At 38.1% G+C, this 68,387-nt stretch overlaps 1 long non-coding RNA gene across 1 annotated transcript; it reads right to left on the bottom strand.

Moving 5' to 3' along the window:
* Positions 1-26,556: 26,556 nt before the first annotated feature.
* Positions 26,557-46,716, bottom strand: LOC124390244. Its single transcript, XR_006926707.1, has 2 exons — positions 46,595-46,716; positions 26,557-27,153 (listed from the first exon to the last, which is right to left on the bottom strand). It is a non-coding gene; the product is annotated as an uncharacterized LOC124390244 (long non-coding RNA).
* Positions 46,717-68,387: the final 21,671 nt, after the last annotated feature.

Genomic DNA, 68,387 nt, shown 5'->3' with positions numbered 1-68,387 from the left:
AAAAAATCGAATGTATGGAAAATTAATGAAAGGTTTTTAAATAACTAGTGTTAGAGAAATCAGTAAAATGTGGTTTTCTTAGGATTAAATACATTATTATATTTCCAGTTATTTGCTAGCGGAAAAAGTGTCTATTGATTACCGATTTTAAAACGCATTTTTGGTGCTAGGACCAATTGTATTTTGATTCATCACTGAATCGCTTTAGTTATGTGTCAGATTACACTTCAAAGTACACTTTGGTGTGGTAGGTGGAGAAATAACAATATGACAACAAAATCGATAAGACTTAATAATGCTTTTCCCTGCTGTACTATTTATACAGCTGTTAAACCATTTGGCAGATTTGTGCTCTTTTCTGATCGTGTTTCATGAGGAATATGATAAAGCACTATGTGTGCTGTGCAGCATTGTGCACAGCAAAGTTCGAGAACAGCTTTGCCTTACAGCCACAAAGTACAAACACGTTAGGCTCTCTTCAGGGGCCTATTTGTTTTGGCAAGGCTAGTTGTATCTGTGATAACATCATTAGCTGGGTTCCCTCTCTAAGTTTGTTCACTTTAAAGGACTGTTTGCCAACTTCGGGATCCATGTCTAGCCACAGGGGTGGGAAATAACAAGCACCAGTGGGATTTCAGCCAGTCCATCATGGGGGCAATACAGAGCCATCCAATGCTCTGAAACTCCAGCTTGTTTTTTTTTTTGTTTTTTTGTACTGGCTGTGCTTCTCCTCAGTAAAGTCAGTCCTGCAGTCACTTCAGTGAATTCGTCCTCTTTGTTGTTGACGCCAAAATGCTAGAGAGGCCAACCTCATCATTATCTTTTCTCCCCACCGAGAGCTCTCCTCCCTGACTGAGCCCATCCCTCGCTTCGATGCTGTGCTTGTTTTATTGCTAGCTTCTTCTGTCAGTGAAAGATGTTTCATCGCTACCATCTTCTGCATCTGAAGCATGGGTATGAAAACAAAGAGCCCTCCTTTTTTCCAGGGTCCTGATGTTCTGTCAGGAAATCAATAGTTGCTTTCCCATGGCCGGATAATTAACACAGTACTTGTGCAGGGTCGTTTCACAGGTAGGAGCCTTATGTCATGAGATTATCCTTTAAAATGCATGAGAGAAGCCAGCATCAGTGTCAGAATTTAAACGCTAGGCAGGGTGCGGGTGTCATTTAAACCCAAATGTGGGAGTGTTTGTATGTGTGTGTCTGCCTAAGTAAAGATTTATTTCTTCAGCTCTTTGAAACTAATATGAAAAAACCCCACATTTGAGTGTTGCCCAAGACTCCCCAAAATCAAAATGGTCAATCTATTACTAAGCAAGAAGAGTGACACTTGCGAATTTGCAGTGTGGACATGGTGGCAGTACAAACACTGATGGATGGCAGCAAAGAAAAGGGCTTCTCACAACAAACTTTCAGAAAATGTCAGCCTTTCATGGTGTTGAGAAGGCCCGTTTCATATCTATTACAGCAGGCTTTCCATGGCCGATATTTCAGATTTGAATGCTCCCTGCACTGCAAATCCTCTGCCAATCTTTCCCATAAGCATCTCTGCCGGCTCCCCTGTGATGCATTCTTCCCCTCTGTACCTCCCGTTCTCACTCTTTTGATGTGTCAGAACAAACCACGACCTATTAGGATTAAGGCTTTGAAAAGATCTTTGATGCTGTTCAAGGTTGCTTTAAACTGGTGTGCTGACAATATGAGCAGTGTGGAGGCAGCTGCTGAATGAGGTGATTGGTCATTCTTGTTGAGTTTTGGTGCACTTCCTTCTCCTCACACACACACACACACACACACACACACACACACACACTCCCCCACTTCCACTCTTACTCTCTATAAACCCCCCAAAAACCACACATACACACATAGATGCTTTTCCCATCAAGTTACATCCTGTGGCATGCCAGACACTCGGAAACGTCTGTTTCTGTCTGCGTGTTTTGTGCTGCCTTACTAAGGACTCTTGCAGGAGATGACTTGGCTCAGTGCCCTTGTTGTATCTGAACTGTTACCCAGAATCAACTGAAGACAATGGCTGTTTTTTACTTTCCTCTTCTCCCGAGGACACCCAGGTAATGTCAAAGGCAGCAGCAGGCTGCAGAGCTAAGGAAATGTGAAGGACAGGGATAAATGCAGTGCCATGTTATTCAAAGGCAATGAGCTGTTGAAAACCTTTTTAAAAGAAGAGGGGAGCGAACCCCTCGGCCACTTTTCTTTGCTAAATTGATTTTGACATGCACCTGTGAGTGGTTTTGTGTTTCCTTGAAACACGGTGTTGCAATGTTTTGTCAGTTGCAGACAGTGGATAAGGAATTGGACCTCAAAAAGAGTGTGACTCTTCACACCAGTATTCATTGAATGCCCATGTTTAAAAAAAAGAGAGAAGGTCTCCTATCTGGCATGGAAAACTCGCAAACATGCCGGAATGAATTGATGATGATGATGTGACGGTGCCAGGTCAAAAGTGCTGCAGTCTACATAATTACAATATCATTTCATTCGGTGAACTAGCACATTCTCTAGATAAGTTCAGACCTCATTTTTCCGCTTTACTCCCTGAGTGTAAAATACTTGAGCGCATGCATGACAGAAAAAGAAGTAACCTTTCCTAACATTTTCCATTTCTATCGCATTATCTGAAAGTCATTTTCTGCCTCATTTCTGTCTTTCCTGTAATGGTTTGGGAGATTAAAATTCCAGGGAAAAAAAAGATTCTTTGAGAATATTGTAGAGGAAGTGCTGAGGATCCCATTAAGATACGGCCTCTCTCTGTGTCTCCCACAGCCCCTAGCTGAATCATTCAGAATGCATCTCAGTAAATGACACTGATCACTGGCAAGACAGAACATTATAGCGCGGGATTGCTCATTTCCACAGAGGCAGACTGTCAGAAGATTGCTGTTGCAGTGCTAGTACTGACCTTATCTTCCTAACCTTATTGACCTTATCGCACTCACTCTGCATTTATATTCTCATAACCTGCCTGAAAGCCTCTTGGGTCTGGAAGAGTGCATCCTAATCTTTTATAAAGCGTCTCGAGTTGGCTTCCTGTTTTGGAGAGTGCATGCCAAAAAGAACTTCAAAGAAAGGTGCACCAAATGTAATCTTTAATCCATATAAATCTGACATATTGAACCAATCCTCAAACTGATATAAAAAAAAAACTTCAGTTAGATGAGTTTTAGTCTCTATAGCAGGCCACTCAAGATCTTTCACTCACCCATGTAAACCATATCTTCATGGAGCTGGCTTTGTGCACAGGGGCATTGTCATGCCAGATAAGGTTTGGGTCTTATAGTTCAAGTGAAGGGCAGAAAAGGCATTTTACAGTAATATAGTCCGTATGCAGCAACTTTTTATTTAGAACAATTGATCATTATAGTGTTTTGTGTCGATCCAAATGATAACAAAGCATCTTTCAGTGATTCAGTGGATATCCTTCCTTTTTACTAATAAAGCAGATCATAACCATGTTTTTGTTTTTAATCTCTGACCGTGGGTGTCATAATACCAAATGATGCATTTAATCAGTCCCACACAACTCATAGTGTAGAAGCACAGTGTTGTGTCATCATCCAACTGATTTGTGTAGCAAACCATGAAAAAAAAATATTAGCCCTGGGTGAGAAAAAGGTCTCACAGACTAGAACATTTTAATGCTGGATGCCCCCCACCCACTTTTTTTTGTCATTGATGCTAGATTGCCTCTACAAAGTGCCTTCTTTCTGCCATTGTTTGACTAATCATATCCTCTTCACTAATTTTACTGGATGTGAAAAAACGAGTTACCAATCATTAATCTCTTATCGTTTAATCTAAAATTAAAATGGAGCCGAAAAATCTCAGGCAGAGAATGTGGAGTCAATTTGTGAGTAAGTACATTAGCTTGAAAAGACAACATTAATTTGTGCAGTTGTCTGTGAAAAATTCCATTAAAATTGGGTTAATGGAGAAGCCGCAGTTTCGAAACCTCCTCATATCAGAACGTTTCAGTACCAATAAACTAGAGATATTTGAGCCGCCATAAACAAGCTATTACTTTTGCACAAGTTTAGCAAATTAGTTTAGGAGAATATATATATATATATATATATATATATATATATATATATATATATATATATATATATATTTTTTTTTTTTTTTTTTAAATGGTCATGTTTATCTTAATTATGGCATTGGGAAACAGTAATCAGTGCGTTCACTTGTACTATAGGACACTTAAGAGGATGCTGGACTTGGACTAGCTCAATGCTCCATTTATTCGCTGAGCTCACATCAGGAGAATGACTGTTACTTGCTATCATATAAGTCTTTCATTTTATTATTGCTCCTGTGGGTTTCTAATCTACATGGTATGTTTTCATTTTGCTGCTGGTTTCTGTAATTTTTTCTGTTGTCACACTGATGATAGATCTGGATCTATCTATCTATCTATCTATCTATCTATCTATCTATCTATCTATCTATCTATCTATCTATCTATCTATCTATCTATCTATCTATCTATCTATCTATCTATCTATTCAATTCAACAATTGCTCAAGAGTGTATTGAAATATGTATATATGTCTGTTACACCATACACTAAAATTCTTCCTTTGTGGATCCTCTCAGCAATCTCTGATGTAAATATTATAAAGAACATAATTTAAACATAAGACATACGAAATGTGCACAATTTAATTAGTGCAAAATGCTAGAATTTTGTAATCATATGCAATGTAAATGTGGCTAAAATGTCTGTTTTTTTTCTATTAGAACTGCCGTGTTATATTTAATCAGTGCTGATATTATGTGTGCCTTTACAGTAAGAATAAGTAAAGAATAAAAAATACACTATTATTATTATTACTATTATTATTATTATTATTATTATTATTATTATTATAAATAATATTCATTAATTGTTAATATTGTTGTTAATTATATTAATAATAATGAGGGTAAACCATACTGCCATATGTTTGCATCCATTCATTGTATGTATATATATATATATATATATACACAAAACTGTTGCCAGAGTGTGATTTGAATGTGGAATTATTATTATTATTATTAGTAGTAGTAGTAGTAGTAGTAGTAGTATTAATGGGTTTAGAAACATTTAAATACAAACATAATACAAAGCTTCATTTTCTGTTTGTTTTGTTTGTTTGTTTGTTTCAGCTTTTCTCTTATAAATTTAATAAAATAGCTCCTATATCAGAAAATTGTTAAAACAGGTAATAGTTTAATAATTCATAATAAAACTTGACAAGTGCAAAGCATCATATTTATATATTTATGAGATATGATATTTATGTTTATTAAATGGGAAATATGGAAATGTTTTTATGCATGTTATCATTAGAAAATGAGATTAAAATCACTGCAGAACAGTCAGGTGCAATGAGTGGAGAGAGTTTCACGGACAGTGTTAGATAGAAAGAAATCTAAGGCTACAAAGAGCTAAGAAGCAGAGTGAAGTTATATTGTCATGACCAGGTGAGAGAGAGAGAGAGAGAGAGAGAGAGAGAGAGAGAGAGAGAGAGAGAGAGAGAGAGAGAGAGATGCTCCTTTGTTCACTCACCTCTCGAGCGGCTAGTGTTTGACTTCCTCCCAATAGGAGTGGGTAATTCAGAAGCACTGTGTGAGCTTGTTAGATCACCAAGGCTTGCAATGGCACCAATCTTTGCAGACCCTTGACAGCAAATATGTAGTAATGATATTGTCTCCAGCTGGGTAATAACACACAATTCAGGCAGCCACACAGTGCACAGCTTCAGAAATAGAGGGGAGAGAAGAATTGCTCTGAAGGACTGCAGGAAAATGACAGTAGAAATGTCTCCAACCACTGAAGTGGAGCAATGAAAAAAATCCTGCAGTCAATGGCTTCTTTCTTCCTCAACAAGATGTATGTTTGTAGCATGCAAACAAGCATAATCAAATACAACTAAAATGAAACTAAGTAATTGTGAAATGTATCCTTAATGTATTACCATCATGTTTAGCTTCTAATGTGACTGTAATCTCACTGTAATCTCAGTGATGACCTTAACTTACTTGTTAACATCTAACAGGCAATAAATGTCAGCTCAAGCAACATCACTGCCATAAAAGGTTGTGTGTGTGTGTGTGTGTGTGTGTGTGTGTGTGTGTATGGTGGGAGGGGGGTTAGTTGTTGACTCTCTCCCCTGCCATGGTGTGAAATTGTTGCATGTGATCCTTAATGTGTGTGAAGTAGACAAGGCCTTGACACAATGCCCATGGGCCTCAGGGGGTCTGCTCTGGCACTGTGTCTTAGCTTGTATTCTGGGATTTGGTTCAGCCTCAGAAGTCACTTTCAGCCATGAGTTTGGGATAATACGTTTATGTATCATAGATGCCTTTAAACTATGTGCTGTAACTTTGCATTTATATATATTTTTTTATTTTATTATGTACATATTTGCTTTGCCCACGGTGGGATGTGTATGAAAGGATATCTTTGTAGAGAATTTGTACTTTACCTGAGTAGAACTTAACATAACATTTTCTATGAGATCATACCTATAAAATTAGTTTTAACAGAAATCATTAATTTCGGTGCATTTTAATTTATTCATGACATGCAGTATTACACCTACACCTACAGTATTACAGAGATATCAGAATGTTTATTCGTCTCAGTTGTCTTTGTGCATTAATGTTGTTATTATTATTATTATTATTATTATTATTATAAATTGTGAACAAACTATTTATATATATTTATGTATATTTATATATAATATACCACACATATTATATTACACTATATGGGTTTTTAACATCCCATTCCACATTTAGTACCTATTTGATGTTATAATGTCCTCCACTCTGGGAAAATGTTCCACTGGATTTTGCAGTGTCCTTGTGGAGATTTGTGCTCATTTAACAACAAGGGTTTTAGTAAAGTCAGGTACTGACTTTGAGAAGGCTTGGGGTGCTGTCAGAGTTCCAGTTCATCCCAAAAGTGTTCAGTAGGGTTGAGGTCTCAAGGTCCTCTCCAACCTTTGTAAACCATATGTCTCTCTCTCTCTCTCTCTCTCTCTCTCTCTCATATATATATATATATATATATATATATATATATATATATATATATATATATATATATATATATATATATGCGTGTGTGTGTGTGTGTGTGTGTGTGGTATCAGTATATCAGTGGTCTCAACTCGTAAATTTAATGCTACTGCCAAAAATATATGCAATATCAGGATTTGTTTCATTTTAATTACCAGTGCTGCCATAAATACAAATAAACAAATTAAATGACATTGTACATGAAGTGAAGTCATTGCCAGTTCTTCTGGATCTTGTTTTTTGTATAATCTGGCACGTGATAATCTTTATCACGTGTTCAATAATATTCTAATTAAACTCATACACCGTCAGAGGTGGGAAGTAACAAGTGTAAATACTTGATTACTGTACTTAAGTAGATTTTTCTGGTATCAGTGCTTTACTTTACTATTTATATTTTGGACAACTTTTTACTTTCACTCCTAAAATATTTACCCAAATATCTGTACTTTCTACTTCTTACATTTTCAAAACACTCTCGGCTCGGTACTTTAGGTCAGTTTTGGTGAGCCCAGCAACTTATTTCATAGTCATAGCGTGGCTTTTTCAATCCACCACTGGTGTATCATTTCCTGGCTCTCACACACCACAGATGTAGAATATTTTATGAAGCTAACAATGAGCCTGGCAGAAGGCAACAAGAAGTTTGTCTAACATGGATGAGACAGAGGGAGTCAGCGATATAAACATGACTGACCACATAGACATTGTGTTCTATATGGTGGATGTTCAGCCTGGATACATTCATGAGGTAACAAAATTAGAAATTTGTTTTGTATTAATATATTAATTATGGCTGTCAGAATAACCGCGTTAAAAACGTGTAACAAATTTTGTTAACGCGCGATTAATGCAACATGCATTTCTTTTTGACCATTTTTATTAAAAATAAAAAAAATATAAAAAAGGCTAAATTAAAAGCTGGAGCGCAACATACTTTTATTCACAATGTCCTTTCTTTAATCAGATAAAAAAAAATCAGTAAACATTTGTTTTTTATTGATGAAGTCTCAAATCAAGCACCAAAATTCACCATGATGCACACATCCGGCAATTAACTCTCTGGGGTTGACAAACGCGCCGGCGCGTTTTGTGACATTTTTTCCTCATAATACCGAAACAAACTTAAATAATAAATACTGTATATAAATAGAAAGCTCAAAATGTCCTTTAATTACAACAATTCACAAAACAAATATGCTCTAATGATTTCATGCGTATAAAAGTTAGAACAGGTACAGTTTCTCTGGTATCACCTCATTAACCGTCTGTGTGGAAACCCAGCAGGGGTTCTCTTTGGTGTCTTGATTTGGGTATCAGCTTGATTTATGTACTTTAAAACTCCATAATTACTTTAATACATTTACAAGAATATTTAGTTTTCATGCTATGGTTTCACAAAAAAAAAAACATACATTTGCATAAAGCATCCATATTTGCCCATGTTGATTAGAGTATTAAAAACGTGAAAATGTACATTTAGATCAGATAAAAAAAGTGTGATTAATTGTTAGTTAACTGATGACAATCATGCGATTAATCACAATTAAATCTTTGAATCGATTGACAGCCCTAATGTTAATATGAGGCGAGGTCCAGTTACCAGCATGACACTAAAACAGGTAGTAGTTCAACTTTTACCAGAGTACTTTAAAACATAAGTGTATCTGTACTTCTACTTAAATGAAGGATGTCTTTACACTGTGTACACTGTGATAGTAACAATTGTAATGGACTGTTACACACCTGACTTTAGAGGAAGAGTTATTTATATATTTTTTATTTTATAAAAAATAATTAATTTTGAAATTGTGAATCCATTTGCAACCTAAATCTGGTTAAAATAATTTTTTTTCAAAATACCCTTTTATTTTAATACTAGAATATATTTAAGCATAGCCAGTTTTAACTCATTGAGGCATATTTTTTACCAAGAAATCATCCTTTTAATTGGGTATGGACAAGATCCATAAGCATGTTTCTTTTTTCCTGCACTTTTTCACCCATGTATAGGATTCTTTCACTGCTGTGTGAAAAACAGTGATTTATCCCCTTGCTTTTCAGTATACACAATATGTCTCTGACACTGACCTTACAGACACAGGGCTCGGATGCAGGGCCTCTTTCAACAGATTGTTCTGCAGCAATGTGTATGTCCTCAGGCAGAACTGAATTCTTTTTAATCTATGTGCTTGATCTGAGCTATCCCTCCTCCACAGTACCGTCTCTCTCTCTCTCTCTCTCTCTCTCTATCTCTCTCTCTCTTGATCTTTCATGGCCGTGAACTTTAACTGCTGACCAAGCACAGAGCAAGCAACATGAGAGAGAAAAGAAAAGGAAAAAGAGCTTTTCTTTTCTTGTCATGTTTTTTCTTCATCTCTTATTCATGTATCTCCATCTGTCTCTAAAAGAGTATTGTGTAACGTGAAAATAATTTTAAATGCTATATAAAATGTAACCTTGATACAGTGAAGAGAAAAGCAGTACATTGAAATTCATTCTTCCCCTCTACTCATGCTCATGGTCTGAAACTGTTTCATTGAAATCAGTTTAATCCACACTTAGATTTGCATACACGTAACGTAGACAAACGACCTCAAGCAATTGAATTTGGCCCATAAAAGAAAATATTACCAGTGAGTTGGAAGCAGAGGATGCATTTTTTTAATCTTCTAAAATAATAATAAAAAAAAATTAATAGTGCTTTCATGTCCAATAATTGCTGTTTGTGTGAAGCTAGCATTGAACGTCGACACCTTTTGAAGGGTTGGCATAATAAACAATTATTGTTCTTCACAGCATTGGCCACACAATCATTCCAAAAACATGACCAAAATCTGCCTCATATTATAAAATTTGTTGTTTGTTTGTTAGAAGTATAGTCAAAGGTGAAAAACAATGTTTCTCGTTCAGACACAATTAACATGTTGCTAAACAGTGTGAAGTATTGTGTCCCTGCGTTTTACTTCTCTCCTACACTCCTGTCATTGCTGTTGATTTACAAACTCAAAATGCACATGTGCAGAACTAATTTCCAGATGCCTGATCCTGTATTTAGACCCAAAAAAGTGAAACACATCAGTTAAAGCATGTTTCAGTGAATTTTTCATATTCGTTCTAAGACACTGAAGACCATTTGACACCAACATTAACTACCATTATGTTTTAAACATATGGTATTGTAAAAGCAAAATGTATTGACCAACCAGAACATCAAGACTAAGAAAGAAATGTAGTGTACACAGACCAACAGATTTCATTATTTGATTCACTAATGTTGCTACCATATGTGTGCATACTAAATAAGTAACCCTTCATCAGAGTACTTTAAAACATAAGTGTATCTGTACTTCTACTTAAATGAAGGATGTCTTTACACTGTGTACACTGTGATAGTAACAATTGTAATGGACTGTTACACACCTGACTTTAGAGGAAGAGTTATTTATATATTTTTATTTTATAAAAAATAATTAATTTTGAAATTGTGAATCCATTTGCATGCCCTAAATCTGGTTAAAATAATTTTTTTTCAAAATACCCTTTTATTTTAATACTAGAATATATTTAAGCATAGCCAGTTTTAACTCATTGAGGCATATTTTTTACCAAGAAATCATCCTTTTAATTGGGTATGGACAAGATCCATAAGCATGTTTCTTTTTTCCTGCACTTTTTCACCCATGTATAGGATTCTTTCACTGCTGTGTGAAAAACAGTGATTTATCCCCTTGCTTTTCAGTATACACAATATGTCTCTGACACTGACCTTACAGACACAGGGCTCGGATGCAGGGCCTCTTTCAACAGATTGTTCTGCAGCAATGTGTATGTCCTCAGGCAGAACTGAATTCTTTTTAATCTATGTGCTTGATCTGAGCTATCCCTCCTCCACAGTACCGTCTCTCTCTCTCTCTCTCTCTCTCTCTCTCTCTCTCTCTCTCTCTCTTGATCTTTCATGGCCGTGAACTTTAACTGCTGACCAAGCACAGAGCAAGCAACATGAGAGAGAAAAAGAAAAGGAAAAAAGAGCTTTTCTTTTCTTGTCATGTTTTTTTTTCTTCATCTCTTATTCATGTATCTCCATCTGTCTCTAAAAAGAGTATTGTGTAACGTGAAAATAATTTTAAATGCTATATAAAATGTAACCTTGATACGAGTGAAGAGAAAAAGCAGTACATTGAAATTCATTCTTCCCCCTCTACTCATGCTCATGGTCTGAAACTGTTTCATTGAAATCAGTTTAATCCACACTTAGATTTGCATACACGTAACGTAGACAAACGACCTCAAGCAATTGAATTTGGCCCATAAAAGAAAATATTACCAGTGAGTTGGAAGCAGAGGATGCATTTTTTTAATCTTCTAAAATAATAATAAAAAAAAATTAATAGTGCTTTCATGTCCAATAATTGCTGTTTGTGTGAAGCTAGCATTGAACGTCGACACCTTTTGAAGGGTTGGCATAATAAACAATTATTGTTCTTCACAGCATTGGCCACACAATCATTCCAAAAACATGACCAAAATCTGCCTCATATTATAAAATTTGTTGTTTGTTTGTTAGAAGTATAGTCAAAGGTGAAAAACAATGTTTCTCGTTCAGACACAATTAACATGTTGCTAAACAGTGTGAAGTATTGTGTCCCTGCGTTTTACTTCTCTCCTACACTCCTGTCATTGCTGTTGATTTACAAACTCAAAATGCACATGTGCAGAACTAATTTCCAGATGCCTGATCCTGTATTTAGACCCAAAAAAGTGAAACACATCAGTTAAAGCATGTTTCAGTGAATTTTTCATATTCGTTCTAAGACACTGAAGACCATTTGACACCAACATTAACTACCATTATGTTTTAAACATATGGTATTGTAAAAGCAAAATGTATTGACCAACCAGAACATCAAGACTAAGAAAGAAATGTAGTGTACACAGACCAACAGATTTCATTATTTGATTCACTAATGTTGCTACCATATGTGTGCATACTAAATAAGTAACCCTTCATCAAACTAATTTAAAGCCATACATTTATACATGCCCACTCTAATGGCTGGATTTCAATTGTTTACATTCAGAGCCGCTTAACAAACAATTAAATATAGATCACATTTAAAAATGATCAAATGTTTCTGATATTTTGAAATACTTATGGGAACTCCTTTTGAGAAAACAACGAATCATTTTGAGAAATAGTTTTAAAAGACTTGTTATTTTGAGACTTAAAGTAAAAATTGCTCCTACTTTTGAGACTCTAAGTAAGAAATCTGATTAATATACAGTATATTTACATCATTACTGAACAAACAAACAAGCCAATTTACATTTCTGGTATTTGCCTTGCTCATGCGCCCAGCAGTGGCAGCTTGGTGGTGCTGGAAGTTGAAAACTTTTTTTTTGTTTTTATTATGTTCAGCAAAAATGTTTCTGTACCTTCTCTTTATCAAATTTGTATAAAAACATTTACTTATTTTTACAATACAAGTATAATGCATCCCTTTTCTATGTTATCTTACTTCTAATGTTCAGACAATTCATACAATTCAGTATCTATTTGTTTAAGGGCCTTGCTCAGGGGTCCAGGAGTAGCAATTTTGAGTTGCTGGGATTTAAACTCATGACCTGCACCTTTAAAGTCCAATGCCTTAACTACTAAGCTATCGTCTCCTATGAGGAAATGAACTCATCCACAGTACTCAGTCAGATCCTAGAACATCTTCATATATGGTGTCTTTGGGCTTATCTTGTGTGACCAGTTTTTCTGCAGCTGTTCATTCCTGCAGGCTTTCATGGAAACATACAGCCACCCTGGCCCTTTGTGGATAAGAATAAAGATGCCTGCTTTAGGGTTTCTTGATGTGCTTTAAGGAGAACACTACATGACACACCAACATGCAATGTAATCTGCTAACTGGGTAACAGCACATGACCATCTTACATATTTGCAAAAAAACACAAGAAAATAATACACATTTGATTATTTCTAAGGGTTCGTTTAAACATATAACATAATTATTGCATTTAAATGTGCCACAATCCATAAAGGCATCGCAGTGCATGGATTTAATCTCACCTCTCCATGAGTATTTGTGAGAAGGATGGGGTATAATGCAGTCTATTGTGACTTGTATTGCTCTCGCTTTTGGTGGTCAGTGTACAGGTTTTTACAGGATTGTTTTGCTGTCTGTGCTGAGGGAGTGTTAATGTTTGCACACCGCTCTCCTACAGACAGCACCACTGCAGGTGGGCAAAAAAGCAATTTCATGGTTCATTCCGCACATAATGCGCTGCTGTAATCTTTGGATAGAGTCCGTCTTTTTGTTTAAGTTCCACTGAGTGTTGGGCAGAGCTCTGCCACATTAATCACTCAGCAGAAGTAAACAGTGGGGAAAAAAAATATGCTGGTCTATGTGAGTAATGGTGCAGTAGTTCAGTGTGTATATACCTGACAAATATATATTTGAAATTATAGACTGACTTGCAGATATGTATGCCTACAAAATATTTATGTAACTTTCAGAAAGTGCTTTTCAGCTGTTCATTGCATGCTTTTATGAGAATTTGATCAATGCTGCATGTTAAATAGAGGTATATTTTGAAAGCTTAGTGTTCAGATGGTTTTCTGTACATTGTTTCACATTATGGCATATTTATATCACATATAAATATATTTATATCACTTAAGGGTTAAGGGCCTTGCTCAAGGGCATCCAACAGTGGCAACATGGTGGTGCTGGGATTTGAACCCACAATCTTTTGATCAGAAGCCCAACATATTAACATCCTGGACAGGTGTATCATACAAGACATCACAATGCCCTAGTAAACGAAGGAGAAGCTAGCAGCCACTTGATAAGTGTTACAGGATGAACTGAAAGCAGCAGGAACAACTATAGTAATGCACAAAACAATAAGCAATTCACTAAATTATTTTGATATAAAAAGCACAGATTTGCAAAAATTCTCTGGGCAGACAATACAAAAATAGAAGTCTTTGGCAATAATTTAGCTCATCATTTTTAGTAAAGAGAGGGTTGTGTTGAGATTCTAAGACCGCTACAATGATGTACAGAGTGTTTATGTTTTAACAAGGTCACTTTACTTTCCACTGTCCCCCACTGTTTCCATTTATCTTTTATATTAAATAATATCAACCAATTCATGTTTAATAGGTTTTTGTACACACGTTGTCTTGTAATTGTCAATGTCTTTATGTGAACCTCGTCACAAGCATTACAATGCTCCGTTTACCAAGTGTAACTGTGCCAATGACAAATAAGGATTTTATTATTAATAAAATTGAATTTACCTCTGCAGGATTTTGCATGTCTTACAAGTTTAAATTGCACACTATACACTTTAAAGATGCATATACTTTTGTTTCTTGCATTTGCATTATAGTAATTTTGTAAATTATATAATTTATGCCTTGTGTTTTTTTCCCTTATGCACTTATAATTTATGTAATGGGCTTCTGGGAACAATTTAGTGGTGTAACAGACTGTTTAATATACACTACAATAAACTCTTGAACCTAAAATACTAATGATGGGAATATGAGCTGCCGAGCTACTTTTTTCTTATCTTGTGCATATCTAAGATATCATACCTATCTGCTTATTACATATAAGAACAAAGTTGATAGAGTGTAAATTTGAAGTGGATATAAAGTAGTATGCACAGGATGTATATTAAAGCCTAGAGAAGTGTATTTTGGACCGGGATCTCACAGAAAAAAAAACAACATCATGCATTTAAATAAAAATTTCCTGCCAACATGCTTTGGAAAAAAAGGCCTTGTTTATTAACTTACATTTTATTGGTGAGTTTAATGTTGATCTCTAGTTGAAACCAGTTATGAACTTTTGAGTCACGATCGTTCAGGTTAATATTGAATTAAAAAAACACACACAACAAAACCACGCATTTCGGTTTAATCCACACTTACATCAGGTTTTAATTTGAATACTATTACTGTTATGGTACTAAACAGATACAGATTCACATTAGATTATATGTTGTATATAATACGTGATATATTACCATATTGTATGACAAAAAAAATTACTCTCCACTGACACATTAGATCTCAGCCACTTCCAGTCACCTTTTTTGTTTGCTGTGCTGAGTGCTAGTCAGCGCTTGAAAAAAGCTCAAACAATTAGAGCATGAGGGTCATTTTCTGCAAGAGCTCACCTTCTTTTCCAAGCAGTCTCTCTCCCATCAGGAGTTCTAAATTAACACTTTACAGCTGTGTCTTAGTCCTGATGAGTCCTATATCCCATGGCTATGGGCTGTGTGTGTGTGTGTGTGTGTGTGTGTGTGTGTGTGCGTGTGTGCGTGGGTGTGTGTGTCTAGCTGGCTAACAGGCATAATGGCACAGCTGAGAAAAAGAGTGTGGGAAAACAAACAATCTATCATTTCCACTTCGTTTGTCCCTTAAAAAGACAGAGCCATTCACCTGCAGGGAGCGTGACAGCCAGACGGATGACCAGGTGTCCGTGGTTATAGAAGATCACCTTTAGCCTAGGCTAAACTTGACGCTGAAGTTGCTAGGCTGCAAGCAAGTTGTTGTGTGTGCATGTGCAAGAGTGACGGGTGAAATAAGGATAGCCACTGAATACTTACATGAGATACTAACACTTTAGCCGCTGCGGCGAGCACCGGGGTAATGAGCAGCAGGATGTGGTGTCACTCACACCTGTTGAGCTCGCTCTAATTACAAAGCCTGGACACATGGAAGACGCCATTTCTGTAGCGCAGCGTGAAATATGGAACAGTTCATGTGTGACTAGCAGATACGAGAGGAAAGAAGGTGTTAGAATTGGTTAGGGAGTAAAATTGTGTGGCTCTGTAATAAAAAGGTCATACTGTTATTGTTGTGACAGTGTGGGAAAGATATGTGTGTGTGTGTGTGTGTGTGTGTGTGTGTGTGTGTGTGTGTGTGTGTGTGTGTGTGTAAGAAGAGCAGTGCAACCATTTTGTTTTATACTTTACTGTGTTCAGTAAGGCAAAAAAAAAAAATCATGTGTATGTTGTCACTCGACCATATTTCAGTTTTGATCTGTCCTGCTGAAAAACAATTATTCTGAAGAGATGTCCCGTACAAAATCTGGCCACACATGCATTTCTCTCTCTCTCTCTCTCTCTCTCTCTCTCTCACACACACACACAATCTCTCTCTCTCTGACTAGAAAGTGAGGAGGTAATTTTAGGGTGTACCCTGAGCAGGTTTCTAAAACATTCATCATCTCGTACCCTCAGTCAATTTCGATTTGTGTTTATTTTTATCCTTTTTTTCCCATTCCCTTTGTTGTTGCGAGTGTTTATTTGTGTACATAAGAGGGATTTGACGTTTAGTATCTGAGCAAACAGGAGTGGAAAGTGCTTCAGAGTGGAATTAATTAGCGTGCTCTTAAACTCAGCACGCAAGGCGAGCGGCTTTGTTTGTGGTGTGAGGCTGAGCAGTGGCGTGGTGAGGGGGTGGATCACAGGCGGGTTAAAATCACTTGTCATGCTCGAGATGGTCATGATGGGATCGCAATTGGTCAGCGGAGAGAAACAATCAGCATGGCTATCTCGGCTGCACTCCATCATGCATGCTTACTTCTGCTTGAGTGTGTGTGAGAGAGGGTGAGGGAGGGAAAGAGAAAAATTAAATAAATAAATGAGGGATGTGGTATGAGTCAAAAAGAAACATTTTTTAGGGACAGGTATGGTATGTAAAAAAAAAACTATGTAAAGACACAGCCTAATGAAATGTCATCCATTGATTCTTGAGCTGATTCTGGAGGTGTGTTTTGGATGAAAATATAGAACCTTGTATGTCTGTGTTTTAATTGCACAGCCTATCAGCTACACCTCCATTTCACAGCATCTGAGGATCCCACTCAGGGATTAGCAAACTGATAGACCTCCCCATCTCAGATGGGCATAACCAACTAAAAGGCACAGCTTACAGATCTTAAGTATGACTAGATAATACACTTGTAGCTATCACTACAGTAACAGTTAAGCTTAGATCTGCCATGGTTCAATGACTAAATTTATTATGTGTAAGAGGAAAATGTTTTTTGGTGCTGCCAATTTACTGGGGTCTCACACATCTGCATTTGCATATTGCCTCTCATTATGCTGCCACTCACCTGCATTTTCTTGTTGCCACTTTCTGCCACCACTTACCTGCATTGAATTAATATAACTTTATGTGCTGCCACTCACTTTATATGGTTCTGATGTTACCACTTTATGTGCAAAGAGTGTTTTTTGTTGTCATGTTATGTGCTGCCCCTCACCTTTGTTTTTTGCTGCCATTTTATGTTCTGCCACTCATAGGCTCTTTGTTGTTGTCTCTTTGTTTCTGCTACTCTCAGCAGCAACTTTTATTTTTTATTTTTTGTTTTGATATGTGAGATGAATGTGTTTACAAGAAAGCTCAGAACCTGTTTACTTTGATATATTCATTCCTGTAATCTCAAAACAATGTGATGAATCCCTTTGCGCCTTTTAATACATTTCTTTTACCTCAAAAATTTGGTTGTATTGTACCTTTGAAAAGATTTCAACTTATAGATTTAGAGTTACTTTCTAGTTAAAATGTACAGGTGCAACAGGTGTAACCTTAATGTACCATTCTTGTGATAGGGAATAGTAATCTAGTCTACTATTTTAGTTAAAAAGGTTATGACCAGGAAAAGGCTGACTTGTGTTTTTGAGATAGTGAGATCGGCACTATGTAACAACACCACAATAATAAAATTAAAACTACCACTACTACTACCTACAATAATAATGATAATAATAATAATAATAATAATAATAATAATAATAATAATAATAATAATAATAGAAGAAATTGGTAAGTAGAGAGTAGACTTTATGACCTTTTTAACACAGACACACCCACCTACCACTGGTACCATGCTAAGCTCCCACGTTCTGAAGTGGAGACACTTGAGACACTATAAATGACAGCAACTTAGCATAAGCTGCTGCCACCACCCCCTGACCCAGTGCTTTCCTCTCTTTTACCACCTACCCCCTATACAACCCGGGGCAGGGAGCAGCCATGGGTCAGGAGCGGCCCTACATGGGAGTAAAGTGTAACAGTCTCAGGTAGCGATTAAGAATTGATGGGCCATTCCTGCCCCCATTAGTACATGGCAGAATTAAAGAGTGCAAGGTGTTCTGAGTGGGGGGCTCTTGTCCTCTCTGCAGCTGTAATTGTTCTTGTCAGTTTCCAGTTACAGGTGCCACCCAACTGAACTGCAACCATGTAATCCCCCCAAATCCAGCCTCTTCCGAGGAGTGTTAACCAGGAATGTTTCGCCAGGGTCAATGGATTAGGCGGAATTCACAGTGGTGGCTTGGCTTGAGAGGTGGAATTAGAGGAAGAAGAAACAGAGAGAGAAAGACAAGAGTGAGAGAAAGCGGTGTTATATTAAAATGAGCTTACCAGGTGGTCCCCTGAAAAGTGGACAGTGCGTTGAGTAATCTGAAAAGCCCCTGGCTGCTTTGGCTGGGGACCTGCTTTAAAAAGCAAGAGAATGAAGGAGAGAAGAGAGGCAGGGGGCTTCAGAGGTGCTACCGATGCGATCCCATTGAGGCCTCCGTAAAATGTCTGTCAGGCTTGGTTTACCACAATCACAGCAGTGATTAGGCGCCTTTTGATGATAGGTTTAGTTTTCTAGTTGTTGGCGAGAAAGAAGGGAGGAGTAACGGGTGTGAGGGTGGGTGTTGGGAAGAGCATAAGAAATGGGGAGGGGTTGAAGGGGTGGTCTGGCATAGCATATTAATGTCCCACACCGGTAGGGACCTCCTACGTAATTTCCCAGCGGGTCGTGGGGGTCAGGTTTGTATTTAGTTAGTGGTAATGATCTCGTTAGGGATCTGAATGGACCACCGTCTAAGCTCTTTCAGGCCGCCGAGCGTGCCTGCGTGCTCCCCCTCCCCCGGCCGCCTCTGTGTGGCCTTACACAGCCCCTGAACTGTGATTAATAGACTTCCAGGGCTTAATAACTTGCAAAACAGCATTAAACAAGGGACGGCCACGGACAATCGGCCAGGGGGAGCAGCGGGAAAGCTGTGGGAGGGGGGTGGGCCGTAAAACAGCGCCTGCAACAATTGCCAATGGTTAGAATTAACTAAGATGGGGAGCGCAACATACAATGCTACAGCTGGCCACTGGCGAGGAGCCATGGAAGGGGGGTGGGAGAGGTGAGGGGAATCTGCTTTTGCTGCTTCCAGGTGGCCCAGGCTCGGCCCAGACTGAGCCCTTTCAGTTTTGTAAGTGTTAAAAGACAGAGGCCGCGAGGGAGAAAGGGAGCGTTGGAGAGGAGAGAGAAGGGAGGAGGGGAGATAGTGAGAGGAAGCCATTGAGTAGCAACAAGAAAGAGAGTAAAGAGCAGGGAGAGAGTGATAAGCAGATAATGGTGAGCACATTCAATGGAACAAGTAATTCTTGACACGGCAGAGCCCAAATATGAGCACTCTTTGTTTCTGCAATTCGTTGCGCCCACAATACTAAAGTGGGAAAAATAGGCATGGTGACCCATACACCCACAAACACCCACAGAAACACACAAACAACCCTTGGCAACCCCTGTCATGCTCTAGTGGCCCACAAATCTGCCAGCCCCTCACTCTCTTTTCCCACCCTTGTGTTCACTTGTCTAAATACAAATGTGCTCAGCATGGTGGCTTGTGAAGAGTCGTGTTCAGACCGCCCTCTCTTCTTATAATGTAGCATTTCTTTTCTTTTGAAATAGGTGTGCATTTTCTGCCTATGTTATACATCACTGATTTGTAAATAACTGCAATTGAGCCCCTTGAGGGTGATAAATGTTTATGTAACTGTTTTATTTAGAAACTAATCTGTGGGTAATTGAAAACAGCAGGAAAGATTATTGCATACAGTAAATCCAGTGTCAATTACAAAACTGTAGAAAGATAGCAAAACAAATCTTAAAAACTACAGGTAAAATGTTTAAAATATATTTAATTTGATCAATGTAAGATTCCATTAATACTATTCCTCTTCTCCTACTTTTTCTACTTCTACTTTTCTTTGTCTCCCTTATAATATTATTATTATTATTATTATTATTATTATTATTATTATTATTATTAAACTATTGTACAGATTTGAGAGAACTAAATGTTTTTCATATTAGATTGATTGATATGTTTTATTGAGAAAAGCCACTGAATGCACCCCATACTGAGAACATGTGGCCTTTTTGAGCTGGAGAAAGAAATGGGAGGTGGAGCAGCATTTGTCTCACAGAGAAGCTTATAATCAGAGCATCAATTAAGCAGGACCAGTAAATGGGCATTGGCATGAAACACATAAATTGCTCAGTGTGTGTTCAATTATTGACAGTCATGAGACAATTTTGAAAGTATTTGTTTCAAACAGGTAAACCCCCTCTTGTATCTGCAATAATCAGTGGCTATTCTTGCTTAAACAAAGCCAACAGCTGGTGGATGACGTTCATTCTGAGGAACAGACCGCAACACATATCCTTCAGAAACTGAATGTGGTTCACCTATGATTTGGTATAAGGTGGTGTAGCAAATGTCCAGAAACAGCTGTAGCTCAGATTGCAATTCTCTTCAGTCTATTTCAGAGAGTATGGTTACTTTTGTGTGTCGTTTAAAGGGAAGTAGTATAATATAGCATAGTGCTGTAATTTAATGTAAATAAAGGGCAGTAAATGTCGTAGTTAGGTTCCACAGGGATCTGAATGGACCACCGTCTAAGCTCTTTCAGGCCGCCGAGCGTGCCTGCGTGCTCCCCCTCCCCCGGCCGCCTCTGTGTGGCCTTACACAGCCCCTGAACTGTGATTAATAGACTTCCAGGGCTTAATAACTTGCAAAACAGCATTAAACAAGGGACGGCCACGGACAATCGGCCAGGGGGAGCAGCGGGAAAGCTGTGGGAGGGGGGTGGGCCGTAAAACAGCGCCTGCAACAATTGCCAATGGTTAGAATTAACTAAGATGGGGAGCGCAACATACAATGCTACAGCTGGCCACTGGCGAGGAGCCATGGAAGGGGGGTGGGAGAGGTGAGGGGAATCTGCTTTTGCTGCTTCCAGGTGGCCCAGGCTCGGCCCAGACTGAGCCCTTTCAGTTTTGTAAGTGTTAAAAGACAGAGGCCGCGAGGGAGAAAGGGAGCGTTGGAGAGGGAGAGAGAAGGGAGGAGGGGGAGATAGTGAGAGGAAGCCATTGAGTAGCAACAAGAAAGAGAGTAAAGAGCAGGGAGAGAGTGATAAGCAGATAATGGTGAGCACATTCAATGGAACAAGTAATTCTTGACACGGCAGAGCCCAAATATGAGCACTCTTTGTTTCTGCAATTCGTTGCGCCCACAATACTAAAGTGGGAAAAATAGGCATGGTGACCCATACACCCACAAACACCCACAGAAACACACAAACAACCCCTTGGCAACCCCTGTCATGCTCTAGTGGCCCACAAATCTGCCAGCCCCTCACTCTCTTTTCCCACCCTTGTGTTCACTTGTCTAAATACAAATGTGCTCAGCATGGTGGCTTGTGAAGAGTCGTGTTCAGACCGCCCTCTCTTCTTATAATGTAGCATTTCTTTTCTTTTGAAATAGGTGTGCATTTTCTGCCTATGTTATACATCACTGATTTGTAAATAACTGCAATTGAGCCCCTTGAGGGTGATAAATGTTTATGTAACTGTTTTATTTAGAAACTAATCTGTGGGTAATTGAAAACAGCAGGAAAGATTATTGCATACAGTAAATCCAGTGTCAATTACAAAACTGTAGAAAGATAGCAAAACAAATCTTAAAAACTACAGGTAAAAATGTTTAAAATATATTTAATTTGATCAATGTAAGATTCCATTAATACTATTCCTCTTCTCCTACTTTTTCTACTTCTACTTTTTCTTTGTCTCCCTTATAATATTATTATTATTATTATTATTATTATTATTATTATTATTATTAAACTATTGTACAGATTTGAGAGAACTAAATGTTTTTCATATTAGATTGATTGATATGTTTTATTGAGAAAAGCCACTGAATGCACCCCATACTGAGAACATGTGGCCTTTTGAGCTGGAGAAAGAAATGGGAGGTGGAGCAGCATTTGTCTCACAGAGAAGCTTATAATCAGAGCATCAATTAAGCAGGACCAGTAAATGGGCATTGGCATGAAACACATAAATTGCTCAGTGTGTGTTCAATTATTGACAGTCATGAGACAATTTTGAAAGTATTTGTTTCAAACAGGTAAACCCCCTCTTGTATCTGCAATAATCAGTGGCTATTCTTGCTTAAACAAAGCCAACAGCTGGTGGATGACGTTCATTCTGAGGAACAGACCGCAACACATATCCTTCAGAAACTGAATGTGGTTCACCTATGATTTGGTATAAGGTGGTGTAGCAAATGTCCAGAAACAGCTGTAGCTCAGATTGCAATTCTCTTCAGTCTATTTCAGAGAGTATGGTTACTTTTGTGTGTCGTTTAAAGGGAAGTAGTATAATATAGCATAGTGCTGTAATTTAATGTAAATAAAGGGCAGTAAATGTCGTAGTTAGGTTCCACAGGGCTGCTGTCAATTTGCACTTGCCCTTAAAAAAAGCAGAGAAACGTGTGAGTTTATTGACCATCTTTATCTCCTCTAACATTACGAGCCGACTCTGCAGAGCTGCGGTGCTGTTTGACATTCTCTTCAGACTGTTTGCCGAGAAGTGAGCTGTGACTAAACTCCAGATGAGTTACCAGAGAGATTTAGGGCACTCCTAATCTGTTTTTACTGCAGATCAGGAGTTTTTCACCACTATCTTGTAGTACTGTAGTAGTGACTTCACAATTCCATTATATATTTCTCCTAGAATGTTTGCCCAAACTCTCCACATAAGCACAGAAGAGAGCTTATGCATGGGCAGTGTGGACATGCACTTGTTCCTGTGTGTGTGTGTGTGTGTGTGTGTGTGTGTGTGTGTGTGTGTGTGTGTGTGTGTGTGATCAGTGGGATGAGAGAGAATTGTTTGAGTGTGTTTGGGATGCTCAGCATGTTTTTTTTCCTTTTGGAATCTTGCTCTTCCTCAGTTGCTTTTTTTTACAGACCCCCTATCTTGTTTTTTTTTTTTTTGCCTTCATTGTCTCTTCCTCTTTTTTTTTTTTTTTTGTCCATCCCCTTCTCACCCACCTTTCTTTCTTTCTTTCTTTCTTTCTTTCTTTCTTTCTTTCTTTCTTTCTTTCTCTCTCTCTCTCTCTCTCTCTCTCTCTCTCTCGCCTCACTCTCTCTCGCCTCTCTCTCTGTCTCTATCTGAGTGTGGAGGTCTCGGTGGTGTTACAGCCGGTGCGGGTGGGCCGCTCCACGGTGCTAAGCCCCCTGACTCCATGCTCAGCCCTGTCATGAATAATGGATTGGCAAAATACATTTATCTTTTAATAGCCATGGCCCCCCTGGCTACTCATACTCCGTTTAGTTGAGACTGAAAGGATGAGGTTCATGTGTTCCGATTGTCTCCTGTCTTTTTGATGTGTGCTGTGTCTTAGTGTCCTAGAGAAGTGTAATCATGCTTGATTTGATTGGTCAGTGATGTTTCGGAGACTTTATGATGGTAAAATAGTTGTAGGCTAAGCAGGCTTTAAAGGAAAATGTGTGCTGTATAATATTTATATGATCTTGTAATTCTGTTTATGAAGTGTGGATGCTGCTGCATTAAAGGAGGGCCTGTCTGTAGGTAGTTCATAAAATGTACAAATATATATGCTGCATTTAAATACCATAAAATTGTATTATTATTATTATTATTATTATTATTATTATTATTATTATTATTATTATTTACATGCAATAAAAAGACCAATGTCATTGGTCTTCAATCTTTTCCCAAAATCATACCTGTAGAGAGAAAAGCAGGAACAGGGGAAAATTATTTGTCTAGCCAAATGAAGTATTTGCTACACAAATAAAGGAGAGGTACTTCAGCTGAACGTTTCCCCTCACTCATAATAAAGTGCCTTTGAATTTCATCTCACCCAGGCTCTCAGGCTGTAATGTAGCCCCACTCTCAAATGCACCAATAACACATCTTACTTTGTTTAAGCAGACTGAGGAAGATTTGTGAGAACAGCTCGCCTGTCTCACCCACACGTCTCAGGAAATGCATCTGCTTCTTTTGATTATCGAATGTGTATATAGCAGATTTTGATTTTGTACTGCACACATGGCGCTGTAGGTAGTGTATGACTTGTGAATTGAGAAAAATAAAACGATCAAATATACTGGTTTTGTGGAAAAAAATTCAAATTCGTGTTTCATTGGCCAGGACGTGATATTATATCTCTCATATTACTAACTGCTCACATATGACTGCATTTATATAGTAGTAAAAAGATCTTAATACAACAATGGGTTAAATAGCAAACTGTTGTTAAGTTGTTAGATTTTGGCACAAATTACCTCAGCTTGAGAAAAATACCTAGTGTGGATGACAATTATTGCTATTTGTTAGCCTTTAATGTTGTTTTGTAAGCGCACATCATTTGTGCCGTAGATTTATCTGTGCTAATTACGCGCACCACGTTTTCCTGGGAAGAACCTGAGGCACATCCTGCTACCGTCTGTGTGTGATGTGATAGCACTGCGTCGGTGATGCGACTTGCATTTAAATAATCGTTTTGTCATAGAAAATAACACCAAACGAAACACACACACAGACACACACACAAAATCAAGTTTGTTATCAAATTCTCCTGTGGAGTAAGAAATGACAGTTCCGAATGTGTGACACTTATGCATGGTTTGTCAAAGGAAATGAGAGGTGAGATATAAAAAAGCAGCTTTCCAGTACAGGCCATTGTCATACAGTATTTACATGAATGAAAATTATTTAAGGGGCACCAATACTTCTCCATCCAGACCTAGAATGCACTCTGTGCTGTGTGTCACAGCTTCTACTAACCATTCTCATTTACACCTTCCCCTGCTTTCTCCTTCCTCTATTTTCCTGCCTTTCCTCTCTCAGTCTTCCCCTGTCTAAAGTATTATTCCCTCGGCTCTTTCTTCCCTTCCCTGCACCAGGAGCTGTACACTGGCCAGGGCCTCCTTAGAACTGCTTTATGGGCTTGGAGAGAGGGAAAGAATGACAGAGAGAGAGAGAATAAGAGGAAACTGAAAGCCCCATTTATCATCACTTGTGTGGGCAGTGTTGCCAAGGCAACACTCAGGCTGGCAAATGCCACTGCGTGGAATACTAATGAGGCACTTGGCAGGCCGGCTGGCGGAGCTGCAGTGAAACCCGTCCACAGGCCACTGCTGCTGTTCCACTCTGCAAAAGTCAAAGGAAATCAATTGTAGGCTAAGCAGGCTTTAAAGGAAAATGTGTGCTGTATAATATTTATATGATCTTGTAATTCTGTTTATGAAGTGTGGATGCTGCTGCATTAAAGGAGGGCCTGTCTGTAGGTAGTTCATAAAATGTACAAATATATATGCTGCATTTAAATACCATAAAATTGTATTATTATTATTATTATTATTATTATTATTATTATTATTATTATTATTATTTACATGCAATAAAAAGACCAATGTCATTGGTCTTCAATCTTTCCCAAAATCATACCTGTAGAGAGAAAAGCAGGAACAGGGAAAATTATTTGTCTAGCTAAATGAAGTATTTGCTACACAAATAAAGGAGAGGTACTTCAGCTGAACGTTTCCCCTCACTCATAATAAAGTGCCTTTGAATTTCATCTCAACCAGGCTCTCAGGCTGTAATGTAGCCCCACTCTCAAATGCACCAATAACACATCTTACTTTGTTTAAGCAGACTGAGGAAGATTTGTGAGAACAGCTCGCCTGTCTCACCCACACGTCTCAGGAAATGCATCTGCTTCTTTTGATTATCGAATGTGTATATAGCAGATTTTGATTTTGTACTGCACACATGGCGCTGTAGGTAGTGTATGACTTGTGAATTGAGAAAAATAAAACGATCAAATATACTGGTTTTGTGGAAAAAAATTCAAATTCGTGTTTCATTTGCCAGGACGTGATATTATATCTCTCATATTACTAACTGCTCACATATGACTGCATTTATATAGTAGTAAAAAGATCTTAATACAACAATGGGTTAAATAGCAAACTGTTGTTAAGTTGTTAGATTTTGGCACAAATTACCTCAGCTTGAGAAAAATACCTAGTGTGGATGACAATTATTGCTATTTGTTAGCCTTTAATGTTGTTTTTGTAAGCGCACATCATTTGTGCCGTAGATTTATCTGTGCTAATTACGCGCACCACGTTTTCCTGGGAAGAACCTGAGGCACATCCTGCTACCGTCTGTGTGTGATGTGATAGCACTGCGTCGGTGATGCGACTTGCATTTAAATAATCGTTTTGTCATAGAAAATAACACCAAACGAAACATACACACAGACACACACACAAAATCAAGTTTGTTATCAAATTCTCCTGTGGAGTAAGAAATGACAGTTCCGAATGTGTGACACTTATGCATGGTTTGTCAAAGGAAATGAGAGGTGAGATATAAAAAAGCAGCTTTCCAGTACAGGCCATTGTCATACAGTATTTACATGAATGAAAATTATTTAAGGGGCACCAATACTTCTCCATCCAGACCTAGAATGCACTCTGTGCTGTGTGTCACAGCTTCTACTAACCATTCTCATTTACACCTTCCCCTGCTTTCTCCTTCCTCTATTTTCCTGCCTTTCCTCTCTCAGTCTTCCCCTGTCTAAAGTATTATTCCCTCGGCTCTTTCTTCCCTTCCCTGCACCAGGAGCTGTACACTGGCCAGGGCCTCCTTAGAACTGCTTTATGGGCTTGGAGAGAGGGAAAGAATGACAGAGAGAGAGAGAATAAGAGGAAACTGAAAGCCCCATTTATCATCACTTGTGTGGGCAGTGTTGCCAAGGCAACACTCAGGCTGGCAAATGCCACTGCGTGGAATACTAATGAGGCACTTGGCAGGCCGGCTGGCGGAGCTGCAGTGAAACCCGTCCACAGGCCACTGCTGCTGTTCCACTCTGCAAAAAGTCAAAAGGGAAATCAATTAAAGGCCTTCCACAGGGTTTGGCAAGGTGTCTAATCTGCAAGGCCACATTTAGAATAACACTGCCATCTTACCCATAATGCAATCTAATTTAAACAAGCAGAGAGAAAAAAAACTATAACGTTAGAAAAAAACATGAGTTTGCTCTCACAAAACACTTTCCAAATCAAAGAATTAAAAGAGAAATAAGAGCAACAGTTGGACATGGATGCTCTTTCTGTAAAGTCGTACATTTTAATAATAGAATTCATATTATATTAATGAATTCAATGGAAAAAACCCATTGCCATCCTTGCAAAAATGTAAACAAAAATTGCACACCATTGTGCAACTAATTTCTGGAAAATCAGACTAGCAGAGAATATTTTGGTGCTTCCACAGAGCTTGCTGCTCTATTTGGCACAGAAGTTAACTCCAGTCATAGCTGTGTAGAGTTGAACCTCTAATTAACACCTCTGCCTTAGCAAGACCGACAATTTCCACCTGACAGATTAACACACTTTTTCTCCTCTTCTCTCTCGTTCTCATTCTCGTTTCCTGAGAAATCTGTGCTAGGAATAAATTGAGCTGGAGCCTGCCGTTTCTTTGTTCATTGGTCTCCTTTATTGATTCAGGCACTTTGATTGGGCCGGTTCTAATCAATTCTTCAGTGGTGAGATGGGGGTGAAATCATTTCCGTGACAAACCCCTTCAAATGACTTGTCATTAATTTGCCTCTTTACTGGCACTTGTTTGCTCGAAAAAACGAGATGCGTTTGGCTTTCTCTATCTATTAGCAGGGGTTGTGCTCTTCTGGGGATTTTCATGGGCTGCTAAGCGTCAGGGAGGGTGAACAGAGGGATTGGATACAACATGTTTGCTCATCCTTACCAAGTCACTTATTAGCGCTAATTGGGAGGGACAGTTCAAATAAGCACAGCCGAGTGGGGTATCACAAGAGCGTGACATGGGTACAGAGAGGCAGCAATGGTGGTGATGTCGATGTGTAAATGTGTGTTTGTGTGTGGGTGTGTGTGTGTCTTGGTGTGTTCAAGAGGGCTATATTAACACACTCTGCTCACTACCATAACACTAGCACTCTGGCCTCTAGCTTGGAAGTAGAACGGTTCCTCAGGACTCCTATTCTCGATCCACAGTGAAAGCAGCATCCTTGTATCGTTACTTGCCATTACCAGGGCACGATGCTGAAAGTCGATGCTGAGGACTAGCCAGTGGCTAAGGTTATAAACACATGCAGCTGTCTGCGACACTTAGCAAGTCAACAGCAGATGGAAGAGTGCTGACAAATGGCATAATCGTCCACTGTGGAATATATGATAAGCCTGAAACCTCCCAACCCCCTTCTCTCAGGCCAGTTTATTAATTCACACCCAGCGCATGCTCTCAACAACCATGTGATATTATTCAAAATCCCCCTTGGCCTTTGTTACCGTAAGCTAATGAAAAATCATACATTCTCACTGTCAGCACCAAGACCCCTTTCCCCTCAAAGCAACCCCATAGCTGGGATGCATTTTGGCTGAAAGATGCTAATTTTCGAGAATTATTTACCACCATAATAGCTGCAATTATTTTCCGTCCTAACCGGTTTAAGGTATAAGCACCAATTAGTAACTGGTCATTATCTTGAGCATTGGAAACTCACAGTGAAGTAATAGCTTGACATTTGCTAGGCTGTGCTAGAGAACTGTTTAGAGTTTCTATAATTAGAGGCTGTTTACCACCAGCCTTGAGAAGATGATGTGAATTTCAGCTCCACTGTACTGCTTGAAAGCCACTTATTAAAACTGAGGGGGCATATGGCATCTTTGCTAATTTTAGCCAAGAGATTAGGTAAACTACAGGCTGATCAAATGAATAGATATATATTTAGCATTGTCATTAAAAAATCAGATAAACAATTTTGCTGAGAAACAAATTTAGAAAATAAAGAATGTTAAACAGAAATCATGTTGAATTTCTTTTAAATTTTATAGAACAGCAAAAGTGTTTCTCTCTACTTTATAATATACAATATTTAATTGTGTGCAAAACATATATTTAAAGTATTAAAAATGCTTCAATACTAATACTGAATATATTAGCATTGTATACTGAACCAGTGGTAAATCTGTATGGGTAAAATCTGTAAAAATGTATTTACTGAAATAGCAAATAAATGATACACACAGTAAGTGGAGCTGCTACTGCTATTGCTGACCAGGAAGTACCCCAGGACAAAATATCGAATCTGGTCAGCAGAGAGCCACTAACACATCATCAATCAAGTAAACACATTGGGTCTGGCTAATAGATGTTTAACAAAACCTCTTATTACAAACAGTTTGACCCGGCATCCTAAAACATAATGTGAGAACTCCCCTAGGATTACCAGTGACCCAGAGGGCAAGCAGGCCACACAGGCAATGAAAGAAGCAGCCATTGTGCTGTGTGTGTGTGTGTGTGTGTGTGTGTGTGTGTGTGTGTGTGTGTGTAATTGAGTTTGCCAGTATGGTGTGGATGTATGTCAGTGGGTGGAGACAGGTCACTGTAATGACACTTTGATGGATCATCATTTACACCTACTAAAGCTGCACTGCGTCTGGGCACCTTTTCATTAAACTTTGCCTGCTTGTCCACAGACAAACACATATACGTGGACATGTTTACAACTTGGCCACCTCTTCGCTTGCCAATCATCTATTGTTTTGGTGTAATTAATTCTGATTATCATTATGCAGAATACGGCCACCTCTGTCAGTCTCTTGCATATTTTAGTCTCCGTATGATGCTCTGAATTTGTTAGCAGGGCAGAGACACTCTAGGCTGGAAGAGCCGTTCATGCTCACACTCCAGTCGTCATCCTCTGCCAGCCGGCACACTCCGACCAACTCTTGTACTTCAGAACGCATCCGCTATTATATTCCAACGCCAACATATATTAAAAATAAAATTACTATTCAAGACTGTTCTCGTGTAAGTAACGCCATTAAGAGCATGATGAATATACTCATTAGACCGGCAGGCTAGTCTCGCTAGCGAGTAAGGAAAGAAAGATAGATGCTGTTGGGAGCAGCAAGGAAGCAGTGCATATTTTGTTTTCTCAGTACCCAACCTTGATCTGACTATCCACAGGGTCAAAGACTCTCTGAAAGCCTTTGTTGGGCCCAATAGAATGTTAATGAATAGGCACATTGCATATTAAAATTCAGCTGGGGCTTTTCAGCGCTGCCGTCAAAACTGCTGCGGCATGTCGAGTACTTTTGGCTGAGAGGCGAGAGAGATCTGGTTGTAAAATGGAATGGCAGGATGGAAGGGGGGGATAGACAGCGGTTGGAGCCAGGCAGGCCTTTTCGTCCCTTTTTCTTGCTCCCACCGTCGCTGCCTTGGTGGTGTGTAAATGAAAGAAGTGGTAAATAGACAGTTCTCTCAAACGAGGGCCATGTGACATGGTGGTGGTTTGAGGAGTACAATGGGTCCTTTCAGGGCCAAGTGAAAGCTTAGTCGTTTCCGCTGGCCTGGAAGTGTTTGGGGTTTTTATCTGCGGTTTTGTTTTGCGGACAGCTGCAGGCCTTGTTTGTCTTGGGCTGTTTTTGATCGGTTAGCATGCTTGAAGAGGGCACGAGTCACAATTGTTTCAAAACAGAGTCTGGCATTGTGGCAATCGGGGCTGTTTAGTGACTGCTGGCTCCAAAATGCAACAGCAAACAGCAAGATTAAATAAGCAGACAGTGTTCACAGAAAGTACAAAAAAAGGCACAGTGGCCATCAATAGTCAGCGCAATTTAAATGTTTATTGAATCTAAACTTTTGATTGCTGGTCAAATTTAATACAGTTTTTCAATTCAATATTCTGCCATTTTTCTTCTATTTAGAAAATTATAATTACATTTTGCATTGTTGCTTTTCATATGCGTTTTTACAAAAAGTAGTAAAATAATCTAAAATGACAATGAATTTTTTTTTTTTGTGTATAAATTGACAAGTATATATAACATTTTAAAAAAATGTAATAATTTAGGAAATACAAATAAATGGCTATATGATCAGTGTAATATAGTAGGTTTTTATTAATACCAAAAATAAATTATGATTTGATTCATAATAATTTGATTGTTATCATCATTACTATTATAGTGTACACCCATTTATAATATATATTGGTTATAATAATAATAATGATAATAATAACGATAACAATAACATTAACAATAACAATAATAACAATAATAATTATTATTATTGTTATTGTTATTGTTATTGTTGTTATTGTTATTGTTATTATTATTATTATTATTATTATTATTATTATTATTATTATTATTATTATTACACATTCAGTACATCAGGCTTCTGATAGTCTAAAATATTTGTTCACACTATTAGCATTTTTAGCATTAGCATTGTCTAAATGACTTTTGATACCTCCAAATGTAAAAAAAATCTAACCAGCAAATTAAGAAACATTTATTATTGAAAGTTTTTGTGAACTGTAAAATGTTAAAAATACCTGTTTTATTGGAACAATCTAGCTGCAGTCTAATCAGAAGTACCTTTTATTATTTGAATTAGCATACAATATCTATGTTCTAAACAGTAATAACAATTTTTTGTGTTTTATCTATAAGCCTAAAAGGTTTAATCTTCTGACTGTGGTGTCTTTTATATCTCCTCAGGTCACAAGGTGAAGATTTACTTGCTATTCTTAATACAGTAAATAATCTGTAATAAAACACAGGAAAGTCCAGGTGAAAAAAAATGAAACTATGGAAAAAATGGAAAAAAACAAATGAGTTTACATTTACATGGTCACACTCTACATCATGACATAATTCTGCAAGAAGTGGTAGAGATGTAGAGTATTTTATAAACCTCTCTGTTCAGGAATCCCCCTTTTTGAGAGAGAGAGAGAGAGAGAGAGAGAGAGAGAGAGAGAGAACACACTAGCTTGTTGAACCTCTGAAAACATCTCAGAGCAAATAGCTATTCTCTCATGTCTACTCTGCCTTTGTCCTAGATTGTACATGGTCACAGCTGGGATGAAAAAGAAGAGAGAAATATATCAGCACACATCTGCAGATGGTGATTAGCATTAGGAAATTGCCTCCTTGAATGAAATTGAAATGTCGACTGTCAATTTCCTTTCACGCTCGCCACTCCTTTCCAGGAAGCTAGAGGGCACTGCTTTGTCCTTCAATCGCTTACGATTTAGACAAAGGCAAAAAAAAAAAAAAATCCTCTTTCTTCCCCCCCCTTTGCCTGCTAAGATTCACTATAAGGAGAAGAAAGAGACACTATTAATTGCTCTAAATGTGAAGAGCTGTATTTGGTTAACGGTTTCAAAGCATGGATTTTGTGAAACTTTGTCCGTTATGGAGATGTGTGACTGTAACGCTGGCTTCTTATCTGTGCCAGAGGAAACGCTGCTTAATTAGGCTTTGGGCTTTAAAGTGTGTAGAGCTCTCCAACAGCACACAGAGCTGCAATCACCCTGCTCTGTTCACTGCACTGCACCCACACACGTCAGTATATTTACTCACGTTCATTTTATTTGCAGATCAATAAGGCACACACTTGCCAGATTCACTTTGTTGCCTTTCTTGTATTTATAGCAGATTTAGTTGCAAATTAAAACAAAATAGATTTTGCAATACATGAAAGTTTATCATTACGATATATTCAATACTTTATTTCTGATATAACATGGCCTCAACAGTGATTTCCTATTCTCTCTGGTTTTATATCTCTTTTTTAGTTTACAGGGTTTGTTCTTCCAAAAACATTCCAAAATATATAACAGAAAAGTATTTATAATAGCTGAGAATTGCTGTAGACTGACTACAGCGGTAGCAATTCTGTCACTGCGTTTCTGTTTTTTTCATTCTGTTTAACATATAGGCAGGATTTATACAGAGACCAAATGTGCAGTATGAAGGTTTTTGCTGGAGCTTTAGATAAGAGCACTGGCTACCCCCACCACACACACACACACACACACACACACACACACACACACACACACACACACACACACACACACACACACACATATGACCTTCCATTTACAATTATTAATGCAGCTAATTAATTCTGTGCTTCATTTAACTCAAACGTTAACCTCAGTAACCAAAAGGAAACCTCTTGGCTGTTATTTTGTTTCTTCTTCTAAAATAAAACATGAGTATCCTAATCCTTGTGCTGACATATATATAAAAAAAAAATTCCCACATCCAAGCGAAATATCCGAGCAATTAGCATGGCTGTTCAACCCATACTTTTTACAAAGAAAGATGTCACGAGTGAGAGAAAATAATTTGTCACACTAGTCTCAGCTCCTAGTGGCTTCCACTTCCTTTTTAGTGCCACATGTGCTGTTATATAAAGTGTCTCCATGCCGCACCTCTGCTGAGAGAGTGTTCCTCCAACTAGTCTGATGAACTCATGGAGATATAGTGATATTTCGTTTGCGTCGAGGCGGCACAAGCTCTCATTAGTGAGTGTGGCATGGCAATGCTGTGCACAGGGATAAATGAGCCCGCTATCAGCCACTGCCTCCTCTATAGTCAGCTTTATCTCATTAGGTTCCACATCAAAGTTAATCAGAGATGGGCATGGTAATTGGTGGAAGAGACAACACCACAGATCAGGAAGGTGGGGGGGGGGGGTATGGGGGAGGGGCAGGTGTCTTGAAACACTGGCAAGACTGGTGATAGCAGATAGGCAGGCAAAGGAAGGAGAGGAGGGGGAAAAAAAGAGGTGACAGAAAGAGAGAGGGGTGGAAGCCAGAGTGGAGGAAAAGGAGTAATGGCAGAGGCATAACAAGCAAGCTGCTCAGAATTAATGAGCTTAGCCAATAAGAAAAGAATAACCAATCAGTGTGTGTTGGGCAAATATAATTTAGGAATAATTGCTTGATTGCTTTTCTATAGTAGGCTGATTTGACCACACACAAGAACTGAGAATTAAGATGTCAAGACAAGAATTAATTTGGCATGCAGGGGCAGACAAATTCTCTCTCTCTCTCTCTCTCTCTCTCTCTCTCTCTCTCTCTCTCGCTCCCCACTTCCCCTCCTAGAGTCGGTGTTGGGAGCTGAATTGTCGTGCTCTAATGATGAAAACACAGAGGTAGATTGCACATTCATTTTTCAGACTCCATTATCTATAAGGAGTCGCTTCCCTAATGCCACAGATGCCCCAATATCATGTAAAAGAGTGTGCATGCTAACACATTTAATTGCTGTTTTTGCATATTCCACTCCAGCTTTGATAGCTAGCTTGGTTGATTGTGCAGTTTGTTTCAGTATTGATTTCTGCCTTTTCCTTATATATATATATATATATATATATATATATATATATATATATATATATATATATATATATATATATATTTTTTTTTTTTTTTTTTTGCAGGCTATAATTCTGATGCTTGACTGACAACCCCAGGCCCGCCCTCTTTCCAAACAGTGCTTGTTTTAAAGGCCACTTTCTGGATTGCTAATGTGAGAGCACATCTTATTTTTCACTGCCTGCTTTGAGAAATGAGGCGTGACCCTCAGTGGTCACAGAGATGCCACTAAAATCCAGAATTACAGACCGCACACTTCACCGCTGTTGATCTTTTTTTATCCACAATCACTGGCCCTCATGGTAAATACAATTGCTTTATTTCGACTAGAACTGGGCCTACATTTGGTTACTTATTAAATAATAAAAGAGCTGGTGATAACCACTGGATCTAATTCAAGGCCAGGTCTGACATTAGTATGTGCGTTTGGATTGAGTTCGAGGAACCCCCAACTCAATTTATATTTAAATAGGTGGTGCGTTCAAATAGGAGTCCGTGCATATGAATATAGCCATGTATTTGCTCCCACATGCGTCTGCTACTTAGTTCCAATTAGGCTGAAAACACTGCTGCTGATTCGGAGCTTTCACACAGTGCCTGACTTATCACTGCTCCACAGGTTCCACTGCTGTGTGTTTATTTTCACATGATTGAGCGTGAGCTTGTCTGAGTGCTGACATCATTTCAGCAGTGGGAAGAGTAAAGGGGGAGTAAATAAGCAGACAGGGCTTGTCAGGTGGGTGTTAATGCTGCCCCGAGTCTGCCATCAGCTGCAGCTCCAGCAAAGAGACACACATGTCCTCCCTCTCTATCCTCAGTGTCACTATATCTCCATAGCGTGGGGACACACAGAGCACAAGGTAGACTCGCTTTGATCTGCACGGTGCCTAATTGAGTCACAGCCGATGACTCTATCTCTGCACATCAAGGAATTTGCCAGTGTTCGATTATTTCACCAGGGATTAAACCTCATTTTAGGATGTTCTGCATTAACCTATTAGGCATGCTCATCTGCATTGCTAATGAAGGTGGAGGGACAGCTGTCAGGGGTGATGGAAAACATGATCGTGCAATCCTTGAGTGAGTGATCCCGGCTCCGATTAGCCTCAGTGAAGTTTGCTGAGCCCAAGTGATAAGGCAGGCAGAAATTCCCAAGTTGCCAGTAGCTCTGAAAATTATCACACTGTAGGCAAAGGAGAAATTGTAGCTTACGGCACCCGGGCTTCAATCCTGGGACTGCCCAGATTGACATTATTTAAAGCTATGGAAATGTACCCTGCTTGCCTATCAGACCACAGCTGAAAATAACTTTTTCCCCCTCTAGCCTGCTCCATTTATGAACATGTCCAGGATGCTGGCATTCTAAAAAAAAAGGTAATTTGAGCATACTTTTACAATTTTATGATCTAATCTGGATAATGGAAATAAACAAACATGTGTAGCACTAGGCAGACTAGCAGATGTAGTGCTTCCGGAGGTCTGAGGTAATCATAGAGAAATCCAGCATGAAAAGCAAATACCAGCAAACCATATGCATTGTTTCAATGTATCCTCTCTGCTTCAGCTATACTTGAGCAGTCATATAATATATTCCTTCCTGCTCAGTGGTTATTTACGATTCAAATATAGCTCATCACATTTCTCTATAAGTGTAATAGAGACTGGATGAAAAACCTAATATCTATTTTTACTTGTTGTGTGATTGCATGTCCAGAACAGTCATACCTCTCCATGAAATCTTAAAGCATTATTAAAATAAAAAGTAAAAGCATAATTTCTTTTTTCACCACAAAGAACATAAAGTACATGACTATGCTCACATACATATGCTCAAATTTTTCATACCTACATGAACATTTACAACTAGATAATTTGAAGCTTCATCCATTCTTCAATAAGTTCACTCACTGCTTTGTAAAGCAAGCAGATTGTTGTGTGTAGGAATGACCTCATCGTAAATGAAGTGTTATTGACCTGGGTCAGTACTAACATGACTGGTTGCACATTTGCAGTGGATGGGAGTGACTAAATGACTAAATATAAACCAAAAACAACAGCCAGTGGCATGATGAGTGCACACACACACACACACACACACACACACACACACACACACACACACACACACACCAATAATAATGTCTGCACATATAACATGAATCACTGGCATTCAGTAAATGTAATGTAATAAAATGTAATTTCTGTATTTTTACTGTTAGATGTGTAGCTACGCTGAATATTAGCAAAACAAGAAACGCCTGACTGCACAAAACCTAATCAATGTCAAAGGTGCAGGGACAATCTTTTGGCGTAGCCTGTTTGACTTAAGCGCTCTATTTGTGCTTTCCCTGATCCCACAGTCTTTGTCTACATTGTAATGAGTCTTGCGTTAATCCTGGGATTTTCCTGGGGGTCACCTCATGGCAATGCATTGCCACACCAGGTCTAGAGTTTAACCCAACCAAGGCCATGAGGGGGGTCTGGAGGGTAGAACAACAATGACCTGTTTCCCAAGAGATACCTCCATTTATGGCTGGTTTGGAGGTTTCTGATAGACCTGCTAACCCATTTTAATCCTATTAGAGCAAGCCCACAAAGAGTGAGTCTGCAGTGCAGCGAGTGGAGGGAGAGGACTCCTGATTTCAGCTAGGAGGTGAACAGGGATGACAGTTTTCCCATCAAGACTTATCTATTAGAGGAGTGGACAGAGGAACGAAAGAAAGAAAAAAGAAACAACACAAAAAGCCCAGAAAACACAGGAGAACCATTGTCCTCCGGCAGACCCAAAGAAGAGGGATCACCAAAGGCTAGGCATCTCGAAAGTCAACTGACTGGATATCCATCTTCAGCCATAACGGATGTGTTTCTGATGGGCTGCCGGATAAATTTCTCATAAGGCAAAGCCACAGGAAGTGGTACTGTAGACCCTTGTAGGGTCACCTCACAAAAGCTTGAGAAGGTTGGGAGGCCTCAATGCACTTTTGTTCCTTGCTCCAGTTATGGGACACGTGGTGGCCAAGTGTGCTGGTGGTCCGTCTTGTTACCCCATCGCCAATGTCGAAGCTTAAAGTCTTCCATTGTGATGGATGACGAGGGGGGAGTGACAGGGTCCATACAGACAGAAAGTGTTCTTTAGCCAAGCAAGGCAGGATATGACTCTTTAAGGGCCAGAGGGTGTGAATGGACAATGCCACCATGAAAGAAAAGCAGCTCTGAGAAAGGGGCACTGAGTGATAATGCACTTTCACACTCACTGCATCCCTAAACAGGCTTCCTTCATACAGCACTCTAATTTTAGTAGTCATATATTTCCTAATTCAAATAGCTGAGGTACTCTAATCAACAAGAGCTTGTATAGTAATTCAGAACAGCCCTTCCTGTACATGCATTTTAAAGGCTCTTCACAAACATTCATGTCTATCATTATTTGCTCTGATTATCATTTTGTTATCATAAATGCAATGCAAGACACAACATCTTAGGCTATACACTTCAAGATCCCTCCATGCCCTCACTATTCATACACACTACATGAACAACAACTACAACCGATTTACAATTGAAACACTGGTACAGCAGGGTTGGAATAAATGAAGCTTTACTTGATGGACAGCTTCTTTAAAGTGCTGTGGTGTATAGGTCTAGCCTCTGCCTCCCCTGGGGCCACTGTCTTTAAAATAGCACAAACCAGGGATGCTAAACACAATGTCATGTCATACATTTATGTATGGGCCTGACCTTTTCCATAATGAGTTCACATCATAAACGACGAACTAAAACAAATTTACAAATATTTTCTGCTGAGGTGGATGACAACGAATAACATTCTCTATATATGAATGTTATTTTTGTATAAATACTTATTCTTGTATATATAAATGTAGAAAACATTTTTCAATGTGGTCAATGATGGAAGATATTCATAATAAATATAATCAAATTGAATTATTAGTAATAAAAATAACAAAACCTGGAAATGGCATTTTATTGGCCATTTGATTACATTTTAAAAAGAAATGTATATATATATATATATATATATATATATATATATATATATATATATATATATATATATAAATGTAGCTCTAAATTCAGCCAGATTGTGTGGTAGAATTAAGATGTGACATAGATTGGGACTTTTTAGCTAGCAATGTACAGTGCAAATGCTTCATATTTACATCCTAATATCCAGCCCATATAAACACAAAGGAAGCGATGAAATCAGCAGACTGCCTAATGCCTCACTCCTCATCAGTTCATGCATAATTGCCTCCTTTCAGTTTGTTATATCAGGTTGTCACAATTCTGCCACCAAAGAAGTGTTTCATACTAGGGGGACTTTGTCTTTTTGAGCTCACAGAGGGTGGAACTAAAGATGCCGATCCTTCTGCCCCACTGGCTGAATCTTTTGAACATTGGCATCTATGGAATGAGGTTGTCACTCATAGAGGGTGTATGATTTTTTTTGCAGATGTAGCAGACTCAAATAAAATAAAATAAAAAATATGCATTATAATACACCGGTTGTTTTCCTTAGTAGTTTGCTGTCGAACACTGCTGCATTAGGTCAGAGAGTGTACTTGACAGAAAACATGCATACTGAGTGGCTACTTGTGCTGCTTTTCATTTGCACTGTGTATTGATTTTTAGGTGGCCTATTTAATCTAATATTATGTGTGGGTCTCGCACTGCTTTCAGGTTGCCTGTGTGGGCTGGTTATATAGGAGACTTGATGATAATTACACTGGTGGAAGCAAACCCAGATAGCCAAAATGCCAACTTTAAATGCCTCCTTCATTTAGAGTACAGACATAGAAACAGACAAATAAATGGACAGGTGTATAAAACACCATAGAAACTATTGGCATTTTACAAATGCTGCTGAAAGGCATCTGTTCTAATTTGCGCAAGATTATATATGCCTCAGTTGTTCTCTTCTTGGTCCATATGTGATGTTAGACTGAAATGTCAGTGCCTAAATAAGACATCAAATCCATCAAAGATCTCAAATAATCTCGACAAATGTCATTATTGTAATTCATTCACTCATCATGTTGTTTAAAATGGCAAATACACACTTTATTATAAAGTGATTCTTATCAGTGAACATGCATAGAAAATACATGAGCCATGCCTACAAACATGCCAATTCTTATTATTGTCATGGTCACAATTTCTTGTCTCCTGATACAGCAAGATTAAGCTGTCAGCGATGATAAGAGAAACGATAAGATGCTGTTTGGTTTACAAATGAAGCATAATTAGGGGCACCGGTAGCTGTATACAGTCCCACACGTCTCCTTTTCTTCACCACAGCATCTCAGCTCGAGCCTGCATTAGGCTTTTGCCATCTAAAAAATTCAGGTGTTTGGTCATTTAGACTCCTAGTCTCTCACAGATTCTTTAATTATATTCTTTAATGAAGTCTCTCTCTCTCTCTCTCTCTCTCTCTCTCTCTCTCTCTCTCACACACACACACACACACACACACACACACACACACACACTCTTTTACATTGTTTATACTTTAGAGAGAGAAATTATGGTGATGGCTGTGGTCATAAAGGCGCTTAATTTTGAGAGACATATGCAAACATTAATGAGCTTAACGAAGAGGCAGCAAGCAATAAATTATTAGGCATGACAAGCAGCGCTGGGCTTAGCAGGTTGCTGGTGGGCATTGGGAAGGATATTCTGAAAGGAATCTTTATATATATATATATATATATATATATATATATATATATATATATATATATATGTGTGTGTGTGTGTGTGTGTGTGTGTGTGTGTGTGTGTGTGTGTGTGTGTGTGTGTGTGTGTTTGTGTGTGTGTAAAATACAATGCAATGCTTAGAAAAGCAACAATTTCTCTGTATTAATTGAAAATGTCTATGATGCTGGACAAGGATGAATTTATGCCTGGTTTCTGCACATACATTATTTTGCATTTGCACTAATTCCAACTTCCAAAAAGTCCCAATAGCAGCACTTGTTTTGATCATCAATGAGCAGCTCTCGGTAGTGTGTTTTAACCTCTATTAGTTGGGATTACGAGGCCGCCAGCATGCTGGCATTTGGTAAGTGTCACAGTGACTGCACTTGGTGGCGGAATGCTACGTTGTCAGTGGTGCGCTTTATCGCCATGCTTTTCTCCTTTGCAGAGTGTAGACTAATAAGCCCAGAAATTACAATTGCCTCCCTGCTGAATCCCCGATAGCTGCAAATAATGATATCAGTGCCCTGCTAATCTCCTCAGCTCGCCGCTTGGCATCAGCCTATTGAGTCACCTGTCATACTCATGTCTGATGAGGTGAACTTAATCTTACTGTCTGTAATGACAATGGGGGCCATTTGAATGTTGAGAATGATATTTGTCAAAGTTTCTGCAGTGTTTTTTTCCCCCCTCTTTGTCTTTTGCTGACAAAGAGTCCTGTCAGAATGTGTGAAACTCAAGATTAAACGAAGACAGTAAAGATTAATCATATGTGCTCGCTTTTCTCATCATTTCAAAAGATTGGTTTAAAAGTAGTTTTATGTTTGAGTATTTCAAGGCTGGGGATAATTGCAAGAATCAATTTCATTCAGCATGATTACACATCTATTCATGATTAAATGCCTTTCACTGACACCATTGTTCTAGTCATATTACACAATTCTTTACAGATTTTTGGAAAGTGTAATTGTAATTGTCATTGATCTATGTGTCCCGTATGCCTAAAACTATGCTCATTAACTATGTATAGAGCTCTTCTATCAATAATTATTAACTGGTTCATTATTGTCTTTTGTATATTGTACAATGTGGCAGCATTACTAAGTTATTGTTTAAAACATATGTTTTTGTATTGAGCTAATAAAAAAATTGCATAGTATATCATTTAACGGTCTCTGCTTCAGAAAAGCACACAAACATAGATAACTGTCCAGAGAATATTGGCAAAAATCAGAAAAGGTAATCAAAATAGTTTCACTTATTCTTATAAAGCAATTCAAGGTCAGTGGAAGAAAAGTATGCACCAATCTCTTTTTGTGTTGTCTCCTTCATCTATATCGAGTGGTAGGCAAAGACAAGTTGACCTAAGAAACACTGACAGCGGTACAGTGTACATAAAACTAAATGTTCTGGAGAGTGGCACGGAGGAACAATCTTTCTATTCACAGGCAAGCACTAAAATGCCCGAACTGTCTATGTATCTCTACAACAATGGAAACTATTTCAGAAGACATTGCTTAAATTTATTGTAGAGATATGCATTATTAGATATACATGAAAGGAACTAAAGAGAAAGCCTCCAGGGGTTGTATGTATGTCTTTTCCTTTTTGTTTGTTCATTATACACTCGCACTAACAACCATGGAAATCATGTTGATTATCACAATTATAGCATTTTGAGCATTTATTAATTGATTTAGGATAGATAATATGGCAAATAAGTATGGATACCTCTAGGGAAATGTGGTGTATGCAGTGCAACATAATATATATATATTTTAAGTTCACCATGTTTCACACTTTCTCATTAGTGTTCTTCTGAGAATTAAATATCCTGTTCCATGTAACCCCCAGCTAATCATATTGCTGTTTTTCTGTAAAGAATCTTGTTCTTTAGCCACATCATAGCCCCCACCCTACACCATCCCATCACTCATCGATCAGTCTTACAGCAAACTGTCATTAGATAAGTGACTGCTTCCTTCCGCTGTCAGATTACCATTGACAGGACAATCAGTGCTGCCTTACTAATGTCAGTGCTGACAAAGAATCATTTAGGTCCGGCATGTACTGCACCGTGCCATCCTCCGCTTCCCCTGTCACTAAGTCGACACATGGGGGCTGTTAGGACATGCCATAACAGGGAAAATATATGATATATTATGAAGCAGAGGATGGCACGGTGCAGTTCATATATATAAATAAATAAATCCTTCAACTGAACACCGTGGAGGATGGACGTATCCTAGACAGCACAGCTGGCTTTATAATTAAGATGCTTCCTATAGTTAAAATGAACACATTTATAATTATTAACCTTCCACTGTCAGTATAATATGTGAACACAGAGAATAAAGAGAGGCTCTGATCATCAGGTGCAGGTGTATCTCCAGAGGTAACCCAAGCAGTTTGTCTTTAATGCACATTAACTTTTGTGTTCAATCTTACAATAAAGTGGAGAGACAGCAGATCCGGCACATAATGGGATTTTATGAGGATGTTTTGTCTGTGAGACTGGCCATGCTAATGAATCCTGCTCTCTATTCACATAGAGGTAAACTGGTATAAAAAGAGAGAGAGAGAGAGAGAGAGATGTCACGGGGAAATGCAGGCTGTGCACATTTCCACTCCAGCATGAATTAGCCAAAGGACAGGAAGGTCAAAGTGTTGCCATTATGAACACAAATCCTTCAGCTGACTGCTTGTTTAAATGCCCGACTGTAGGCTCGCTCTGTGTTTTTACAAAATAATAGTAATACCTTTACCTTTGTGGAGAACGTGAGCGATGTATGATAAACGGTATCAGTAAATATAAATTATATGGTTGAATTATCTTAAAATGTCCTTCAAAACACATTAAATGTAAGGGAATATGTTGAATATATGGCTTTCGGAGCAACTGCTATGGAGAAGCATTACGTTTAAACTGCACACAGAGCCTCCCAAACGATGCATAACAATTAGGACTAAACCGAGCGCCTGTTCGCTGTGTTCAATATTTCCCCAAAATGACTGTCAGACTTTTTTTATGCTGTAATTTGAAATCTGTTTGGCTTGCCTGAAGAGGAATATTATTTCCGTGTGAGAGACACAGTCGCGCTAATGAGCGTGGTTAAGAACATCATTATATTTTAAGTAGCGTTCTGCTGTTCGCAGCAAGGCCTGTAAGAAATCGCTGTAATAATACATTTTTGTATATCACATTCAAAAGGGACATCTGACGCCGATGCTATAATGCCGGGGGAATAATTAGCATGACATTTGCGCTTGGCATTCTGGAAAAAAAGGAAGAAATGCCAATAAACTATATTAATTAGGAGTAATTCAGTCGTACTTCAGTTGAAGTTTCTGCCATGTTGATATTTGGTTTATTCGCATTGATGTCTTGGCAGCAGACATTTCGCTGCTTGAACAAAAAGAAGCAATGGTGTATGTTAAGTGCTTTTGAAATGGCAAGCTTTCCAAGCAGCAAAACTATGTCTGATGAAAGGGTGTGAAATACAATCTGGAAATCGATTTCACAATCCGGCTCTACTCGCGCCACCGATAGAGTGGCACTATGTCAATGCTGCTGTGTGCATGTCTGTACATTTAATACACTCTCAATGAAGGACTTCGCAATTTCTGCTCCTGTTGTTAAGTCCGCCAAATTAATGCATGTTTGTGCTTGCATGAGTGGCAGAGGCACAGGAATATTCAATTGCTTTGAAATTGATTGGATTGTTGATATAATGTAGTGGCACTACAGTTGCATGTCTGGAGAGTGGGCTTGAATTTGCCTCATGGCTACAGCTTAGACAATGGCTCCCAATATTCCCAGATGACAAAAAAAATTAAAAAAAAAGCAAAGCATGACATTTTGGGTTGTATACGCCATATAATTAGCATGCTAAGCGGCGCTAATGACAAATAAAGAGATAAAGCCCTGAGCTCTTCTTGCTGTGATTGTCATCTGAAGCACTCTTGTTAGGACTCGTGATGTATTTGTTTGTGTCTTTCTTCCGTCAATTACAGTTTGCACTTTGTCACCCGGTTTCATTGTTGTTATGAGCTGGCACATCTCTCGCTCTGTACATGTGTCTATTGAATATAAATGGAAGCTCACTGTCTGCTTATGACAAAAGGGCCACAGAATAGGAAGTGACAGACAGAGCGCAAGAGAGGGAGAGGAGAGAGAGGCAGAGAAAGGAAAAAGCTGCTTTATGGAGCTCTGTCTCTACCATCTGCACGGACAGGCAAAACAGGATGCAAACATCAGGGAAATTAAAAGGCTTTTTTTCCCATGATTAATGGTGGTGATACATGTCAAGCCGTTTAACCATATTTAACAAAACTATAGCAGTATGCAGCTGTTGCATTCTCTCGACTGAAAACAGCCAGAGGAAAAGAGGGGGAGAGAGTGCAGCAGGTGGTGAGAAAGAGGAAAGAGGGAGCACAACATGGCCATAATCAAATACTACACGACTACTATAATTCTCCATCATGGAAACAAAGCAACAAGGAATTTTTTTTCATTACAATTATACTGCATACCAAACTACAAGGTGTGAGATTATCATTTTACTTTGCTCTCATCATTAGCTGTCTGTTGTTTACTTCTTTTAAAAAAAAAGCATGGCTGTCAACGATTTATTATCTCCGTAAATACAACCCCCCCAAAAAAAGAAAAAAAATGAAAGAAAAAACAAGAATGACCAATGCTGTCAATTAAAAAAAGCTTTACTTAATAGAACTTTGAAGCTGAGCCACAATAGCGCTATCTAAGTCATCTGCATAGCAGGGAGTTAGATTTTTTTTTTGTTTGAGACTCGTGCCAAGTAAATAAGCAGCAAAGCATGGGGGAGGCACTAAACCTGGCCTATCCCAACATCCCTAGACACCTATTACGTGATATGCAAAATTATGCCCGTGCAAATATCTAATGATGAGCCAGTGATGTCTTGTTAAGCGGCATTGTTTGGCTTTAGATCCCACCATATCTGCCTTGTATTCCTTGCTTGATGAAAGACAAAAAAGAACAGAGTACGGTGTTTTGTCCTTCTTTCTCCTTCTCTGCATTGTCATTGTCTCGGGTGCAGTTAACTCATGCCTGTGTGTTTTTGTTTTTTTTCTAGGCTCTGTCCCTTGGCATGAGCAGGCCTGATTTGGCAGAGGAGAGCACTGAGAGTGTGCCTGCCCAGCAGGGGAGGGCCTTTTGATGCAGACCCCTGGGAGCTCGCCACTGAGGCAGAGCTGTGTGTCACAGATGTGACAGCTTTCATCTAACAGTTAACTTTTTCCTAATTAAGCCACCCAGCTAATTACACTCAGATCTATACGATCGAAAGCAGAACAGGATAAGTAAAATACATAAATAAACAGCTCAGGTCAAATAAGATCATATCATCAAATTTTCTGGGAGTTGATCTTAAGGGTAGGGCAACGGATGAACAGGACTCACCTGGGTGCAAGAAAGGAAAAAAAAAAAACACATCACACAGCAAATACAGGGAGGCCCATCTCATTTGCGACAACACCTTCCTTGAATGCTGAGGCGTAATTATGAAATAACAGGGGGAAGAAAAAATGACAAAAGGAAAAAAATTCCATAATTAGCAAGGCAACTCCCGGCACAAGAAATGGAAATTAGTCACAGTGTAATAAATTAGCCTATGCATACATTATGTGAGATGAATACCCTTGGGGCTACGAATTAGCGCTTTTGGACTTGCACCCTCATGTATCTAAATAAACCATTCAGTGCTTGCTTATTATAGGCTCACAAAGAGACATCTCTGAAACCGTCTTTCCTTTCAAATCAGCCCCCGATCCCCCCCACACGCACACCTACATCATTTATAGGAAGACTATATGCTGCAGTAGGAGGGGGATGATTGAAAACAGTGCGTTTGTCATATTCTGCTGTGCTCTCATGCTACCTTCACTTATGCATTTGTAAACTATCGCATATTTCTTCCCTATTTTAGTTTGATTAGTGCTGGCACTTTCTAGGACTATCCATTTTTTTCCCCTAGATGACAGTAAACAAACGCGAAATTAAGCCGAGCTCGGTTGAGCTGGGGAAAAATTTGCATCAAAATAACGTAGCAAGCTACAACCCGGCAGAATCAGATAGAAGCAACAAAGGCAGGCAAATTACAAATTAAAAGGAATGATGTGAATTGTATTTTGTCACCAAGCTTCACAGGCCATTTAGAGAATAGCGGAAAGAAAGAAAGAAAGGGGGGAAAAAAAACATGGCAAGCGGCAGCGCCGTGTTTTGATGAGTCTTATCTAGAGCGATTATTCATACTTGTCCTTCTGCTTGAATTAAAGCAAGAGTGCTGGAGCCCGTTAAAGCCAAATACTTGAATGGCTAGTGAACTCTCACCTTTGCGCGCATCCATTTAGCTTGCAAATGAAAGCCAAGTACAGTCGGCGAGAGCCATAATGGGCCTTTCTTCTTGCAGAGTGCGGTCATTACATACTAATTTCTCCTGGAAGCTCTTCAGGAATTGAAATACTTGGCTGTGGCAGCCCTGCCTCTTGCTGAAACGCACAGGCCTACAATGCCAGCACACAAGGTGTTTGTTCAAGGCCTACTCACAGCAGCTGACCACAATCAGGCTCGATTGAAGAGGGCTGATTGCAACTTGATGCAGCACTGCTTTCAGATAGAGGAATGAAAAAAAATGAATAAAATACTGGCAGTGTGATTTTCATCATGATTAAATAGATTCTTGATTCTTGAAAAAAAAAACTCACTCATATTTTAGCAGGGCAGCAAGTAATATGTAAATGACACACATAGTGAGGGAAGGTTTTAGTGATGGAATTTAAACAGCAGTCTGGGAAAATATTGTACTTCCATCCTAATGAGCAGTAGTACAAACATTACAATCTAAGTAATAATCACAAATAACTGTTTACATACACTGCATTGAAAAAATCTGTTATTGTTTTAGATTAGAGACAAAAAAAGTGTGTATTTAAAAAGTTATTCACTGACAATTCATTCATTTTTTTTGTTCCAGGGATACCTTATAAAGACTTAAATACATTTATTTGGCTTCATCTGCTTAGTTCATGAGCTGTAACTGGCAACATTGTGTTCAGAGCAGGAGGAACATTTGGAACTTGTAAAGCATGCTGTTAAGTACACATCAGTTGTTTGGAGCGGCCAATGATTTAATTAAACAATTAGGCAGGTGGCTGATTTTAATACAGCAAACAGCTTAATTAATACAGCGAATAATTGGTTTGACCAATGAAGCAGCTTACAGTAAATACAGTACAATGTGCACATGCCCACTGTAACCTTTCATTACAGCTTAAATGGTCATATAGCTACATTAATTCAGATAAACACACAATTCTGTATTTTATTTATTTCTTGGCTTGAACAGAGCAATATTTCTTCAATCCACCCAATATTCAATGGTGTTATCTATCTGAAACTACAATATTTTCCCAGGAAGTCAGCAGACGGTGTGGTGTGTCAGCCTGCCACAGCGTGATTGAGACATCACACTAATCCATGTTTAACCTGCTGTCTGTCTGTGTTTGTGTGTGGGTTTGGCATGCTGCATAGAACATGGTCTCAGAGGACCCTTGAGGTTTTTTTACAGCATTGAAGAGAACAGATTATATATATATATATATATATATATATATATATATATATATATATATATATATATATATATATATATATATATATATAAACAAAAAACTAAATAAAAAAAATATATTTTTTAATTTTTATTTTTTGTTTTGTTTTGTTTTGTTGTTTATCTATACATTTTTTTATATAAAATATTAAAAGAACAGCCTCTGGGTGCAAACAAAGAAACAATGCAAATAAAGAAGGGAACTGAAATACCATTCTTTAAAACACTTGGATTCAATATTTAATATTCTAGTATATATATATATATATATATATATATATATATATATATATATATATATATATATATATATATATATATATATATATATATATGTGTGTGTGTGTGTGTGTGTGTGTGTGTGTGTGTGTGTGTGTGTGTGTATTTATTATATATATATTAGATATGATCAAATGCAAAGTATGGTATTTCAATTCCCTACTTCATTTGCATCGCTTCTTGTAAGACTTTCTGTACTAGGTCGACTTTGACCCATCACAATCCTGACTCCTCTCGTGCTCTGCCTCTCAGTGCCTCTCTCCAAAGCTCTCAGTCTTTCTAGCATTCTCACTTTCCCTCTCTCCCACTCTCCTCCCTTCTCTTTCTTCCCCTTTCTCTATCTCCCTGTGCCTCCCTCTCTCCGTTGCTTGCTCAGAGAAGCAGCCAGTGTTTACTTGCCCTTATCCGACTGGCTAATCCCTGCAGCAGTGAAAGACTCCACTAAATAGGTGCTGGAGAAAAAAAAATGAGGCGAGAGGGACAGGCAGAGCCATTAGAGGAGAGTTTATCAGAGTCGCTCAATCTGTTATCACCCCTGTCCCTCTGTCCCCCCTACCAGCTCACCTTCCCCCACTGTCACAGAGCCACTGATTACAGCCCACCACGATGCCTGGCTCGGGGTCTGTGTGTGAGAAAGAAACGGAAAGAAAGTGAGTAGAAATGAGGAGACTTACACTCATGAAACGAGGCAGAGAAAAGCAGTTCTTCTTTTTCATGCTTGTCGATTTCTGTCTACAGATTAATAAATGTGGAATTTATTGTAATCATCTTAAGATATATAGGCACATATATCTATAGAGTATGTAAAAAAAAAAAAAAATATATATATATATATATATATATATATATATATATATATATATATATATATATATATATATATATAATATTGTCTGGATTTGTAACATTTTCAGATAAATTATGTTTTCTCTATTATATTTATATAAATTAAATAATATAAATTTTGGACATTTAAAATATATCATCTTCTTTGTCTGTTAAATAATAAATTGCAGCAACAATAATAAACATATACCTTATTTACTCTATAATAAACCATATTATCAATAGTGGCAATTATCTTATATTTCCATGTCACACTGGGCTTTTAGCACCTCATTTAGCACCTCTGCATTATAGGTTAGATTAAATGCAACAAACACCAGTGAATGCTCATCGTGTAATGCAATGCTGGAGACTCACGTGTACAGTTTTTAGAGGGTCAGTGATCCAATGCCACAGCCATCAGGGCTACTGGGAAAAAAACCACATCAGTGCGTATGAAGAGGCCCAGGGTGTTAGCTCCACTTTAGGTCTCAGGTTTTACTGTACTTGACTGCTCCTCTCCACTAAGACTAGGACACAATAAGTATCGTTAAGGGGCATCAACTTAGAGATGCTGTCAAAGCAGAAGCTGAGACCATTCTGCTCTCAGTGAGTGTGGAATGACCTTGAGTCAGGCCTGAATATCATTATTGTACATTGTTGAAAATACACAAGCTGCATGTTCTGTCAACTAACAAACCACACAGGCATTTATTAAAAAGGTGGTCGGTGATACAAATATCTGTTTTGTTAATATTTATTTTTTCTTTTTTTGAAAGATTTAGAAGCATTTCACTGTCACAAGTCACTGTTATATATTCTCCATGTTTTGTTTAGCATTTGCACAAAATGTCCTCTTACTATTATTCAGAGTAATAACTAAAATGTGGCTTATTTGGAACAGCTTTCCCAAACGGAGCAACACAGAAATGCTCTGGTCCCTGGCAGCAGCAGGGAGACGGCTTCCAAACGCAGTATACATGGTCATATGCGCCGGCTGCTGTTTAGCCTCTAATGGCTGGTAATGTGGGCTCTATGTTTACCAAGCAGTGGGTCTCCAGCACACAGTCTGTGACAAATTATGAAAGGCGGGCCTGTGTAGCCAGGCTGAATTTCATTAAACTTTAACTGGCCTTATCTGCGGCACGACAGAGGACAGCATAATAAATGCTGACAGGTATCTAAAGACCTGTGTTTGGCCTGGGGAGAGCGAACAGCGGGAAAGACGCTGCCAGCTTTGTTACCAAAGAAGGGACATATGTTGTTGGCTATAAAATCCTAAAGCAGATGTTGCCCCTTTTTTTTTTTTTTTAAACCAACTGCTTGCCACGTTTAACACATTTAGTTAATTCTTGTTCTTCACAGTGTCTTAAATATGATATCATTTACTATTTAAAATATTATAATTATATAATAATAATTATAATAAATATGATATAGTTAGAATGCACATTTTTAGATGCATTTAACAATTAACAATGATAATAACAACAATTTAAACTATATTTATTTAACTATATTTATTTCTTGAAAACTAACTTAGATCACTGTCAGTACAATTTCTCCAATATAATGTGGCACTTTTGTGCATTAATTTAATCGCATTAAAATGAACCTCTTCATAGAAGTCATGCTTATAAGGTAATTATATTTCTTAAATAACATCTAATGAGATAGCAGAAAGAGAGAGAGAGAGAGAGAGAGAGAGAGAGAGAGAATCACATAGCATATTTAGAAGAAGCTTATCCGTAAAGGTTAGCAGGTTAGAGAAATTGTTAAAACCCTAAGTAGCTGAAGCGTAGCTATGTTTCAGGCTACGTGCTCTTTAGATGGCACTTTAAAACCCTAGCCAAAAGCCACTTCATGTTGCTCTGAATGTGTTTATCCACAATAAAACTACTAGGGGTGTCTAATAAATAATTTTTAAAATCACAATTTTTTAAACTTTATTATGCCAGAGCATTACAATGTATAACAATATTTACCAACAAGGTTACCAGTTACTACCCCAATGATACATCAGCTGTTCTTTTTTTTTTTTTTTCTGATCCTCTGATCCTCGCCAACAATAGATATGTGTGAATAACAGCTAGTGTCAAAATAATTTCTAACTGTCCCTCTGCTATGAGTAAATGCACTAAACTCACCATAAAAATAGTCCCATTCTTCAGATGCAGTAAAATACAAAAGTGCAATAAGAGTATTATTTTTCACCAAAAATATGGTCCATGCACGACATTAATAGGTCATATATAATGTAGACATAAAGGATTTTTAGATCTAATCTTGCAAAAAATACCACATTAATGCATATACAGATCATTTTGGTTTGACATTGATACATTAATTTGTAATCATTTAAAAATGACAGAGTCATCGCACCTGATAATGTGCTGTTTGAATTTAAATGGCATTTTATTATTTTAGGATATTCATCTATTTTTGTGGCAGTCCATAGTGAGTTTGTGGTTTCAAGGAATGCTGGAAAACATTTTGCTCTATCATCAGTAACATCAGTGAAAGAAGTGTCACCCAGATGAGAGGTCACTCAGGGTGGACAAGACCCTCGAGCCAAGCCTAACCCCAAACACACACATACAAACATGCTGCCACTCAAGTGTCCCTGAGTTAATCCAGTTGGTTGTGTAGTTTTCCAGTTTGCACAGGCACCTAAGACCTTCCACAAACAATCTGAGTAAGGACTTCTGCCCTGCTACAGGAATATTTGCCTTCCTCTGTCCACTTGGCCCACTCTGACACTTAAAAGGGGTGAGCGTGTGTGTGTGTGTGTGTGTGTGTGTGTGTGTGTCTGCGTGCGTGCGTGCGTGCGTGCGTGCATGTGTGTGTGTGTGTGTGTGTGTGTGTGTAGGGGGGCAGTATAGGGGGTGAGGATTGAAGATGTGCTGCCTTCAGATTTTAATGGCTGCCTGTGGAAAAAAAAAGTGCAAAAATAACCTCGTCTGAGTATGCTTCAAATTCCATGGCCACTCTGGCTTGTTGTCATGGCTTGTGTGAGAGAGAAAAGGCGATGTAATCAATAACGCACAGCCTTGAAAATGTCTCCAAACAGATGGCCCATTGAGAAAAGAATTCCAGGGCCTGTGTGCCTTAAGCTTCAGCATTTACGGGCTTTAATTCATTGACAGGCAACAAATTCTTCTCCATCTCAGGTCCAAGGAAGCTTTAAAAAAAAAAACCCTAGATTGCTCTTCACAGATACCAGCTTTGTTGTCACTCTTTCTCTCAAATCTGTGCACTTAGAGATCAAACATGTATCATTGCAAGCCTTATCAGACAAGTTGCATTTGCTAAACAAGTGACTAGACCCTGTACAATGAGGCCAATTAAAAACACAGTAAAAAAAATGCACCGCCATTTTCTTTTACATTAGATTCTCTTTCTAGAGTGAGCCAACACTCGCTATGCTCTTTTCTAGCACTGCTAGTCAAGCTTTTTTCCTCTGTCCAGAGCCATGTTCTCTACAGACACCTGCTCGGTTCCGGAGAAGCGCGAGATATTGACCTTCAATTCAGCCCGATATTCAGTAGTGATGAAAAGAGATAAGCTCTCTAATCGGCCCTCTATCTCCGGCACCTCTTTATTGACTAACTGACACACTCTCTAGCTCTGGTGCAAGCGCTACTGTGAAGACAACCTGACAGATGCCACACACACAGTCCGAATAGATATTTGAAAAGGGGGTTAATGTGAAAATTGCCACTAAAGGAATACAAATCAATTTGCTCCATCAAAAGGTAATTGTATAGAAATCTGTGCTTATTTACTTGGAGACAAAGCAGATCTCATTACCAGATAGGTCAAAATGTTCTCAAAATCTTTGCTTCCTTTCACAGCACATGCTTTTATGGTTATTCCTTTCACACTGCTTTATCAATTGTTTGACAAAGAACGAAGGCTTCAATAGATGACAGAGACTACGGCGGTTAAAGACATGGCCAAGGATTCGTGTAGGATTTAACCTGCGATCGTGCTGTAGTGTTCGCCCAGCACTCTGGGTTTTGGAGGCTTAAGATACTTGAGCATGAGTAGCAGAGTGAGAAAAGGCGCGATGAGTGCTCCAGTCTAAGATAGAAGACTGCATGCCCACTCACTCTCAGTTACAGGGCTCCAGCAGGAGCTGCTAACTAATATGCCATTTACTACATATACACACACCATATACACAACCAGCCGCTATACTGCTCTATATTCAAAATCATTCCAGCCATTTTTATATTTATATTCACTTATGCATGAGGGTCTCCATCTATTACAATATAAAGCATGATATTTGGATTCCAGACCAAATCTATATTAATACTTGCCTGGCCAGATGCTGTGGTGTATTTATTTGATTGACATTGTCTAAATTGAAGTTTGACACTCTTTACTACTCTAACCTTTATGCAAATGCAAAATCATTCAAATATGATGGACAGAATTCAATTAACTGAGATGACAGAGAATAATCTACTGAACTGAATACATCAGGCAGCTGAAAGGTAACATAATCATCATGCTGGTTTGGTGGTGGCAGGACTGAGTGAACACAGAAGAGAGAGAGAGAGAGAGAGAGAGAGAGGGGTCTCAGGATGTAGATATAGCCCATTTCCCTCATCTTATCTAATGGTGCAAGCTCTATTTCTCCAAAGCGGAGTCTTCAGTCCAGTAAACTCTTGATCTCAAATTAGAGGTCTGAAACACTGTTGCTAAGCAATTAGGGGCCTTTATTGAGCAGCTGATTCCTGGCACTCAGTGTCCATCAGTGTGATTTCGCCTCACCTAATAGACTTCTATACTCATGAACAGAATAGCCCTGCGCTCAAAGAAAATGGCTCAGGATCAGGACTGCAAATGAAAGTGATGTAAGCAGTTTCCCGCTCTTCAAACCAGGACTGTCTAAAACAACTGTTGCTCGCTATATAGGTGTTTAAATGCACTCGGTGTGAAATTAATATGTATGGACAGAGGAAAAAAGCCACGCAAATCATAAAGGGAGAAAAGCAACCTATGATATGCAGTTTAATCCATCTACCCAATAAAAAAAGCATTGAACTCTGCTAAGAATACAACACTCTTGACTTCTAAAAGAGGCGTTTATATATATATATATATATATATATATATATATATATATATATATATATATATATATATATATATTGAGATTTGTCAAATGTACCAAGTACTTTGTACATGCACTTTCTGATCATCTATCAAGGGACTTGTTGCCAGCTGGGGGCAGCCTTAGCTAAGTTTTAAACCCCTTCACTGCTTTTGCTCGCACAACCGAAAAACAAAGATCTCAACTAAATAACCATCCATGTGCTATTATATTACTATTAAATATGTATATTTACAATAGACATGAAATTATATAGAAAATATATGTTTCTTTTACATTCAGGAAAAAAACATCATATATAAAACATCATTGACATCATATAATGTTCAAGCTCACACTTGATTCATGAAAATATGCACTTCTACAAGATTTTTGTTCATTTATTTATTTAAATCTCATTCTGCATGTGAAATACGAGCATGAGATCGTTTTCTGAGGAACAAGGTATCTCTTATATATCAGTACTTTCAGTACCAATGCACAGACACTAGATGTCTCTGTTGTGATGTATAAGTGTTACAGGCGGCTCTTTATTTATGTGCTTTTTTCTTACACAGTGTGTCTTTTTTTTGCCATTTATACTGTTTTGCAAATTGATTAGATCTCTATAAAGTGTCTTGAGCTGTGCTAAATGGATTTTTTTAAATGTATTTTCAAATGATATGTCATATGTCTCAAGAACATCACCATGAAATAATGCAATTGTAGGCTCTATAATGTAAACACTGTTGTAGTCATATTTATATCATTGATAAAGGATACAGAAGGTTGTTTTTCCATGTTTTTTTCTTTTTGTATAGACATGGTAAGATCATTTATTTCCTTGAACTGAACATTAATTAGCATTTCAATAAATGCCATGGCAATTCATCTGTTTGTTGATGCGTTAATATCTTCCATTTGCATCCTTAACCTACTGATTCAATTAGAGCATGGTTCACAGTCATGTCCTTTTCCTCACACTGCTTTTTTTTTTTTCATTATTATTATTTTTAAAACGAAGCAGCAAAGAAATGCTGCAAGGCCAAACTGCATCCATTAACGATGGTAAGTGATTCCACACCAGATCTGTTACATATAATGTAGATTCCATTTGCCCTCTAACCAGCTGCAATATGCCATTTAATTAAAGACAGCGCTTGAAAAAAACCCATGCAAGCAATTTAGAGAGCAACACATTGGAAAGCTTGCAGGAGGTTACTAGTGTTTTTAACCACTGCTATGAATGCATTAACTGTTAATTAACACATTTAGAATGAAGTAGATTTGTAATGCACTGATCATTCGCTAATTGTGTAAGAACTATACACTGGACAGCAATCACCGTCACAAGGGCCTGAATATTACATAATCGTTAATTCAATTCCATATAGCAAATTAGGATTTTAAAACAGTTATTACACATGTTTATTACACAAAGCACTTAAATGAGATTAAGAAAATAGCTGGATTTTTTTCAGAGAACGTAGAAATACAGACCTAGGGCATCTGCTCAGACTAGAATTCATAGAGATTACACTGGAATAAATTTACATAGAAAGACATAACTCCACAACTGTGTAGACACACAAGCAAACAAATACACACACTGTATATATTAGTAACTATTCCTAAATGAATGCATCTATCTAGAGCCAAGTGGAGCTTCTAGTGTTCAATTGTTATTCCACAGATCACACATCCTTAGTAAACCACATTTGTTGCATGTTCGTAAAGGGGTGACAACTCTTTTCACTGACGGCGATATACTCAGATCTCTGTGCTGGTAAAGCAATAACATATCCTGCCCAGTCCTCTCTTTTCCAATCATATTTGTGTTTATTTCCAATAGTCTGTCCAGCATTCTCTGCAACTGAGCTGAACCTTCTTTTTAACAGAGTGGCCCTGGCTTTCGGTTTAAAAAGGGCAGTTCTTCATTTGCTGCCAAGTCAGCCTTGACCCCTCTGATCTCAGTAACATGGACCAGTATTGACGTGCAGCTGGCCATTGAGCACTGCAATCTACTGAACAGACCTTACACTAAAACTCTGCTTTTTCTTTATCCAGGTGAGCTTGAGAGACTCAAAGACCTGTGCAGGGTACTCCTACTATCAAAGCGTTTCTTTTCAAAACCACACTCTGTGTGTAAAAGAGAGAAAATACACCCGCCCTGATTGTAAAAGCAACCATGAAGAAATAACATTCAAAACACACTTAAATACCAAAGATGATTTTATGCTGGTGGAGGTGAATCATCATATACTGTGCACTACACACATATTTCCACATATATAACCATCCACATATATAACCATATTCAAGTATGATAAGAAAGCAGTGTAACAAAGAAAGCAGTGTAAGCAGAGTTTCCAATGCATGATGGAATACAAACCCCTCCGTAAAACGCAATGCTGATTATACAGGAAAGCTAGTGAAGCTTATTAATAATGCCTGTGCTGTATTACAAGCACATACTTCAGTGAGATTTACTGAGCGTCCTGCTGGGTTGGATCACGTGCCACAGAATGAATCTGAAACAATGTCAACACACATATGAGCACAGCAGGAGCATGCTTCACTGCAGACCACACACACACACACACACACACACACACACACACACACACACACACACACACACCATCATTTCAAACTGCGCTGTGCAGTTCAGCTCCTCTGTAGCTTTGAAGCAGATTCTAATTGAAATGAACTGCTGCAGAGTATCAGAGTGCAGACGGACACTTGTGTTTCAGTTAGAAGCCACCATCGAATAGATGAGTCTTAAATGTGCTATAAATACATACAGATCTATAGAGAAAAATCAATATACTGCTATGAGAGCTGCAAGTAATAAATTAAATGTATTAAATGATGATTGTCAAGGATTTTGGCTCTTGTTAAGTAGATCATTATTTAAATATGAAACATACGAATAAATACAATTGTTGACTGCATTGCCATAACGATATTTTGAATAGGTCATATTATTGTTATTTGTCAATGGATAGATAGATAGATAGATAGATAGATAGATAGATAGATAGATAGATAGATAGATAGATAGATAGATAGATAGATAGATAGATAGATAGATAGATAGATAGATAGATAGATAGATTTTTTTAATGATAATCTGCCTGTAGTTTTAATTCAACACACCTTTTGCTAAAACAAGGTATAACACTGTAGTTTAAATGTGATAGGTTAGATTTATGTTAGTAGATGTGGAGTAGGTTGTGGGAGCCTGAGTTTGCCTTCAGAACTGTTTGCCTCTCCCTGTCACTGCTACAGTAAAGTCTGCTTAACACCACCGAGTGCTGAGGGAACATGAGAGGTACTTTGTTTGACTTCCTCTTGGTCTCTGAGACACCAGCAGTGTCTGGTAATGAGTCTGCAAACATGACTTACAAGGAACATCATGCCACTCATGCTAACTTAACTTCTTCACTTTTGACTGAAGAGCAATAAAGTGGTTAAGGTTTTTGGTGATTCTGAGATCATCTTACAGATAGATGCTTAACATAATTTGCTATGGTCATGATAAGATGTGTGTAATAAATCCATTATATTATCCAGACCTCTAATACAGTTAGACAAACAAATGGGTGAAAAATTAAGTTAAGAATGAATAGTAAGCATCTTTGTTTAGGTCCAAACATGAGCTTCAAGAACAACTGTAATGCCCCTGGTCAAGGATTCTACAAGTTTTTGGATAGATGTTATTCAAGTTGATATTTTGAGGATGGTGTCCAAAATCTCCCAGAGTTGATCAGATGGAAGCCTTAGCACATAAAACCTCTATGACAGAAAATGTTTCATCACAGAATAAAGTCATCTATTTGGACAAGTGGCCCAGACAAAATATCTTCAACAGTTCAACAGAACCACAGATTTTTACTTTTATTTTGACACCTGTGCGTACATGAATGCCCCTGAATGCCTCCTAACCTGTACTGTAGCTGTCTATGTTACCAGATGCATCTAACCACATTTAAGTTATATAAGGAATCCATGAAATGTTCTATGTTTTCATATTTAGGTGTAAGACAAAGCTTTCTTTAACACATGGAAACGAGATTTCAAAACAAAATAGTTATGTCAAATAACAAGTCCAGAAGGAGCTTGTTAAAAATCCTCCCTGTTGGAAAAAAGAGCGTTATTGCTTTACCTAAGTACAACAAAACAGATCAAATAGGACTTGGTGCTGTGTGTTAGATGCTTTGGAAAGCTGGTAAGCTGCTGCTTTATTCATGTGCATGAAGGCTCTGCCAGCCGAGAAAACCCCTGCTGTCTCTTCCAGCACATCAAGGTTTCACGCCTGCACACGCCCGGGCCCAGGTTGCCGCTCTGACAAACCATATTAAAAAGCAACAGGGATTAATGCGCCCCAAGTCACTTTGACGACTGATTGATGGGCCCTCTGCAGCAGCACAGTTACAGCCTAAAACAGAGTCCAGACCACCAGGGTAATCAGAACACACTCATTCTGTTCATGGAGGTGGAATTAAAAAAGAATGAGTTCTAATCTTTTTGGGGAAAGCAGAGAAGGATTTTAGGGAAAGACTGGAATACACTCAGAAGATGTAGAGGATACGGGCAGCTTATCATCTGCCAATTGCAACCACTGGAAAAGGTATTTTTCAGAAAAAGATTTCCCAAGATGTCCAAATATTCCATGATGTCTCAAAGAGAGGTTCAAAATTTCTCCACTTGTAGCACAATGATGTGTGGAAATAAAGCTTTATTTTCCATAAGCGCCATATGCTGCATAAGCTGTTCTTTCTCCTCTGTGTGAATAAATAGAGCTGTGCTCTGGTAATTGCCTCTTTTCAAAACATTTATTACAATCCTGAAATCTGTGTACTGTTTCACAACAGGTGTAGACAATAAGTGTAAAACCATACTGGCACAGCCAAAAAAAGGCACACACAAAGATATACAACCAGGCCTAACACTTAATAAGCAGAAAACCAAACCCAAATGAGTTACTTTACCGGTGAGAGAAGAAATAATTAGTCGACACATTATGATACTAAGCAAATAATAATGATAGACAAAGTTCTAAGACTGGTAGAAGAAAAGAGAAATTCCTAAGCAGATGAACAACTGCATCAATTTGTCCTCCCCTTCCTAAGCAATTACATGTGTTTCACAAGGTGAAACACCAACAATATAAAGATTGTTTTTTTCTTCCATCAGCATTTACAGTTTAGAGGACATCCCTTAATTGCCCTCTCTGAATTTACCATCTCAAGGCCCCCTGTCATTATAGCTACACTAAAGTCCTAATGAGTGGAATTGTCATCCACAAAGACGCCCCCCTTTTTTTCCCTGCTGTGTGAGCACATTAGGTCCAGACAGCTCATTTCCATTCCCCTGCCATCTCTCCAGAAATGACGTGCGATGCTCGAAACTGTTTATTTCCAAATTCAGACCTCCTCCGTGGCAGCCATCGGCTTCAATTACCAGTTTTCCTGAGCGCAGCCATCAGGCAGCCTGACACTGAGGTCCAACCTAATTCCCACCTTCTCCAGAGTCAAGAGCATAATGTGCAGATAAAAAAGGTGGAAAATAGCCTGCGCCTCATTAGCATGCAGCGACTGCCTGTTCATTTGCTCGCTTGCGAATGAAAGTTCTGACACTCGGGTGCCTTCCGCAATATGAGAATGATCCTCTTCAGACAGTGTGCTGTCCTTACTGGAATGGGAGGTCACAGAGGGAGGGGGTTATACTGACCCCTGCTAGCTGCTCCCTGCTACAAAGGGGCTGGTCAGGAGAGAGCTGGAGAGAGGGGGGGATTGATTTTGGGAGCAGCTCATTACCTGCTGAATCAACACATTACAGTTGTATTTGTAGCGCGTGCAGCCGAATTGTTTACAAGTGTCTTTAGCACAGGCCAAAAGCTAGCACTGGCAGGGCACGATTGCACTCATTAGCTTGTGACCCATGCGATTAGATGTTATCCGATACAGTGCAATCTGCAGCGTCTGTTTGACCAGGTCTCATGCCCTGCATTGGCCTCAGCCTATTACTGCCCCTCACTCTCTATCCCTCTCTGCCTCACTCACTTCTTCCCTTCACTCACCGCTATCCATGAATGTATCCATTAGTCCACCCATGTGTAAATTGTTTTCACCTGCATCGCGGGCAGACAGGGGAGCAGAGGCACTGGATGTGTCATTTGCTATGCATGAGCTTTCTAATCAGCTGCAGAGTAATACAATTCTTCTGGTCCTCACGGATATAGTTGGGGGGTTGTCTCTCAAATGTACAATCTGCAATCACTATGCATGCTACGTTTTGGGGATGCAGGGAGACTGGTGACTGAGTTCATCATATGAACTTGGCTTATACAACGCAGATGGCTTAATGCAAGAGATACAGCGCTCAGCCTGAGCTCATTCACTAGAGCTGCAGAATTGGGTGGTAATTTGACCTAGGAGACAAAGCACATTTTCCAGTGACAGTGTCAGCAAAAGGTGAACTACAATGAGCGAAAACGTGTACACACCCTCACACACGTAAATAAATGCTCCTTGCTGTCAAACACAGGTTTTTTAGAGCAGGTCATGGTGTCAAATAGGACCTTTGGGGTGGAACTGATTGACCAGAAAAGGTCAACAGATACTGCACCGAGGCAGGGGAAAAGCACATCTATTATTTCACTGAGTAGGGTCTCGTAACAATGGGCCATATACCGAATTGGGAACTTAAGTGCAAATGTTACATCAATATTTATGCGGAGAAAATTCTCTGTATTCGAAATGAGGCTACACAGGTGCTTAAATCGTCTTTTTGTTCGAGATTATTGAAAGTATTATGATTACCTAATGTTCAAATTTAGTAGCATTTCAAATTTCAGTAGCATCTTGACAAACAATGTAAAACGTACACTTGTCAAGTCAAGTCAAGAAGCTTTTATTGTCATTTCAACCATATGTCGCTGACACAGTACACGGTGAAATGAGACAACGTTCCTCCCGAACCCTGGTGCTACATAAAACAACATAGAGTGACATCACACAACATAGATCTATATAATGGAACACGGAGTTAAGGACTAAAGTAAGTTGTCCTAGCCACATAAAGTGCATCGTGTGCAAACTGGTGCAAACAGTGCAAGACAAAGACAGAGCAAACAAACAACACAAGACAATGTAGGACCGATATACAAAACACAAACTAGCGCCGACCAGTAAACCTACTGTATAATGTGTTATACAGTACAATGTGCAAAAGAGAAAACTATAAACAAGAGTGTACTTGTAAACATGAGCACAATGTTGTGCAAAAACAGCAATAGCAGCAATCGAGAGATGCAAGACAGCATGTAAACAGTATAATATAAATAGTAAACCCCGATAATTTGCGGTTTGGAACTTGTGGCTCGGGAAACTCGTGGTGCTCATATTTTTAACACACAATGCACTTACTGTTTATTGTCATCTTTAAAAATGAACTTCTGATCCAATAAAAACATAACAACAAGGTCAATAACATCTGGAAATAACCTGGAAATGTTTAACCTATGCTTGAGAAATGTTAAGCAGAAAATAAGGGGCCTCAGAAAAATTCTCATGCCTCACACAGTTCTAATAACAGATTGCTATCAGTGGGCACAGCAGCAGGCTGTATTCATCTGGTCAACCTTTATTTTACTCAGCAGTGTCGAAAAAGGCAACTTTTAGCTTGTCTTTAGCTTACTGCTTATCTGTTTATTTAGACACTGAGGTGTGAGCTTCAATATAAATCAATAGCTTATCAGCAGTGTTTTTATTCATAACATTATAATATTGCTGACATGCTGATGAAGTTAAATACAGATGTGTTGGGGCACAATTTTTTACAATTTTATACATGTTGCATAGAACTAATCAGTTCACTTAATACTGCAGGAAATAATCCTAGTCCTAATTACCACTGCATAGTGGATGAAAGAAAGGCTTTATTCTAGGAAATAAAAATTGCTTCCTTGAACACTTTTGCACACTCACAGCAAGTTAGAGTATTCAAATTGGAATAATTATGTACTTTTTGTATCTAGCTTCAAAAAATCTAAGAAATGCTTCAGGTTGTGTCCTTGAGGTTAAAAGGAAATTAATCTGATTTTCTCATTCAATCCAGCTTACTTTAGAACATTTCCAATCCACCTACTGGCAAGTTTTTGGAAGGAATCGGAGAATCTGCAGAAGACCTGCAAGGATTTAAGGAGGAGGATTTAAACTCAGGATTGAAAGGGGACAACACTGCCTGCTGAACCACACTGAGGCCTTGTCCTGTACATTTTGGGGGAAAAACTGAACACCTTTCAGGACCAAGGAGAGCCACTGTTACAAAAACATTAGTGATCCAGCATTGGACCAAATTCTACAAGGGCCAAATTCTTCAGGACACACACGATACTACAGAAATATCATGTTACTGTAATGCTAGAACATCCCTGTACATTTAATATTCCCATTCAAATTGTGGGTTCAGAAAAAAGGGAATGAGTTGAGAATCACTGTCAACTTTTTTGTTTTGTTTTATTATTTATTTTTTATACTTAAAAAGAAATAGTTAATGAATAAGAGCAATATTAGCAGCATGCCCTTTTGTGAAATGTATCCTAAATTAATATGATGTAATTGACAGATTTAGACTGTTCGCTTTTGAATAAATGACATTTGTACACACGCTAGTCAGTGATTTATTTATTTTTTTCACATTTCTACAGTAATGGTTCACACCTAGGTGTTAGTGGGCAGATTCTATGTTACCTTATTATGACATTGCATGCTTTTAGCGGAGTCCTCTCCATTCTAATCAATTTGGCCCAATTAAAATGCTTTACATTCACAAGCGCATGTTTTTCAGTGGCATTTCAAATTATCTTTTATAATTAGACACAAAGACTTCCCCAAGCTACACAAGCCTTTGTTTAGATTCATACCACTGCAATTCAAAATGAGACAGCTTCTATTTTACAAATCAACAAATTCTTCTATTGCCAATTGTCCAAGCCCAATTACTGTCACTGGCATGAGTGGCATAATATCTTGACATTTGTTTAGGAGACAGGCTGTGACCAATTCCTTCTTGAGCTTGGGTTTTGAAGAAAAGCTTTTACAGAAGCAAGTGTCTTCTCATGTAGCAGCAGTCTCTTTGAGTTAATTGATGTTTCTACCATTATTTTAAAAAATAAAGGTTTTGCACCTTTTTATCCACTTGACAAAACCTCACTAATTGCTTTTGCACCTCTTTTCGCTCACAAACGTCAGTATATAGGGCTTAAAATTGGTGCGTATGTATTAAAAATACTACATGGAGAACTGAGTGTTGGTTTTAAAATGTTAAAAAATTGAGTATCACCTCACCATATTTTAATATTAGTTTAAACAATGTATGATTTTCATTACTGCAGGTGTTTACTCTGTTTACTCAGGTGTTTACTCTACTCACATTCTAAATAAAGCAATCGTAATATAGAAGAAGAAGAGCTATGTTTAGATAATGATAACCATACTAAAAAGGAAACTAGTGGCCTTGCAGATAAATGAATGAATGAATGAATGAATGAATGAATGAATGAATGAATGAATGAATGAATGAATGAATGAATATTAGAATGGTATGTTTTATACTACGAACTCAAATCATTACTTGCTAATTACATATTCAACCTTTTTGATATAGCAATGTCAAAATGATACCTCAATGGTGCTAACCACAAGTGTCCATTTACTGGAACAATGATAAAAGCCTGGTCAAATTCACTTTCCTGATGGCATAAACCTATTATGAAACAAGTGACCATTGAATTACCACAGAGAACTTGAAAGCTTTTATACTCGGATGTAGAATACATTCAGAGCAAAAATTGATTCACCTTATTTGCAATTGCTCTGGGACTCTCTTAAGCCTCATAGAGACAATTTACTGAGACACAAAATAAAAGAAGAAATCTTCATTGTATGCTTGCGAAAAAAAAGTTGTTGTATTGTAGCACAGCCTGAAGTAGGCACATTTATTTATCATGGAAGAAATATTTCTGCAAAGAATGTTTTTCATTTAAATGACCAATGTGAAGTTGCATGATGCAGCCTGTTTATATTCTTGAACAAAAATATATGCATGTGTTTGTCCTTAAGAACAAGATTTCAATTTAAATCTAGCTTACATTTAGCCCTGGAGCCCTTTAGGTCTTAGTTGTACAAAAAAGTATCCAAGAGTGACAGCTCTGAGCATCAAAACATGATATAGAGGTATTCAACCGAGCTTAAGATATTTAAAATGACACAGGGACAAGTTGAAGACTACTGTATTTCTACATCATGATTACATGCTAGCAACTAGATGGTTCAAACAAGGTGACAAAGAATCAAAAGATAAGATATGGATATGTAATGAATAGACAAATTGCAATTTATTTATTATAAGTTCGGTCAAAAATGTGTATTACATTTTTTGGGGGGCTTTCTTAAATTAAGCAATCAAGTGGGTTTTAATTGTCAATCGTTTTTATACAGTAGCTTGTATATGTTGGAACAAAATGCATGCAGATGAGGATGGGTTCCTTTTTTAGTCTGGTTCCTCTCAAGGTTTCTTCCTCATGCCATCTCAGGGAGTTTTTCCTTTCACAGTCACCACTGGCTTGATCATTAGGTATAAACTTACAATTATAAGAAACAAACTTACAGGCACTAAACTTATACACTTTTATATACAACTTTCTTCCCGCTTTATCTCTGTAAAGTTGCTTTGAGACGATGTCCATTTTAAAAAACGATATACCATTAAAAAATTGAATAGAATTTTCCTTGTACATGTAGCATTAAACAATACAACAGTTCAAATACACAACCAGATGAGTGAGAACACTATGCACAGAACAATAAAAAAAACGGACAATAAATATACAGGACATAATCAGATAGAAAACTAGAAAACTAATGTGAGGTGTAGAAGCAATAAGTATAATAGGAAATATTGTCAGCAGAATGAGTTTCATACATTAAAAGAGTCTGATGCAGCTTTGTAAAGTGCATGTGTGCAATGGTTTTTCAAGTTTTACTGGGTAAGGTGTTTGATAAGCCTAGCTGATCGTTGAACATTAAATAATCTGACTGCCTCAGTTGTGGATTCTGCATGATGACATGTTCTTGTACCTTCTTCCAAACCCCACCTCATCGAACAGTGTTACAGCTTGTCAGGATGTCTCTTTGTATGTGAAATTTAGAGTTTTAATAACTGTTAAATAAATATTATATATAAAATGATCGCTTTATCTATTAAATAACTTAAATATAGGGAGTGTAACTAGCTTACAACCACATGAGGGAAAGTAACTTCGACTTTTTGCTTTTCAATACTGTAATTTTTTTTTTTTTTTATCTTTATACTTATTTTACTCAGTTCTATCTTCCAGCTCTGCTTAATTTTAATACCTTATCCTAATAAGCAACATATAAATCTGTATTGAGTCATGAGTGCTTGCTTAGTGAGTGATACATTTGCCTATGATTGGTTGTTTTGAATCTCACTTGAAACTGTGCTCGCTCTCAGAAAAAGAGCAGCTCTCAAATTTCACGGTTGTCATCTCCAAAATAACGCCTTTCAGCCTTTCCTTGTGCAAACAAAAGAGCAATGCAACGATATCAATTATACATGCAGGAAGTAAACAAGAGGATTTATTATCCTCAGAGTGACCATGAATAGGACAGATTAGCATGTAAAAAGCACAAAAAACCTCTAAAGAGCAATTAGATGGGGCAGGAATTATAGAAACTGCTAGGGTGGAGTCCACATTGGAAGGAGAAAAGAATAGATCACCTCCACTGTTACAGACACCTATAGGACACATATATGTTATTAAAATAAAGGTTGTTGACACTATCTTGTAGTCGAAAAAAAATATTTGTTTGTTTCTTTTTGTGTGTATTTGGGATCACAATATATTAACAGTTATCATATGTAGACATACTGTAAACCTTAACATGGGAATTGTGAAGTAGTGCTAAACAATGCTAAATCTAATAAAAGTGCTAAATCTTTTATATGATATTGTTTTATTTGTGAACATCATACAAGGTAATTTATGAAATTTGGCTATTGACCACGGTTAATGCTACTCTGAATATTTTCTAAAAAATGGCATTATACAATGTCTCTGCAACAACATTATTAGTATGAAACTCTTAGCTTATGAGCTATCAAATTGCCAATCAACAGAGTTCTTTTCTTTTCTTTTGAAACTGGCACCAACATGTTTAAGCACTTGGGCCCAAAACTTCGACAATTCTATCACCATGACTACTGAATTCAAGTAACATGCAGCAGAAACAAAAGTTATTTCAGTATAGCCTTTCCGATGAGAAGTCCATTATAGTAACACATCCTAGCTGAGAAATGGAAAAAGCTACAACTATATATTATTAGATGTTAGAATAGCAGAGCAATTTATAGTAAGTGGGTTCAAATTCTCCCTATCTCATTTTGGTGAAACTGAAAGATCCAGAAGATTACTAGCAGTTCCTAGAGTCACCTTCCTATCAAGCCCTTCTATTGACTTGAGAGACACTTACTTTCATAATGTCCAGTTGCTTGGTCTGGCTCTGGAAAAACAGAGCTACTTCTTCCTCCACACTGTAAATATGTTGGGGAAAAACAGTGGTATTTATTGATGATGGTCAATCTCTTCAGGAACTCTTCAGTAGGTTATTTCTCTCTGCTATGGCTTTAAGAATATTGTGCCATGTTCCTCCTGCCTGGACCCAGGGCCAAAAAGGAACAAGTGTGAATGGGGTCTTAGAGTGGCTTACAGGGCAAATAATTGAAAATAATACATTGAAATGCCACTCACATCAAAGATATAAAAACATAATTAATTGATGCACCTTATCTCTATCTGTATAGCTAAAATATAGAACAAGTAGGAAAAGGCCAATGATCTACCAGGGCAAGTCATTGTTGCACCATAGGTTGTGTTACAAACAGAGGAGACCTTTTTATTTTTTACTTTCTATCAGCTCGAACCAGTCTGGCCATTCTCCTCTGACCTCTGACATCAACAAGGCATTTGCGCCCACAGAACTGCTGCTCACTGGATATTTTCTCTTTTTCGGACCATTCTCTATAAACCCTAGAGATGGTTGTGCGTGAAAATCCCAGTAGATCAGCAGTTTCTGAAATACTTAGATCAGCCCGTCTGGCACCAACAACCATGCCACGTTCAAAGTCACTTAAATCACCTTCCTTCCCCATTCTGACGCTCGGTTTGAACTGCAGTAGATAGTCTTGACCATGTCTACATGCCTAATTGCATTGAGTTGCTGCCATGTGATTGGCTGATTAGAAATTTGCGTTAATGAGCAGTTGGACATTATATATATATATATATAAATATATAATATTTGTAGTAAAAATGGTCAAACAGAAATGCCCTCTACATTAATCACTGATAATAAAAGTAGTGCCATTAATTTTTTTTTTTTGCATTAACTTGTGTCACAGAAAGTATTCAGACCCACTTTCAGTTATGTTGCAGCCTGATACTACAATCATTTAAATGAATGTTTTTCTTATTATCTACACTCAGTATCCCACATTGACAAAGTAAAAACAGAGTTCTGGAAATGTCTATTTAAAAAACAGAAATATCACATGTACACAAGTATTTAGACTCTTTACTCAGTACTTCGCTGAAGTGCCTTTGGCAGCAATTACAGCCTCGTGTTGGGTATACCGTCTTTTTGGGTATGATGCAACAAGCCCTGCACTCCTGAAATGGGGATTTTTTTTTTTGCCATTCTATTTTGCAAAATCTCTCAAACTGTGTCAGGTTGGATGGGGACTGTAGGTGGACTGCCCTTTTCAGGTGCTCTTTTGAAAACTCCAAGCAGGCTTCCATAGGTTTTGCACCGAGGAGAGGTTCACCACTCTGGCATAAAGCTCAGATCGGTGGAGGGCTGCAGTGATGGTTGTTGTTCTGAGACTGTGTCCCATCTTCACACAGAATCTTTGGAGCCATGTCAGATTGACCTTTGAGTTCTTAATCACCACTCCTACTAAGGCCCTTCTCCCCCGATTGCTCAGTTTGGCTCTTGCGACCAGCTTTTGAAAGAGTAATGGTTGTGCCAAACTTCTACCATTTGAGAATTATTGAGGCTTCTGTGCTCACAGAAAATTTTTATAGCCCTCCCCAGATCTGCGTTTTGCATCAATCCTGTTGCTGAGACCTGCAAGCGGTTTTTTTGACCTCATGGCTGGGTTTTTGCTCTGTTATATGCAATGCCAGCTGTGAGGCCTTATATCACTTAAGGAAACAT

The sequence above is a fragment of the Silurus meridionalis genome, chromosome 8 (genome assembly GCF_014805685.1).
Source record: "Silurus meridionalis isolate SWU-2019-XX chromosome 8, ASM1480568v1, whole genome shotgun sequence".
In the NCBI taxonomy this organism is placed as follows: domain Eukaryota; kingdom Metazoa; phylum Chordata; class Actinopteri; order Siluriformes; family Siluridae; genus Silurus; species Silurus meridionalis.
This window is presented reverse-complemented; position numbering and strand designations above follow the sequence as displayed.